General features: G+C 46.0%; 1 protein-coding gene across 1 annotated transcript; it reads left to right on the top strand.

Moving 5' to 3' along the window:
- Positions 1-24853: 24853 nt before the first annotated feature.
- On the top strand, positions 24854-44390 carry CCNA2 (cyclin A2). Its single transcript, XM_088452236.1, has 8 exons — positions 24854-25298; positions 27366-27618; positions 29936-30042; positions 30582-30805; positions 30877-31081; positions 40947-41060; positions 42101-42234; positions 43683-44390. The coding sequence occupies exons 1-8, from the start codon at positions 25131-25133 to the stop codon at positions 43735-43737; spliced, it is 1260 nt and encodes a 419-aa protein (XP_088308362.1). The 5' UTR covers positions 24854-25130; the 3' UTR covers positions 43738-44390.
- Positions 44391-72089: the final 27699 nt, after the last annotated feature.

The raw sequence follows: 72089 nt of genomic DNA, 5'->3' as shown, positions 1-72089 counted from the left end.
CCATTGCCTTTCTTCAAATGCACGGTTGACTGATCAACTACAAAAAATCTTCCCTAACACCCTCTCAAAGGATGGTACATTTGGGAGCCTTCCTGGACTCTCGAGTTCAGAGAATCTTTCTAATGGTGGACAAAATTTCAGCAATCCAACACAGACTACATAGGCTGCTCCACAATTGCAGAGTGTCAATTCACTCTGCAATGCAGGCCTTGGGATCAATGCTGTCCACCTTTGACATAGTGGAGTTCGCCTAGTTCACTCCAGACTCCTACAACACCTGATCCTCTCCAGGTGGAACGGGCTACCCCATTTGCTCAGATCCCAGATGATGAGCCTCCCTCAAGAGGTTTGCCTGTCCCTAGCCTGGTGGCTACAGACTTCCCATTTAAACAAGGGTTGCCCCTTTTGGATCCTGGACTGGACTCTCCTCACCATGGACGCAAGCCTCCGAGGGTGGGGTGCAGTAACTGGCCAGCACACCTTCAGGGCCAATGGTCCCCAGTCGAGGCAGTAATACCAATCAACATCCTGGAACTTCGAGCCATCTACAGAGCTCTCACTCTGGCTCAAAATATTCTGAAAAACAGGCAAGTACAAGTACAGTCTGCCAATGCCACAGCTGTGGCCTACCTCAATCACCAAGGGGGCACTCGAAGTCAGTCAGCAATGACAGAAGTGTCCTGCATTCTCACATGGGCCAAACGCAATCTCCCAGCAATCTCCGCAGTGTTCATCCCTGGGATTCTCAATTGGGAAGCAAATTTCCTCAGCCGTCACGACGTGCATGCAGAAGAATGGTCTCTACATCCAGAATTCTTTCAGCTTCTAGTGGACAAATGGGGTCTTCTGGAATTTTATCTCATGGCCTCAAGACAGAACAACAAGCTTCCAATTTATGGAGCCAGAACACAGGACCCCAATGCGGCCTTCATAGACGCATTGTCGGTGAAATGAAACTTCCATTTGGCATATCTCTTCCCTCCAATGTCCCTACTTCGGCAGTTCAGACAGGAGGGAGGCACAGTCCTGTTTATAGCTCCGGCTTGGCCCAGATGTCATTGGTACTCCAATCTTCAAAGACTCTCCATAGACGTTCCTCCTAAACTTCCTCTACGAGTATACTTGTTGTCTCAGGGTCCATGTCTACATCCGGATCTAGGCCATCTGTCTTTAACGGCTTGGCTCTTAAGACATCCCTCCTAATGGCTAAGGGTTTCTCCAGCTCTGTGGTCCAGACCATGCTCAGAGCACGTAAACCGGCCTCAGCCAGGATTTACCACAGAATATGGCACACATATTTCCAATGGTGTGCTCCAAGAAGCTATGACCCGCAAGTCTTTAAGGCTTCTCGAATTCTTGCCTTTCTTCAGGCTGGACTGGATCTAGGCCTCTTCCTAGCATCTCTGAAAGTGCAGGTCTGCTTTGTCTATCTGGTTTCAGTGCAGAATTGCTACTATACCAGATGTTCACACCTTCATGCAAGGTGTTCTACATATACAACCTCCATTTGTCCCTCCCGTGGCTCCATAGGATTTGTCAGTGGTGCTCCAAGCACTTCAGGAACTCCCATTCAAACCCCTGGAATCAGTGGATGTCAAGTGGCTCACTGCAAAAACTCTGTTTCTTCTGTCTATTGCATCTGCCCTTAGGGTATCGGATTTAGGGGCGCTGTCAAGTCGCTCCCCCTTTTTAATATTTAATCAGGACAGGGCTGTTCTTTGTACACACCCAGGTTTCCTTCCTGAGGTGGTTTCTCGCTTGTGGTTCCGTCATTTCATTCACCAGACCTCTCGGCAGGAGAGGTCCATGCTCTGAAGATCTACGTGGACCGCACTACTTCCATCAGGAAAGTGGACTCCCTCTTTGTCCACAAGAATGGATGGCCATCTAACAAACAGACTCTGGCCAGATGGATTTGCATGACTATCTCACAGGCTTACACGAAGACTGACCTTTCTGTGCCGGCTACAGTATCTGCTCATTCTACTCATTATCGCGGCCATCGGCATTGCAAGGAGACCCTTGTTGTAGGGTCTCAGCACTCGCAATGCCAAGTGGACTTCCAGCTCTAATAGAGCCGGAAGTCCACTACTGACATCACGAGTGATGTCAGTAGGGCCGACCACAAACGGCAGGTGTTCCTTCAGGAATGCCTCCGTTTGTTCAGCCACTCCCCCTACCCACCTACAAAATGGGGCGAACTGTCGATCAACATCGACAGGCGCCCCATTTCCTGCGAGCTCTGGAGCGAGTAAAGGTCTCGCTACAGGGCTTGCACACGCCGCGCGTGCACACTGGGCCACCATTGACCCACTTGCGAGTGCAATGCACTTACAAGCGGGTCTGAATCCAGGCCCTCCCTCAGTACGTCATCTGAGTACAATCTCCTAGTGTCATCTTCCTGTGCCAGTTCTGCATCTGGAACCACAGTGTATGTACTCAGTACGTCATCCAAGTACAATCTTCTAGTGTCATCTTCCTGTGCCAGTTCTGCATCTGGGACCACAGTGTATGTACTCATGATGTCATCCGAGTACAATCTGCTAGTGTCATCTACCTGTGCCAGTTCTGTGTCTGGAACCACAGTGTATGTACCCTGGGCCTGATTCAGACCTGCTCGCAAGCAGGTCGATGGCCGGGTAGTGCGCACGCGCAAGCCCCGGAGCGAGCGAGAAATCACTCACTCCGGGGCTCGCAGCAAAACAGGACGGCTATCGATGTTGATCGACAACTCCCCCCGTTTTGTAGGCAGGGAGGGGGGTGGCTGGCCAAACGGAGGCTTTCCCGAAGTGATGCTGCCATTTGAGGGTGGCCCTACTGACCACTCGTGATGTCAGTAGTGAGCTTCCTGCTCTATTAGAGCAGGAAGCTCACTGGGGCTTGCGGGTACGAGACCCTACCACAAGGGTCTCGACGCATGCCCGATGGTCTCGACCATTACCTGGCCGCTCGCAAAAGCTGCCGCCCTGATTCAGAGTGAGCGCTCACTTTTTGCGAGTGGCTCTGAATCAGGGCCCCTGTACGGTACCTGAGTACTATCTCCTAGTGTCATCCTCCTGTGCCAGTTCTGCATCTGGGATTACAGTGTGTGTAGTTTGTACATCATCCAAGTACAACCTCCTAGTGCCATTCTCCTGTGCCAAGCCTACGTCTGGATCAATAGGGTGTGCACCCAGTACATCACCTAAGTGCAAAACTTCTGGTATCATTCTTCTGTGCTTTCCCTGTGATAGTGTCCTTCCATTTCCCACTTTTGCCAGATACCTGAGCAAAGGGCCGCAACCTGCTAAACCCAAATCCTGCTTGGAGGGGTCACTGGTAAATGCCTCCCAGTAAGTTAGACTCCGCGCCTTTGGTCAGGTCTAGCCAACATCCGGTACTTGAGATGAGGAAGGCATATATTCAGGCCCCTCACTTCCCTTTCTCAACCTGGGTCCACTTCTTCCAATTTCTCTACAGAGAACCACCATAGCCTGAACGTGATACCACCTACATCCAATGTCTCCCTGTGGACCCTATGGACTTTGAAGAAAGAGAGTTAATCAAGGTAGGTTTTACCATAACTCTTTTTATTTATATGGCAGCACAGAGGGTTCATCATTACATATGTACATAATTACAATCAGGGGGCCTGATTCAGAGGTGGACACTAAAGGCACCATTTCTGTATCTTTGTACGCAATGTTTATGCTAAAATTAGAGATTAGTGGTTCAGTTTTATTCGGTTCTTATCACCAAATTAGTGCAAATTGGCATTAGTTTGGATTTATCTTATTAGCTGTCCAAAACATACGAGAGCTGGATAGCCAATATAATGCAGTTTTTGAGATCCGAACATATCAGAGTAAAACCAACCAGTCAATTATGTCTCTTTGTTTATCAGGAAACTGTTACTGACACCATTAGATTTTCTGACATACTGTCTAACAATGTACTTTTGTTTATTTCACTGTATACGTGTGTTTAACAGGACAACAATAGAGTATTCCATACTCTATTGATTACATGCATAGCTGCAGTGCAGAGAACCTCCCCCCATTGAGTGCTCCTCCAAACATTGGACATCTGTCATGCAGCTGCTGGTCACAGAGACCCATGTGTAGTTGCCGTTGTGTCATTATATGCTGTCATATAAAGACTTCACTTCAAGGGAACCTATTCCTCCAATATAAAGTAATTTTAGGGGGAGAATTAATGGGCTTGTCTATCCCTGATGTATAAAAGAGAAGGGGGGGGGGTCTCTGGTACCAGAAGCAGTGGCATTCAACTACTGGGGCTAACAGGACTAAATCCATGTATAGTCACAGCAGATCACTGAAGGGACTGCAATCCCTTGTATCTCAGGAAGAAATTAATGAAGGGGAAAGAAATAGAAGAACCTGCACCACAGGACTGTGGAAACTGTCACCTTGCACAGAGTTGGTCCAGTAAATAATGTCAATATGTTAGTAGAGGTGGATCCTAAATATGGTTAATAAGTTTGTTCAAGTGCTCCTCCATGCAGCACCCCTCCATTTTCCCCATCTCAAAGGGACAATTGTATCTGGATAAAAGTACAAATGGGGGTGCACAATAGTGAAGCACAATTATAACAAGTTTAAAAAACAAAATGAAAAACAACAGGTATATCAACACCAGTCCACTGTGGTCCCGGTATTCCGATTGGTCCATTTCTTTGCCCCCACACTATGATCACTGGCTCCTCAAAACGATTGTCTGCTTCTCCAAACACTTGTTGTCATCTCTTCAGATGTGATTACATTAGCCCTTAGAAACACACCAAGGGGTAAATTTACTAAGAATCGAGTCTGGGAGTGTTTGCTTTTTTTTTAACTCGATTAGCTTCACCGAAACCCGGGTGCTTTGTGGCCCCTGAGACTCTCAAATTTACGAAGAAGTGAGTTTAGCTGAGAGTGAGATGTCCGATGGTGAAGCAGAACAAGATTTCTCTCCTGAGCAGCAGGTTTTGCAGGAGATGACTCACCCGAGATTGCAGTGTCTTCTATCTGCAAAACTCTCCAGAGCAAGTAGCCTGCACATATCAGTGAGATATGTGTAAGCTGCTTGTGTTGTACCTGTAAAAAATGGGTTAAAGTGTAAACAAAAAAATTACATAGGCCCCTCCCCCTAAAGCTTAACCAGCACCGGACTTGCCAGCCTGTCCTGGTTTCTAAAATTATGGGGAACAAAATGTGTAGGGTTACACCGTAATTTAGAAACCAACACCAGGCTACAGGGCCAGTCTTGGTTTTAAATATAGGGGTGAAAAAATTGCGTAGGGTCCCCCCTATATTTGAAACCAGCACCAGACCCAAAACGGTCGGGCTGTAATGCCACAGCCTGGAGACCCTTTCACCGGGGCTCCGGGGCCAAAGCATTATCAGCCCAAGCCGGGGATCTCAGGGGAGGTGGGGACCCCCCCCCAAAAAAAACAGGCTTGGACTGAAGCCCGGGGCTCTTCCCCGCACCCCTGGAGCATTGGGTACAGGGATAATAATGTAAAGAATAGAAGTAAACTATTGTATTTTACAGTGGGAATACATGTGCCAGCATGCTTGCCCTTTGGCACTTGTGGAACTACAAGTGCCAGTAGACGGGTGGCACCTGTACCCCCACTGTAAAATAAATAGTTAAATAAAGATAAAACACACACACCGTGCCGAGTATAACTTTATTACATAGACCTACCCATTCACACATACTTACCTATACCAGATGCTTCTGTCCTCTTCTCCAGTAGAATCAGTAATGACTGGCCCTGCAAAAAAGATTGCATACTAACCTATATCCTGGCGCTGGTCTCCGCAGTAATCCGTGGACTTTGGAAAAAAAACGAGTTTCCTGATCCATGCACCCAGTATTAGTATGTGTGTTGTCACACATACTGATATCTCCCGAATGCCAGCTGACTGGACTGCATGGGCTTTGCAGTCCCGCCAGCCAATCAGCGGCCGTGCTAACTGTAGAGCGGCCGCTGATTGGCTCCGGGTACTGACAGTTCCCACGTGGGAACTGTCAGTAGCCGGAGATAATCAGTGGCCGCTCTACAGTTAGAGACCGCTGATTGGCTGGCAGGACGTGCAAACCCCGTGCCGTCCCATCAGCTGGCATTCGGGAGGTATCAGTATGTGTGGCAACACCAGTGGCGTAATTGTATAATGCAGGCAAGAAGAGGTATTTCAGCGGTGAACCTTCAGTCCACAAACAATGGCCCTCATTAAGAGCCGCACGTTACCAACAGTACGCTCGTTGCGTTCCGATGTTGACTAACCGCGCATGCGTCGGTGTTACACTGCGCATGTGCGTACGGCAGATTGCGAGCTTTTTTTCTGTCGTTCCTAAAATAGCGTACAGGAAGTGACATGTCAAATGTGATTGACAGAACAGGGCGTTTTTGGGTGTTGACGGGGGTGGAGATGGAAAAACGCAGGCGTGGCGAGGCGTTTTTGGGGCGTACATACATTAGCAGATGCGAACGTCAAATGTGTTCGGACCGTCACATACGTCACTGGAACATCCTCTTTCCCTTCAAAATGCTTGCACAGTTTAGGGTCTGGATTACTCGACCACATTGGCGATGGCCTTCTCCTCGTCTCGGGACTCCATGATGTTGCAGCGATTAATCGCGGGTGGTCACAAAAGCAATTAGTGTTGTATTGAAAACCGGCTTGGTTTGTGTTTGGAAAGCAGTTTATTGGGATAGCACAAAACCGTACGCAGGTGGAAATCATACCTGCTAATGTCAGGATTACACAATCAATTGGCGTACATTTTTGGGGGGTTTTTTTGGCCTCAATTTGTTGTTTATGGCCTATTGTGACAATAATGTCATCATGTTTTAATTAGCTCCCCTTTTTTTTATTAATGTGGAATTTGCATCGTTATGTGATTTTTTAAACGTTCCTTCAAGAGGCCTTTTTTTTATAAAATGAAATGGTTTTTGGTGTCCTTTTTTGCCTTTAGGGCCAGGATTAAATGTAACCCATTTGTACAATAATGTCACAATACAATGTCAGATTTTGAACATAAATTTATTGGTTAAACACAAACCAATTGGCATAATATTTTGTTTAGTTTTTTTCTGGCAAAGATACTTTTTATCAAAAATAAATAATCAATAACTGCTAACATAAACGTACAAAAATAAATTAAAAACATTTCACAAGAAAGGAGAGGGAAGTTTTGACCAGAAAGGAATATGAGCCAAGCACAGAAGGAGTGTGGGAAAAGTCGCCATTGCTGTCACCGTTTTTTCGCCCGTTTGGATGGGGGAGGGTGGGCGCCAGACCGGGTCCGGGATGCCATCGGGCTGGCCTGTCCAGAGGCAGATGTTGTGGCCTCTGGACTAGGCACAGGGCTAGGCACATTTGGAGGATTGGCTGATGTTGTGCCAGAGGTGGAGGATCCGGATGTTCCGGCAGGAAGGGAGGTCGGCTCCACCATGTGCTGGCGAACGAGCTGCTCCAGGGCATCGGCGATGCGGATGTTGGCCCTGGTATTTTCCGCCAGGGCCTGACCAATGGTCACGTTGGCCGCAGCATTTTGCTCCAGGGCCTCAGCCACCCGTATCAGACTGGCGTCCATCCTCTGCAGAATCTCCGTATGGAAATCCGATTTTAAATTGAGTTCTGTGAGGAGGCCCACTGTCTGCGAGGGGGCACGCCCTGGACTGGCTTCTGCAGGGTCCTCAGCCGGATGTACTGGTTCCTCCCCTGCAGAGCCAGCAGAAATTCTGCGGCCAAGGCTTCCCTCTGGAGCAGACTCATCCGCCTGTGTCTCTGTTGGAAAAATGAGAAAAGAGTCACATTAGAATCTACATATTGGCACAATAGCATTTCAGAGTTGGTGACATCACAATACTTACCTGGGCCAACATGAGGAGCCGCAAAGTCTGGCATGTCCGTATCCATGTTGGACACGCCAAACACCTCCACAGGCTGCACACACCCCTGTGCCAGCTCTTCTAAATCCGTCAACTCCAATGACACAGGGGTGGGACCCCCACCTGTCCCCCTTGCATGCCTAGCCCTGTCCGCGAGTTTTTGCTTTAGGCGATATTTGAAGTCGCCCCATCTGTGGGGAAAAATGGAAGCCATTATCCTTTGGTTTAAAATGGGGTTTGTTTTTAGGGGGGGCAAGGGTTTACTTACCGCCGTTTGACATCCCGGGCTAGACGGACATAATCACCCACTCTATTGACAGCAACGGCTACCTCTTCCCACATTCTCCACTTCTGGCTTAGACTCATATTTTTGTCTGCCTGTGGCAGGATGTCCACACACTTCTGGATCAAAACCTCCATCTCCTTTCTTGTGAAATGTGGCTGCCTTTTTTTTTTGCCCGCTTTGGCCGGAATACTGGGCCCAGCAGCCTCTTCCATGTCATCCTCCTCACCTATTTGTGTAAATTTACAGAATTCACAAAATCACAACTTGCCTAATCTTATGTTTCAAATTAATCGTTGATAGAAAATGCATGAAAGACTTACCGCCTGACTCTTGGCCATTTTTTCCCTGGTCTGTCGCCATGTCTGAGGTCCAAACAAGAAATACACCAGAATTTGAATGTGTTTTCGTGACGTATTTATACATGCGTCCTTATTTTGCGGCCGCATCATTGATTGTGCGGCCCTATGATCCCTCCTTAATTTGTGCGGGAAACGAAACACTATTTATGGCTTGGTGTGTCTCAAGTCGAGGTGGCGTTTTTGGATTGTTGGAGGTTATCTTGGCTGGAGTTTATTGATTGCGTAGAAAGGAGTTGGCGGTTGGAGATTCGTTTGTTGGTTCGATTTGCGTTTTTTTTTCCGTTATCTTTGTTGGTTTATATTTTTTGGACCTCGTTTCTTGATTTGGTAAGTTTTGTGAAGTCTAACTTTTGTTCAGTTGTTGTTTCATTGTGTTTCGTATATTTTGTAATTTTTGGATCCCTAATTTTTTCTATTTTAGATTTTGTTTATTTTCGACCCCAAAGACCTTTTGATTTTGCATCTTAGATATTTGCTCTTGGTAAGTCCATTTTTTATCTTGTATTAGCGAACTAATTAGCGCATTTTTAGTAGTTACTCTTGTGACTTGTATTAGCGAACTAATTAGCGCATTTTTAGTAGTTACTCTTGTGACTTGTATTAGCGAACTAATTAGCGCATTTTTAGTAGTTACTCTTGTGACTTGTATTAGCGAACTAATTAGCGCATTTTAAACAGCTTAATAATCATTCTAAATTTTTGGTGGTTTATCTTTCGCTTTTTGAGCCAACATTTCGACCCGTTTTGATGTACTGTGTTAAATGTCGCTTTGCGGTTTTGCTAAATGGGTGTTTGGCATATTTTACCTTTGGTCTAGCACAAAATTTTTAAACAAAAATGCCCAGAGTGAAATGTGTCAAGTAATTTTGGTGTTTATTTTCAGTTTGGACGTATCATGACAATAACCCGGCATGTAAGCAGCAATGGATGGTATCATCAAGCTAAGTTGTTTTAATATAGTTTTGGGGTGGGTCAAAAGCCTTACTTTGAATTTCAGGTTGATCTGGGGAGGATTGTTCTGGCCATGCTCCCGGAAGCCAACCAACCTCTATCTCATCCCAGGCGTAGGCATCGTAGGCATGCAAGGCCCCAGATATTTCGAACACGTGTCACCCTTTTTGGAATGCCCGATGATGAGGTTTTAAGACGCTACCGTCTACCTCCCAAAATCATCATAGACACTCTCTCATTAATAGAAAGTGATCTTGAGCGGCAAATTGACAGTCCAACAGCAATACCACCACTGACGCAATTTATGGCGGTGTTACATTTCTGTGCCTCAGGATCGTTTCAAACAACGGTGGGAATAGTGGCGGGCATCTCCCAATCCTCCTTTTCCCGGATCCTGAGGGCAGTGATGGAGGCACTTTTCAAGCACCTCCATCATTTTATTCAAATGCCTTTGGATATGGGTGCCCTTAGTGTGGCCAAGGCCAATTTTTACCAAATAGCTGGCTTCCCACACATCATAGGGGTTGTGGATGGTACTCACATACCACTTCAGCCTCCAGCACGGCTGGAGGCCATATTTCGAAACAGGAAACACTATCACTCCCTGAATGTAATGGTGGTATGTGATGCCTCCCTCCAGATCCTGTCCCTGAATGCAAAATTACCAGGAAGTGCACATGACTCCTTCGTCATCCGGCAATCATGGATATGGCACAAATTAAACAACCTACAAGCTGGTGATGCGTGGCTTCTGGGTAAGTGGAGACCTTTAGTACATAACAATGTTAAGCTTGATACACAGTGTTCCTGATGTTGTCTCTTATTTTTCACAGGAGACAGTGGATACCCTTGCATGCCCTGGCTGCTCACTCCTTATTTGGCTCCCACACCAGGCCCACAAAGTGAGTATAATTCCGCACTTACAGCCACCAGGCAAGTGGTGGAGCGCTGTATCGGCCTTTTAAAAGGCCAATTCAGATGCCTCCACCGCTCTGGTGGCGAGCTCATGTATTTGCCGGATATGGTGTCGAAAATTGTGGTCCTGTGTGGGATATTTCACAACATCGCCATAAGGAGTGGTGTCCCAGTGCAGCCAGAGGATGCCTTACCTGAGGATGGCCCCCCCGAGGTTGGTCGGAGGTCAGTATGTGGGGGGGCCATACGCGATGATGTGGTGGCCAGATTTTTTAGGTAAGTTTGACCAAAACTACAGTGTTTATACCTAATGTGTTTGTGTTTGTTTGCGAACATCTAATTTATTTTTATTTTTTGCACCATCTTCTGTTTGTTCACAAAATCTTTGCCACTCCAACGCTCACTACTTCCTGCTACCCTTACCAAACCTGGATCTGGTGATTTTGGGCATATATTCTGGAACCCATATCGCAACGCCATGTTTGTGGAATCATGTTGGCATGGTCCTTCGTCAACCAGTTCTTGATTGTTTTTTTTATTTAAATATTTTATTTGTATGTGTTGTATTTGAGATTATCACTGTTTTTTTTTTTTGGGAGTGACCACTTTGATTTCTCATTTATGTTGTGAATAAATGTTTGGAGAGTGAAATGGTCTTCCTTTTTTTGGACGTTAACAGCAAGTGTAACCAGGTTAACACACCTTACATTTGACTAAGGGGTAATCCAGTACTGACACCAGTTGATGTAAACTGAAATATGTTTTCAGGTTCCCAACCCACACCAAAAGGAAGCCTGTCCAAACCTTTGGATTTTGAAGATTGGCCTAAGCAGCTTGCACACCAACTAGGAACCTGTAAAATGTCGAAATATCTAATTGACACTACACCCAAAAAGGGAAATGACATTGTTACTGTTATGTGTTTCTTGTGGCTGTTTAACATACAAATACAAAACACAATCTAACTTTTAAAAAAGGGAAATCCTTGCAGGAACAGTCTACTTATGTCAGGGAAAACTATTTTTGTTTTGTAAAAAAAGAATGAGCCAGAACGTATATTAGAACAAAAAAATGTATTTAGAAAACGAAAATAAACAAAAAAAAATTCTGGCGAAGGATGCCAGACAGCCGGTCAAGGCCCACAAGAATGCCAATGACATGTTGGCGCATCTGGCCAACACATTCGTCCACCTCTTGTCGACGCCTCTGTTCCTCTGTGGGTGAGAAAAGTGTGTGGATTAATAAAACAATAGGGAATCCACATTAAAAAAACAAAAACACAACGAAATCACTCCTAAACCTAAAAAAAACAAAAAAAACAAAAAGGGGGTGCTGCCAAAAATACAAGGCCTATGTACAAATTCCCACAGGTGTGATATGTGTATGTTGAAATCAGCAGGAAGAGGTAAAGGCAAACTGCTAAATCACCAAAAGTAAACCAAACAAGCACGAATAAAGGCACGACACATGATTACATACAAACAGTTTGTGGTTAAAAAAAATGTGAAAGAAAAACATACCGGGAGCCAAAACGGGAGCTCCGGAAGTCCCTCCATGTTCTTCCTCGGAGGAGCCTTCATTCCCCAAAGAACGGGGAGGGGTAATGACGGACTCCGGGGAGGGGGTAATTGGAAGAGGGGTGGGTGGAGGAGAGGGGGAAGTGGGACGGAGGGGAAGGAGGCCCGACAGTTCCGGGAGAGGGTCTTGGAAGGCTGGGGAGGAGTGGGGTATAGGGGAAATATTTGGGGTGGAGTGTTGGCTGGGGGTTGGGGATAGTGGCCGGGAACGCCGTCTGGCCGGACGGTGACGGCGTAGTCTTGGCTGTCCTCCTAAAATATGTCAAACAAATTGAGGTTAGTTTCTGGGCAAATCCGGGGCCCAAATAAAAAAAAAACAACAAAAAACATGCAAATAGGAGTAGAATGAAAAAAACAGAAATAGAGGGAAAACATGCACACGCAGATATGAGGACAAATAATAAATAGGACAGACAGGAAAACATGCACACGCAGTTTGCCCCACAAACACAAACATGAAAACCACAATACATAACACTTACTTTCCAGGATCTGCATGCGAAGGCATGCCAGCAAGCGGGGCGTTCGCCGTTGCAGGTCTGACCACCTGCGCTCCAGCTGCCCGATGTTGCGGCGTGAACCTAAGGACCGCAGGCGGGACCGTGCCTCCACATACGCGGAGCGCTTCTGCCGGTTGGTGATGGGTGGAGGCTGGCTGGTGATACGGCGATCCATCACCTCCGTAAGCACCAGCAGCTCGCGCCTGGTGAATGCGGAGGCTCTCATGATGGCAATGGAGTTTTTCATATAAAACATTTTTGATAAAGTGTGCAATAAATTTCTGATTGGCTAATGTATTTTGGAAATTAACAGGAGCAATTTTATTGGTTAGTGTATGAGTCATGTGTTCAACAGGGCCAGAAATCTCTGGAGAGTTATGATAGGCTTGATGCAGTGACATGCGTTTGCAAATTTAAATAAAGAAATGAACCCCGGAAAATATGCGAGGATCCACAGCAATAGAACAAGTGTTTAATTGTGGTTCACATGTTTTTTGAACAATAAAAGCGAATGTTCCATCCGTACGTATTCTGCGGGTAAACACAAACACGGACAAGAGTAAAGTTTCTTGCATTGTGTTGAAAAAAAAAAAAACATTAAGCTAATTGATACATTGATTGGCATGATACGATTGAGGGAGGTAGGCAGAATAAAGGAGCAGGTAATCGACATCTGACAAGGCCACTTCCGGTTTCACTTGTGCGTGCGTTCCCTTCAAGCCATTTCGGGGATGTACGCTCGCTATTTCGCACGCTCGTTAGTTAGAGGAGGAGTCGCCTGAGTTTAGGGAGGAATTTTAGATGCAAAAGAAAATACGAGCGAGCCATTGAATTTAAATAATTTTGTACGTACGCCTAACGTACGTACGCCCGCTTGCGAGTGGGTCTGAATGAGGGCCAATATGCGATAACTTTACAAAGTCAGTCCAATCCTATGTTGTCCTATGCTTCCTAACAACTGGATCTAAACTTACATTCAAGTTCTCACCCGAGTGTATAAAGGTATCTTTATGGTATCTTTTATTCTGTTCTATAGTCACACGTGTCAGGACCTCATGGAAAGAGGAAACTTACATAATCATACTTGCTCACATTCACATCACGGTCTCTTTCAACTCCAAGGATGCGGGGAATATCCTCATAGAAAATTATTTATTCATACAAAAATAGTCCAATAAAAATTAAACAATAAAAGATGGATATAAAAAAAGCGGCCAAAGTTTAAGTATGTCCTCCTGGGGGACAAAGTACCGTGCACCCGTCGGCACGATCCTCCGTGCTGCAGACTGTGGCAATGGTGTGAGCGGCTTTGCAGATGAACCTCTTTGGGTCGGCACTGTCCTCCAGGTTCTCTGGTAGTGTCCGGTAATGTGGCTTCAACGCTTTTCGGAGAATCCTTTTCTCCTTTTTCAAGACGGGTACACGGTACTCAGTTCAAGCATGGGGTTTTGGGGGAGACCCCTTCTTGGGGGGGTCCCCACCTCCCCTGAGATCCCCGGCTTGGCCTGACCGACTTGGGCTGATAATGGCCCCGGAGCCCCGGTGAAAGGGTATCCGGGCTGTGGCATTACAGCCTGGCCGTTTTGGGACCCTACGCAATTTTTTCACCTTTATTAATAAAACCAGGACTGGCCCTGCAGCCTGGTGTTGGTTTCTAAATTACGGTGGAACATTTTGTTCCCCGTAATTTTAGAAACCAGGACTGGATGGCAAGCCTGGGGCTGGTTAGGCTTTTTTTGGGGGGGAACCCTATGTAATTTTTTTTTCTGATAATTACATTTTTTTTCATATATTTACAGGCAGAAACATACATGGATCACAGCAATCTGTGTATGTTTCTGCCAAACTGCAGATGTATTTTTTTCATGAGTTTTTACAGGAGAGTTTTTCCATCTCATGAGAGTTTAGAAAACTTTCTGCTTGGTAAATTCCCGAATCCTATCTTTACCAGTGAAAAGATTCTCGAGTTTTGGCGATGGTGAATTGAAAAGAGTTTGCTAACTCTCCCGAGTTTGACATTAGTAGTAGTGGAAAAAAATGCCCAAACTCTCCAGAGTTTGCAAACTCTCCCAAACTCTCAGCTTAGTAAATTTACCCCCAAGTGTTTGGTCATGTAAAATGACTTCATCAGGGGTTGTGACTTACATGTTCCAGTCGTCATTTTTTAGGAGTCCAGCATAATGTTTAGCATATTACAGTTATAACAATATATAGTTTTCCTTTTGGGTAGAAACATGGTGGTCTATTTCTATTACATAATTATTAATCAGGGTCCGTTAACTTGCAACAGCGCAAACATCGGTACCATCGACACAGATCGGGCAGCCACACAGCCACACAGCATGTAAGTCAAGTCTGACCAGCCACAAACACTGCAGCTTCCCTCACACGCAGAGAGCTTTCATGCTGTGTAGATGGTCACAATGGCTAATTTATGCACGCCCATGAAATGGGGTTTAAACGGTCAGACACGTCTGCGTTATTCTAACCCCGTCGTTACCACCCCCAAGCACTGACTACCTGTCACTCACTTTGCAAATGGTTCCTACGTACGAGAATAATCGCAATGGAATCGCTGTGCGTGTGATGTGCAGCTTTCGAGCATGCGAATTAGCAAACAATCACTCGATCTGTAAAAATATAGGCTTTGCGTAAATCTCTGAATCAGGCCCTCAGCACGTATAATGAGAGAAAGACTTCAAGCCCCCAATGTAGGTATGAGAAAGAGAGAGTATAGGTGCATACACACGTAAAGATTTTCTGTCCAACTAGTTGATTGGTTGTAATGAAAATCTGGTAATGTATGGGAGTAACTGATGATCAGCAATTTGCTCCCAAATGCTGGAAAATGGACAGAAACTGTTGTTTGAACAAATTGTTTAGATCAAATATTTAACAAACTTGTCTGAACGACCATTTTCATCTGTTTTCTGGCATTTAGGAGCAAATTGGTGATCATCAGTTACTCCCATACGTTACCAGATTTTAATTCCAACCAATCAACTAGTTGGATGGTTGGCCAGAAAATCTTTACGTGTGTACCCAACCTATGAGAGCTACCGGTGTGGGTAATGAGAGAAGGGAAAACATAAAACCTAGGCACAATAGTTAATATGAAAATTAGAAGAGACCTGGAATAAATCAAGTTTGAGCAGCTAAATGCATAAAGCCCCAGACTATCACAATATAAACAAGATTCTCTGCATAATGTCTCTACAATTATTAATATTGCATAATCCTGAGCATATCTGTTGCCCGAGTTGACTCTTTGCCCTTGCCATACCAGCTCCAAGCTCCTGCCATCCGGGTCTTCCCCTGAACTAATTGGGTAGCTTCTCCAGGGCTGTAACTATAGATGTGGAGCGGTGCAGTCGCCCAAGTCGCAGGGCCCTGGGGGCGGCACCATCTCTGCCCCATGACCCCTGCAACTGGCTACCAGAGAACGCCACCCTGCAGCCAATATTACTGGAGAGGAGGAAGAGACAGGACTTGTTTTATATAGAAATAGCATTAGAGTAGCAGTAAAAATGAGATAGAAACAGAGCCTAGGCAAGCAACTGTCCAATAGATAGAGCATCTTAGTCAGTAGAGAAGCAACATCTTGACATGAGAACATCCCTAAGCTATCTAAACAACTTGTCCAAAACAAATTTAACAAATTGGATAACTTTCCCTTTCACGACCTGACTGTAATCTACTTCACCAGTGACATCACACTCTCCCCACTTCCCCATGCCCTCTGCCTTGCATCATCCTTGTCCTACACTTCACTCCGTACATCCAATCTCTTGTGATATCATATCCCCTCTGCTTTCTAAACCCTGCTAGAATATACCACTTTCTCACTCTCCGTTACCAAAACCCTTATGCATACACACATTATTTCCCACCTTAACTACTGTAACCTTTTCCTACAGTCAGGTGCATAAAATTTGGGACATTGACAGAATTTTCAGATTTTGGCCTCTATTCACCACCACAATGGCTTTGAAATGAAACAAACAAGATGTGCCTTAACTGCAGACTTTCAGATTTAATTTGAGGGTAATTATATCCAAATCAGGTGAACATTGTAGGAATTACAACGGTTTCTATATGTGCCTCCCACTTTTTAAGGGGCCAAAAGTATTGGGACTATCAACTCAAAAGCTATTTCATGGACAGGTGTGGGCTATTCCCTCAATATTTCATTATCAATTAAGCAGGTAAAAGGTCTGGAGTTGATTCTAGGTGTGACATTTGCATTTGGAATCAGTTGCTGTCAACTCTCAATATGAGAGCCAAAGAGCTGTCACTATCAGTGAAGCAAGCCATCATTAAGCTGAAAGATCAAAACAAACCCATCAGAGAGATAGCAAAAACATTAGGTGTGGCCAAATCAACTGTTTGGAACATTCTTAAAAAGAAAGAACGCGCCGGAGAGCTCAGCAACACCAAAAGACCCGGACGACCACGGAAAACAACTGTGGTGGATGACAAAAGAATTATTTCCCTGGTGAAGAAAACCCCCTTCACAACATTTGGGCAAATCAAGAACACTCTCCAGGAGGTAGGTGTATATGTGTCAAAGTCAACAATCAACAGAAGACTTCACAAGAGTGAATATAGAGGGTTCACCACAAGATGTAAACCATTGGTGAGCCACAAAAACAGGAAGACCAGATTAGAGTTTGCCAAACAACATCTAAAAAAGCCATTACAGTTCTGAAGAAACATCCTATGGACAGATGAGACAAAGATCAACTTGTACCAGAGTGATGGGAAGAGAAGAGAAAGGAACTGCTCATGATCCAAAACATACCACCTCATCAGTGAAGCATGGTAGTGGTAGTGTCATAGCGTGGGCATGTATGGCTCCAATGGAACTGGTTCCCTTGTATTTATTGATGATGTGACTGCTGACAAAAGCAGCAGAATGAATTCTGAAGTGTTTCGGGCAATATTATATGCTCATATTCAGTCAAATGCTTCAGAACTCATTGGACAGCGCTTCACAGTGCAGATGGACAATGACCTGAAGCATACTGCAAAAGCAACCAAAGAGTTTTTTAAGGCTAAAAAGGGGAATGTTATGCAATGGCCAAGTCAATCCCCTGACCTGAATCCGATTGAGCATGCATTTCACTTGATGAAGACAAAACTGAAGGGAAAATGCCCCAAGAACAAGCAGGAACTGAAGACATTTGCAGTAGAGGCCTGGCAGAGCATCACCAGGGATGAAACCCAGCGTCTGGTGATGTCTATGCATTCCAGACTTCAGGCTGTAATTCCCTGCAAAGGATTTGCAACAAAGTATTAAAAAGTGAAAGTTAGATTTAGGATTGTTTAGTTTGTCCCATTACTTTTGGCCCCTTAAAAAGTGGGAGGCACATATAGAAACCGTTGTAATTCCTACACCGTTCACCTGATTTGGATGTAATTACCCTCAAATTAAATCTGAAAGTCTGCAGTTAAAGCACATCTTGTTTTTTTTTATTTCAAAGCCATTGTGGTGGTGAATAGAGGCCAAAATCTGAAAATTCTGTCAATGTCCCAATATTTATGGACCTGACTGTAAGTATGGGAGCGAACTAAACTTCCGGACGTTTATTTGAAAAATACACCCCTTGGCCGCTCGCATCATGTCAATCACTGCCAGTTTGCGAGCGGGATCGCATACCCGTTCTGCCCATATGCAGAACGGGTCATGTGCCTGCGCAGATTCTCGAACATCGGGAATTTGCGTTCAGCAGTGCACGCTGAATCAGGCCCTATGTTTATTATAATACCTGATAAAAGTCTAAAAAAATGGCTACTGTTATTACCTACATTTCAATACACAGTCACATACAGTATGTGACCAACTTTTATTGCTAACTTTTCTTGTCAACTCTTTTGTGGCTCGTTAGGTTCATCCATTTGCCTTCACTAACTAGGTGTCAAGGGCAGCTGCTGTTTTCTTATGCAGGATTTGTTGCAAATGAGACAACTGGCACAAGTAGGATGAAAGATAGATGGCAAATTGTAAATGGTGCACTCCTTATTCCTGTACGACACTTACATTACTTCTCATTTTTGCTCCTAGCAATGAAAATTTTAATTTTCTAGGCCGGAAAGTGGCTGATAGAGCGAATTACAGATTACTTAACTCTGGCCTATGTCATGGTATAGTATAGCCCACAATTATTTTTTGTACTCTTGAATCCAACAAATAAATTGACAAAAAATAAAGTTATACTTGTACACTATACTTGTACACCAGCTTGTATCTTTTGTTGCGGATGCTATCCATTTTTCCTAAGAACAACACAGTGCACCAGTTTAATGGCACGGAAATGAGAGCATTTAGCAACTAACTTTTTAGAGGACAAGTGGCCTGATTCAGTATGTATCGCTATTGCGATCACGGCTGCGTAATCGCACGCAGTTCTGCTGGGAAAATCAGGCCCAGGGTTTGGTATGTTCGGTATATCCTTTTTATATTCCATAGTCCTTTAAATGGGATATAGTAAAATTGCTGGCGGCTGGGAATCTGTCTGACTAAATTCTGGCATCTAAATACCGACACGGGACTAAAGACAGGCTTCGAAATCCCGACGCCCATCTATATCCCGACGCCGGAATCTATACAGACGGCTTCCCAAACGAAGGTAAGCCGTGCAGCGTTATCGCTTAGCCGGGGGGGGGGAGGGTTAGATTTAGAGACCCCCAGGGGGACTTAGGGTTAGGCACCACCCCGGGGGAGGGTTAGGTTTAGGGTGCGGGGAGGGGGGGGTTAGGATTAGGCACCCCTGGAGGGAGGTTAGGGTTAGGCACCACCCTGGGAGGGTTAGGTTTAGAGACTCCCGGAGGGAGGTTAGGGACCACTGGGGGGAGCAGAGTTAGATAATAGCTACTCTGCCAGCTTCAATATCTGCAAAAAAGAGACTTGGTGCTCTGGGCCTAATTCAGACCTGGACACTATGCTGCGCTCGCTCGCATTGAGCGATTTTCCGCAATCTGTGCATGTGTATGAGTCGCAATGCGCATGCGCGAACCAGTCATTGCGATGGGAAAGTGCTCGCCCGTAGCCTGGCCGCTATTTTGAGTGACAGATAGTGCCGTTTGTGGATGGTAACAGGGGAAGGTGCTTGAAAACGGGGGTGTGGATGTGCGAACGTAGACGTTCCCGACCGTCAGAACGGCGTTTAATGGGTGTGCATAATTAGCAAAGTAGCGTCATTACACACGTGACTGGGTTGTATTTTAGCCTGAACTGCTCGCAATGTTGTGGTGGGAAAAGGCTACCACAAGCGCTGCGAGCAGCTTCGATGGCTCTCGATGTTCCCGATTAACCCTACAACTGCCGGAGATGACGTGGGTTGCGAGTGGCAAAGGGGCCTCTTTATACAGGTGCGAGCGCATAGTGTGGCCGCTCGCTATTACTTAGTGGGTGGCTTTACGCAACGCAGTGCGAACACATGATTTAAATAGCCAGCCCCTTTTAGCCAGCGAGTGGCCGCAAATAGCGTCCGGGTCTGAATCAGGCCCTCTATTCCCAACACAAGGACAATATTGGAAGAATGGATGCTTTTATCTACAGCTACTATCAAGGATAGGTGTAAGCTCTAAAACCTATGAAAGACAGAAGTAAACATCACTGGCAAAAACTAATGAAGTATATGCAATACTACACAAAATGATTGCTGCTTTGCTTCTTAAATACTAACTGCCTGCATGTTTTACTACTACTAACCTAAGCAATACAAAGCCATATATTATTGCTGGAGCTATAATCTACCATATCTCCAAAGTGGAGGGGATATAAGCAGCACATGTGTGCAAAGGATATAAAACGCCCCCGTATCCATTGATGACTAGTAATATACAGATCTGTATTGATTTTTTTATTGTTTTTGTATATGGGGTTGTTATAATTAAGCGGATATACCAGCCAGTTTCCATATTTTGATTTTTAATCTATACAGGTTGAGTCTCCCATAACCGTATATTCTAGAAACCAAAATATTCCAAAAAACTGAATATTTTGGGGCAGCCGTGACATCATGACGTGACCCGACGTCATGACGTCACTAGTGTCAATGGCCAATGACTAGAAGGTGGGTGTTGCTTCAAAGGCATTCTCTCACCAGAAAATATGATTCTTCTTCTCCTCCACATGCCGGACCTCCCCCACGACACACTCCAGACACCACGTCACTCACCGGACCCCCGCGACATCGGACATCCTCGCAGCGACCTCCGGTGACACCCGAAGCACCTGCTGGACCCAATGCACCCGCCGGAAATTCCAGTGACAACTGCCGGACCCCCTGCAGCCTCCTGTTACACCCGCAGCAAACGGCACTCACCGGACCCCCGCGACATCCGACGGACATCCTCGCAGCAACCTCCGGTGACACCCGAAGCACCCGCCGGACCCAATGCACCCGCCGGAAATCCCTCTGACACCCGCCAGACCCCCTGCAGGATATCCTGCAGGGGGTCTGGAGAGTGTCAGAGGGATTTCCGGCGGGTCCTGTTACACCTGCAGCACAGGCTGTACGCACTGTGGCACCTGCCGGACCCCCCCGCGACTCCCGCTGGGCCTTCCATGACACTCCCAGACTCCCACAGCACCCCGGTATTCTGAAAACCGAAAAAATCCAATATCGGGACCAGGAGCATTTCGGTTATGGGAGACTTAACCTGTATATATATTTGTTCTATTTAATGTACTTTTTATAATTTTGTAATTCATGTTGATGTCTATATGTTTGTAAGCTTCACTATCTGCCATCTCCGATTACATTAAAGTATCGGCAGATTTCTTTTCGGTCCTTTCGTCCTCAGGGACGAGCAAAGGAACAGTCTTCTTCCAGGCCGTCTAATTTTCATAGGACAACCAGGCGACAAACTAAGAGGTCTGGGCTGGCCAGACGTCCAGCTTCTAAGCCGGACAACAAACCTCAGCCTGATGGGGCGGGCCTCCTCCTGAGGGATCCCAGGGTGTGGGGAAGACTTCTTCAGTTTGCGGAGTACTGGCATCAAACAACAACAACAGATGCTTGGGTCTGAGAATTGGTCTCTCAGGGGGGGATGCAATCGGGAAACCAGCTGACGTGATCCCGACAGCCGGCTTCCCGACTGCTTTATCCTGGCGTGGCTTAAATGACAGGCGTCTATATCTAGATGCCTGTCATTTTCCCGACACCGGGAGACAGGCACCCGGCATCCCAATCGAAGGGATGCCGGGCGTCGCGAGCGGACAGCCGCACGGGGGGAGGGTTAGGCACCCCCCCGGGAGGGTTAGGCTAGGGGGAGGGAGGGTTAGGCACCCACGGAGGGGATTTAGGATTAGGCACCCCCTCGGGGGACTTAGGGTTAGGCAGCGGGGAAGGGGGGCTTAGGCACTTAGAGGGAGGATTAGGGTTAGGCACTTGGGGGGGAGGTTAGGCACCCCTAAGGAGGGTTAGGTTAGTTTTTACTTACCTCAGGACGTTCGGGATCTCCAGCACTGTCGGGCTGCCGCTGCCGGGATCTGTTCAGCTGTCAGGCTGCCGGGAATCGAACCGCCGGCCGCACATACCGATTCCCTCAGGGGTATGCCCTAACTTTCTGGAGGCATCCTCCCCCAAAGTTTTTTTGCACAAATCCTCCATCAGATGCAGTCAAGGCCTTGGCCCTTCAGGGAGCCATTTACTCCCTGCTGCAGGCAGGGGTAATAATCCAGGTTTCTGTGTTGCAACAAGAAAGGGGTTATTATTCCAATCTATTTTTGGTTCAGAAACCGAATGGGTCTCATCGCCCTATTCTAATTCTAAAAACCCCCAACCAAGTTCTGCATGGAAACTCTTCGGCAAGTTTTTTTGTCAATGGAGCCTGGGGTTTTTATGGTTTCCCTGGACATTCAGGATGCATATCAATTGGAAGAAATCCTCTCTTTCTCCAACACAGCAGATGGTACATTTGGGGGCATTTCTGGATTCTCAGACACAAAGGGTATTTCTACCAGAGGACAAAATTGGGGTTCTATAATTGCAAATTGCTACGCAAGCTAAGAATATACATTCTATCAGCGATGCAAGTCCTAGGGTCAATGGTATCCACCTTCGACATGGTGGGATATGCTCAGTTCCATTCCAGGCCTCTGCAAAAATTGATTCTCTCCAGGTGGAATGGACAGTATCATCTAATAGGGTCCCAGAGGATTCTTCTCACTCCGTAGGTTGGTCTCACTCTCTCTTGTGGTGGCTGAAAAAGGATCATCTGGACAAAGTTCGCCCATTTTGGATTCCAAATTGGGTGCTTCTCACCACGGACGCCAGACTTCACAGATGGGGGGCAGTGACAGGTCATCACATTTTCAGGGAAGATGGACAGAGCAGGAAAGTCATCTGCCCATAAACATTCTGGAGCTTGGAGCAGTATACAACGCACTTATCATGGCACAGGACATGCTCCAGGGTATATATGGAAAGGTTGACGTGCACTCCTGGGTATTGTGTAGGGGGGGAGGAGGGAATGGGCAGAGGGAAATGGCGGTTGGAGGGTTGGGCAGTCAGTGTGTATTGTGGTGGGGTGCGAATGACAACAGAATGCTGGGTGAGTGGGTATACATAATAATTTATACAATTCGTATTTAATTGTGTGGACACAAGTTCCTTCCTTTGTCTGGAGGCACAGTGCTCCTCGGGAATTCGTTGTCTCTGGATAGTTCGTGGGGCGTGTGCTGCCCAATGGTGGTGATCTGGTGCAATCCACAGTATGGGGGATGGGTGGACCCTTTGAGGGGGCTCCTTACCATGCGGTCCGTACTACTTCATGTACCCCTGCTGGACCTATGGTCTACAGTCTTGGCAACTGGGATGCTCCATTGTTGGTGTTTGGGGGGTGTCCCCAGTGGCGGCGTCCCGCGCTGTTAAGGAGGGGTGGTTGGTACCTACCAGTAGGTGCTCGACTTCTGTGGCAGGGAACGGCTTCCTCAAAGTCCAGTTGGGGCCAGATGTTCTGTTGGGCTGACGTGGGCCATCCATGTGCCCGTGGGTGCAGGGCAGGGGTGACCACCTTTCTGTAGGTGAATGTGGTTCATGCTCTCCGTATATATATGTGGAGTGTACAAACTCTGGCCCTGATTCAGAGCCAGACGCTCTGACAGAGCACTCGCTCTGAATCAGGGCCGTCCCTCTGAATTTAAGAGCGGCCTCCTGGCCGCTCACGCGAGCGGCCAAAATGATGGTCGCGATGGTCAAGACCATCGGGCTTGCGACGAGACCCTTGCGGTACGGTCTCGTTGCCGCAAGCCCTGGAGTGCTTTTGGCTCTATCAGAGCCAAAAGCACTCCCACTGACATCACTAGTGGGAGTGCTTTTGTGATGTCAGTGGGGCCGGCTCCAGACGGTAGGCGTTCCCATGGGAACGCCTCCGTCTGGGCAGCCACACCCACCAAAGGGGGCATGCTGTCAATCACCATCGACAGCACGCCCCCTTTGGTGCAAGACCCATAACGACGGCTTGGCCGTCGTTATTCGGGTCTCGCACATGCGCACGAAAGAGCCGCCTCCGTCTTGCGCATGCGCACTTGGCCAACATCGACCCGCTTGCGAGCGGGTCTGAATTAGGCCCTCTGTTAGAAAATCAGATGCTCCTTTTGTGCTCTATGATTTTCACAAACGAGGATGGCCAGCTACCAGACTCTAGCTCGATGGTTGTGTATGACTATCTCTCAGGTGTACACACAGGCTGATCTCCCTGTCCCAAACACGGTGACAGCAAATTCTACCAGGTCTGTGGGACCATCGTGGGAATTTAGTCGTGGTGCCTCTGCTGAGCAATTGTGCAAGGCAGCCACGTGGTCTTCTGTTCACACTTTTCTCAGGTCCTACGCCTTTGATACTTTTGCCTCTCAGGATGCTTCCTTTGGGCGCTGAGTTCTCCTTTCTGCTCAGGAGCGTCCCCACCCTTAGGGGAACTGCGAGTGATTATACTGGTGTTTATTACATCGTTCTGACGTATACCCAGGATCCGATATGTCAGCCCATCAGATCTTGAAATTGTATTAAAGTAGAAAACATTATACAAAATTTTCATATAAAAAAACAGACAAAACTAACATTTATAATAGCAAACTACTGCCCACTAGCTGTGTGAAAAACAGGAAATCCCTATTATATCTATATCATGTGGTCTCCAGTACGTGCACCTGGCGGGCAGAAGTTGCCCCTTGTGTCAAGTACATGGCTGATGCAGTGCACAATTGCACATACGGAGTACAGACAACAGCAGCTCACTGTGGTCACTGGTCACACTTCTCATTCGCCGGTGTTGACGTCACGAACAGCTGTGACTCCGCCTCGTCTTCTCTTTTGTCCCTGCCAGCCGCCGTAGCCTTTGTGACGTCTGCCCGCGCTACGCTGCGATTGGCTGATTTCAATAGTCGCGGGCTACTTGAACTGAGTACGCTGCGGCAGTGGGTAGGGTATTGGTTAGTGATTATCATTGTACGGGAGACAGAGTATAGAGCGACGGCGGTAGTAGTAGCCCCGGCTGGAAGCGGTACGGTGAGAGCAGCTTCCCTTTTGCAGGACTGTGCGCTGTGCTTTTCTCCTACCGGGCCGGGGCCGTGCGTTTTAGCACACCCCTCTCACCCGGGTCCTTCCTCCGGTGTTTTTCCGCCTCGCTCGCCAGAAGCAAGTGTCCGTGATGTCGCAGGCCGTGCTGCGGGATGAGAACCAAGAGAATGTGCAGCCGCGAAAGCATGTGGCCGGGCAGCCTGCCCAACAGGGAGGCCGCACCGTGCTGGGGGTGCTGCATGAGAACCGGAGGTCCCGAGCACCGGCAAGAGGAGGCAAGCAGCAGCAGCCAGCGCCGGTATGTACTGGGCCTGGCGGTGACATCCCTGCATGTAACACTGCCATGATGCATGCTGCCTCACCGCTCTTATTGTCGCTTCTGTGGGACGGGGTAACGCTGGCCTGTACGGTGCGCCCTCATCTGTACATCTAGCCCGCCACTTCCATCCTCAAGAGGTGTCCGTGTAATGTGCCCTTCCCCCGGATCTCCATGTACCCTGTCACCCTGCCCTCCCCTGTTCTGTGCACTAGCATGCGTTCAATAGATAACCTTACCACCTGTCTCTAGACACAGACGTCTGCTACATGCCTGACTTCGTATGTTTTTTTTTTTGTTGGTTGCCATTTCATACAGATGTAAGATGTGACTAAATTTGCCCACACACAGATATATTACACGATCTTGCTGATTCTGACACATTGGAACAACAGATCGTGTAAAATTGTGAGAAAAATCGTGAGTCCCCACTCACTATCACGATGCGCATCCCCGCTGGTCGCACATTGCATCGTCAGATCTGCTGTGCAGTAGGGCAGATCTGACAATCTGGTACACAATGCACTGGGGGGGAAAAAAAAAAGTTAAGATGCAAGATAGATCTTAAGTCAGATTGGATGCTTTTTACTCCAAATCGTGTAGGAGCTGCCGGTTGAGAGTTCAGGGGAAATCGCACACATCGTGGGACCGTGTGCAGATCGGTATGTGTGTGGGCACCTTAAGGTTCTGATGGGCCCATTTATCAATGATTGCTTTTACAATGTGATCATTGGCATGCCAGTAATGCCCATGCTTGCATTACAAAAAGTGATCCTTTTGGCCCATCCCTGTGATGTATCTGGAGAGCTGCCAGCCAGTGTAGGGGGTGTTGTGCATGTGCAGTCCTGTGGTTTTGCTGTGGGGGCCAATATCTGGAATGCATTGCATTCTGGATATTGGTAAATTTGGCAGCATTGTGTCCCCCATAGAAACCTATGGGTGATGCGGCAATGGAGGGATGCGGTCCCTCAATACATATGGGGGATACTTGGTATTTGAGGTAAACTTTGGGGATTATACCTCAAATACACTTTGATAAATGGGCCCTTGAGTGTGGCTGAGCAGACAGCAGCCTCAGTGTACTGCACTGACCTCATTAGTGTCTGAGTGCAGTCTCCATCCCCTTATATATGCCAAGGCACTCCTGATGCATTGTTCTCATACAAAATATCTGGCTTGTTAAGTCCCCTACAGACTACATGAGATATTTAATGATTTGGCCGTTTCTGACACTGGTATGATGAATTGTTAAAATATGTATAGTGTCTGCACTACATCCTATAGTGTGTTCCTGTGGGGTTGTCGCCTCAACGCCTGATCTTGTGTGCAGCATGTAAGATCAGGCAATGCGGCTGACAATCCCATGCAGCATTATGCATGGGTTTGTGGCATGTCTGGCACCAGATCACCCAGTGTGAATGGACTTTTTGATTATGTTGGGCCGTCAGTGCTGTGATTGTCGGTGACATTGCTGGGTACACCTGTTTAGTGTACACACCTGGTCGACCAGCAAGTGTGCCGATGTCCATGGTGATTTGCCTTCACCCTTGGCATCTCATGATTGCTACTACACAATTTAATGAACGATGCACTGATTACTTGTTCTTCACTAATATGTATGGTGCTGCATGCGGTATCATGTGACTTGCCCTGTAGTATGGACAATCGTATGATAGTTTGTGACCGTGGGAGTGTGCAAATAGTGCATACACACTGCGTGAGATTTTGATTTGGCCAAATTGTGCAGATATCTTGGCAGTGTGTCTGGCTTAGGCTTGTTCTCTTGTAGTAGTGGCGTATGGATGCATGCCTTAAAGTTTTAATTACAGTGCTGTTCTGATGCTAGGATACTTGCTATGAAACAGTCTAAAATACATTTAAGTAGGCTGTGTGTGTATATATCTATCTATATAACTAACTCTCATGTTGGAGTATGTAAACAGTTTCCCCCAAAAAATTGCTAAATATGTTTTTTTTTGTTTTTACTTGGTGATGGTAAGTGGAGTATTTCATTGTAGAAAATGCTTAATGTTGCTTTTACCCTTTTAGGTTCTGACTGCACATAATCCGTTGGGCATCAATGATGAGAATTATGGCAACATCCAAACTGGAAAAGCTGTGGGGAAACAGTCTAGTTTTACTATCCATATTGATGAGCCAGACTGTGCAAGTCACAGGAGGCACCAGGCATCCAAAAAGCCTGCATTTGATGAGCACCTTAAGCAGCTTAATGCAGTTGTCATTTCTCTTGGACAAAGACAGCCACTGGCACCTATACAAATGCCAGTGAATGCAAGTTATGGTAAGCCAATAACTAAAGCATATTTAAATTGCCTATTCAGCATGCTACAAGTACACTAACTGTGCAATTTCACAATTTACTTCCCCCAATCTCCTAGGGTCATTCCATGCCAAATCACAGCTTCCAACCTGACCGTTTCAGATTTTAATGTAATTTGGTCGGATGATGGACAACAAAGTAATATTCATATGTAAAATTTTAACTCTCAGTGATACTGTGTTCAAACTACCAATGGCCATCCCTAGAACATACTAAGACAAGTATCAACTTGCCAGTTGCATGGTTAGTGCAAGAAGGGTTCAACTGCTGTACTTAGTAATATTTTTTTATTCCTGCTCCCAAAATGAAACTTATAACAAACAGATTGTATTTAAGTGTATAACATACTTTATGTACAAAAAAATTAAACATACACTTTTTTTTTTTAGATATTTAAGGTCAAAGGTCACATGATGTGGCATTTAAAATATAGTTCTATATTTAAATATGGTCCTAGTTTCTAAACCAACATGAAGGTTCTACCACAATTAGAAGCAAAGTTAGGATTTGTTTTAGCTTACCTTGCAAGCATAAATTTTACACTTTGATGTTTGCAACCCTGTAGCATGACCACTGTGTAGCACTAGGGCTAAAATTTTACATATGAAGGTTACTTTATACAGTCTACAATCCTACCAAATTTCATGGCAATCTGAGATGGTTGGGTTGAAAAGTTACTCTTTTTTTTGGTGTGGTGATTTGGCATGGGATACCAGTATTGAATTGTTCTTGGGTGCCCCTGCAGGTCGTGCCTAAATGGGCAGGGTTTAGCTGTGGAAAACTGCTAAACCCATCTAAAGTCCTGCTTTGGGAACTCAAAGTGCTGACTTATTGCACATTTCTGCTTGCCTGCCCAGGGGGCTGCCAGCAGAAATGTGCTTTTGTGGCTGTAGTAGACCTGACAGCAACAATTGAATTGCTGTCAGGCACCCAGCACAATCAGCTGCAGGTGAAAACAATTGAATCTCCCCAAATGTGCTTGATTTATACAATCTAGCTGTCCTATGCTGCTATGTGGACTTCCGTTCAGTTATGTGGCGGTTTGATAAGGCTACTGTGTCCACCTATTTTATAATAGGCAAGCCCTGAGGCACCCCAGGGTGCTACAGCACCATTTGGGAACCACAGTTAACCCATAAAATAAAAAACTACTTTAACATAAGTATTTGCAGGTAAATGTCCATACTATAAATGCATTACTTCTAGAATTGATTTAAAGGCTAAAGGGGCCTATCCATTAGATCTTTCTGAAAGAAAAGATTTATCTTTTGAAAATTCTTGGGGCTGCTGTGACAGATCTATCATGTACATGACAGATTTTTGCAAACTATGAACGATATTGCATGACATTCTGGGAGTGGATTTTTTTTTTTTTTTTCTATTCATTTTCACTTGAACGATTTTTTTGTATACCACGACAGATATTTCTAATATCTGTCAGCGATAAACGATAATTGACCAACATGTTGGAGAGACAAAAGACCAAATTTGTTGGCCGAGGGAGTGTGCATTTTTATCGTTCAGAGCCTATCCATTAGCAGATGACTTTGACCAAGGAACGATTTATCGTTCAATTATCTGCTAATGGATAGGCTCCTTAAGAATGACATATAAGCACAATTTACTTTACTTTTTCGCTGAATTTCTTAAACTTTTGACGCAGGGGTGCCGTGGAAAAAATGCTGATACTCTAGGTCGCCATGATTCGAAAGTTTGGGAGCCACTGGGTTAACTGTATGTGGCAGACTTACATTTTATGGGTATATTACCCTTTGAAGTATTCTGGGCTTGATCAGAATGGTAGTGTGCCAACTGTATGCTTGCTGTAAAATAATTCCTTTAAAAATTTGCTAAAACTATAACTTTTTTTTTTCTTACTCATCTGTACATTATAGGTACTCTTATGCAGGCCATACATCTGAATGGAAATCCCCCTGTTGTGCTGGTGCTGATTGGTGGGTTCCGATCGCCGATTTAATGGGGAATTGGCAAAATACTACATGTTAACAATCCTAGACTCTCCAATTCTGAGTTTTTTTTGGCTCAAATGGCAAATCGAGATTGTCCATGTTGGCTTTTGCCAATCCAATAACCCAGTCATCACCAGAACAGGGAATTACCCTGAGGTATTTCTAATGGGGTCCATCAATAGGCATCTGTCACCAGATTGATAAAATAAGATTGGTCGCATTAGTTTCTGAGAATGACATGGCACATCTTATACCACACTGACTCCTGAGCATATACTTACCTTGCTGACTTTTTTTTTATATTTAAGATTCCCCAATGGATATGTCAATTGTGGATGAGGAGGAAAAGCCAGTCCATAGTAAGGATGTTCTGGACTATGCAGAGGAGATTCACACTTACCTAAGAGAAATGGAGGTAATAATTCAAACAGCCTAAATGGCTTTGGGATCCCTATGGCGTTGTACAAGGATTGTTCTGGAGACTTGTACTGCATGCTGGCGCTCTGGAATCTGGCGGTCAGAATCCAGACGCTGGCATCCTGACAGGATACAGACACCTGTCGGTTGGTAGCCTAACCTAATCTCCCACCTTAGTGCCTAACCCTCCCACTAGTGCCTAACACCGCTACTTACCTTCAGGATACTGGCGTTGGGTTTCTGACAGATGTCTGTCGGCATATTGACTGTATCCCGTTCTGAAGGCAGCACATGAAATCTATTTACACATTGTAATTAATGTTTCTAGATAATACTGGTCAGTTTGCCTGGATGTAAAGGCACTTTGATAGTTTGTGCTGCCACCTAAGTAACTGCAGGCAACTCCAAAGAAGCAATGTCTCAAACTTTATTACCTAAGCTATTGCGTCTCCTGCAGCAAATACTGCATGCAGCATCACAATTATGTTAATTTTATGTATAGGTATCATGAGACTCATAAATATTTTTTTCCCACAGATAAAGTGCAAACCAAAGACTGGCTATATGCAGAAACAGCCTGACATAACCAGTAACATGCGTGCAATACTTGTTGACTGGCTGGTAGAAGTGGGTGAAGAGTACAAATTGCAAAACGAGACTCTGTACTTGGCTGTAAACTATATTGACAGATTTCTGTCTTCAATGTCTGTACTACGTGGAAAGCTTCAATTGGTTGGCACTGCTGCTATGCTCTTGGCTTCGTAAGTAATTTTAAGTCTGTTTTAAATATCTGCAGTAAGATTTGTGTTCTGACAGCTGATTTGTAATTTAGGAAGTTTGAAGAAATCTACCCACCAGAAGTAGCAGAATTTGTTTACATAACAGATGACACTTACAACAAGAAACAAGTTCTTAAAATGGAACACTTAGTGCTCAAAGTTTTATCTTTTGACCTTGCTGCACCGACAACCCTACAATACCTCAATCAATACTTCAGGCGTCATCCTGTGTCCCCTAAAATGGAAAGTTTGTGTATGGTAAGTCTTGGAGCTGCAACATATGCTGGTTGAAATGTGGGTTCTCCCTGTGCTCTGGTACTTACAGGTTTTATCCACTATCTGAGTTTACCTTTTTATAAAATAAAAATAGAACACTAGCTTGCTTAAAGAACTGCTCTCAACAATGTAGTCACTTATAGAAATACCTGGAGCCAGCATTAACTAAAGACAATTGATATTTGACCTGTATTTATGTTGACACTAGGGGGTATATTGACTAAAGTGAGTTTTTAGAAGTGGAAATGTTGTCCATAGCAACAATCCGATTCTAGGTTAACTCACTAGTAAATTTACCCCTTGTTCCCAAGTTGAAGACATTTGTATGTAATAGGACTCCTGCCACGTGACCGTGTTCATACATAAATCTGGTGGGTTTTTTTGTTTTTTTTTAATAAGCTCTTACAAATGGTTAACATCCTTGTATATCCCCCACATGGTTACCCCATTCAGGTCCAGGGGGTCTCTCCCTAACTTCACTGTACTTTCCAGCATTTAAGTTACCCAGATATTAGCGTTCACGCTAGGATTTCTACTTCAGGGTCCATAGGGTATCCACAGGATACCTTGGGGTATAGGGGTGACGTCAGTCATCGGGCACCATAGAGTTAAGCTTTCAGCCTCCCAGGATGCACTAGGGTCCCCCTCCTATACCCCGCCACCGAGCCAAGGCATCTCAGTTTAGTTTGATGCCCGGCCGGAGTCGGGTGTACCTGTTGGAGTGGGGGCTAAGAGCCCCTGAAGTTTTCTTCATGCAACTGTGGCTGCACATCTGGATGTACAGCATGGACAGTCAGTCCTGACGTCCATGCTGTCTTCCCTACACCCCCGCCGGTACCAGAACACCGGTACCGATCCGGGGATGCTGGTGAGCATCTGGGGTCACAGCTAGCGGTGACCCCAGATGTTCAGGACCATGGCCGGAATCAAGGGGGACAGCAAGGTAAGCAGCAGGGTCCCGCGGTGGGCCCCCGCTGTTACATGGTCCAGAGTCCCCAGGCAGGGGGCTCCCTCGGGACTGGCTGCAGCGTGGAGCCAGGTATATAACCTGCGCTTCCACTACCCCCTTGGGACAGCGGACCGCAGCAGAGCGGTAGCGCTGCGGCGTCCCAGGGGTTAAATGCATGCCAGGGGAGTGCGCCTTCCCTGTCTCACAGCCGGAGCCTCCCCCGCTGCACACAGCCCTCTCTGCAACATGCCAACTGGCCCTGTGGTGGCGCTCCTCCCCCAGGCCAGCCTCCTCTCTGCTCCTCGGCGGCCATCTTCAAGAACGCATGGTGAACGCTGCTGGAAGTCTGGACGGAGGCATCGTGTTCTGGGTCCCCCCGCATACCTCTCCTCCGCTGTGGTCAGGTCTGTGGATGCAGCGCTGTGTCCTACCAGACTGTCTGTGTAGTTGATTTATCAGCGCTGGTTAGTGCAGGAATTGAGTTTCTTTGCATTGTATGTGACTGTGCTAGCGCTGCTGCCTGTACTTTCCATTTCTGACTGTCAGCCTTATTACTGTCCCTGTTCTTTCTGCTAAAGCCCTTGCGGTGTGGTGCTGCAGGGTAGTCTCTCGCCTTTTTAAAACAATTGGTGAGAGGGGTCACATTCTACACTTTCTACCATCATGTCTGAAAGTGACTTTCCTCTCCGGCTACAGTGTACTGCGTGTAAAGTACCTTTAGCGGAGGGGGAGGGTAGTGCGGAGGGTCTCTGCCGCCAGTGTTTGTCAATGGCGCGGCCTATTACGGTTACAGCACCGGTACAGGAGCCGCCCAGGGCTTGTTTCGCTCAAGCGCTTACAACCTTAGTGGGCCAGTTAGCTCCGCAGCCCGCGTTTACGCAGATGGGTTTGTCCCAGCAATCAGTGGTGTCGTCACCCATGCAGGGTTTCCCAAGACAATTGGTGGTACCCTGCAGTCTCCCTATTTCCCCTCTCCCAGTTTCTCAGGAGCCGGCGTGGGTTAACTCCCTGACGAGTTCTGTACAGCACTTGTCGGATGTGTTGCAAGGGGAGTCTGTGATGCGGCCACAAACGGCCGGTGGCGTCTCTGTCGGCTCCTTATGAGGATGACGAAGGGATGTCTGATGATGGGGAGGTTCTGGATCCTTACGATCAGGAACCTCTCCATTCTAAGGACAGACGCTAGGTTCAAGGTGTATATTCCTGGACTTATTCGGGCAGTCCGCACAGCCTTGGTGATTGAGGACGAAGTTCCCCCAGCGGCTAAATCCAAGTATGCCTTTTTAATGATGTGAAGGGTGACTCCACAGTCTTTCCTCTTTCGGGTCAGTTGGTGGACCATTTAGAGGAGGCGTGGAAACAGCCTGGCAAGTGATACCAGCCGCAGAGGCGCCTGGTGGTGGCTTATCCGTTCGCGGATAATTATTTTGCGAAGTGGAAATCCCCCTCCACAGTGGATTCTCATGTGACACGTCTTGTCCGTTGTGCCACATTACCAATGCCATCCATGTCCTCCCTTAAGGATGCTACGGACCGCAAGGTAGAGATCTGCCTGAAGTCCGCTTATTCCCTTGCAGGGGGGGGGGGGGGCAGCGTGGCCGGCTATGGCCATTTGCTGGGTTGCCAGAGCTATGGAGCGCTGGGCGGATTCGTTGGAGGCGTCCTTCGATTCCGGCTGAACAGGCGGAGTTGATTGGTAATCTCCGTGATTCGGCCACTTATATCAACAAGGTGGCCTTAGACATTAGTACCCTGGCGTCTCGAATTTCTAAAGCAGCGGTGGCTGCGCGTCGCACCTTGTGGTTGCGATCCTGGAAGGCGGACGCTGAATCCAAAAAAGGGTTTGGAGGCGTTGCCCTTTAACGAAGAAGTTCTCTTCGGTCCAGATCTGGACAAGATTGTAGCCACACTGGCAGCAGGCAAATCGGCCTGTCTCCCATCGGCCGCTGTCCCTTCTGGTTCAGGACCATCGTCCTTTCGGTCTTATAGGGCCCAGGGCAGGCCCAAACCAGTCTTTTCCCCGACAGGCTGGTCCCAAGAAATCTGCCAAGCCCCGGAAGCAGACCTGGAGTACCAGACGTCCGGCCCCTAAGCCAGATGACAAGCCTGCGGCCTGACGGTCCGGGCCTCCCTTTGGTGGATCCCAAAGTGGGAGGCCGCCTACTGCAGTTCGCCCGGTGTTGGTCGGTCACCACGACAGACACTTGGGTTCTCGAGGTGGTCTCCCACGGGTATGCCCTCTTTCCGGCACAGACCCCCGGCTCGATTTTTCACCACTGGTCTACCATCAGACCGGAACAAGGCCACGGAGCTGCGGAAGGTCTTGCACACTATGCTCCAGGCTGGAGTTATAGTGCCTGTTCCATTCTCCCAGAGGGGCCAGGGTTTCTATTCCAATCTTTTTGGTGCAGAAACCCAATGGGTCGTATCGTCCGATTCTCAAGTCTTTGCGGGTGCTGAAGTTTTGGATGGAGACCCTACGGTCCATCATTCTGGCGCTGGAACCTGGGGACTACATGGTGTCATTGGACATACAGGACGCTTACCTGCATGTCCCTATTCTTTTGCGCCATCAGCGGTTCCTCAGGTTTGCAATCCACAGCGACCACTTTCAGTTCCGGGCGTTACCTTTTGGCCTGGCGACGGCACCACAGATTTTCACCAAGGTGATGGCAGTCATGGCGGCTTCCCTGCGGCTGCAGGGGGTCTGCATGTTGCCGTACTTGGACGACCTATTAGTGGCAGGATCTCCGGAGCTCCTTCTGCACCACTTGGACCTGACCATTGCGCTACTGCAAGGGCACGGCTGGTTAATAAACTGGCAGAAGTCCACTCTAATCCCGTCTCGGAGGATTCTGCACCTCGGCGCCTTATTGGACTCGGGACTGCAAAGGATCTTTGACGGGGGAAAAGATCTCTGCTTTACAGTCGAGGGTGCGCAGTTGTCTGCACAGGCGCCGGGTGTCTCTACACTCGGCGATGAGGTTACTGGGCTCCATGGTGTCTGTGTTTGACATGGTGGAATATGCCCAGTTTCACTCCAGACCTCTGCAGCACCTGATCCTGTCCAAGTGGAACGGGCTGCCTCAGTCTCTAAAATCCCAGACGATAGTGCTCACCTCGGAGGTTCGCCTGTCCTTTGCCTGGTGGTTGCAGACTACCCATCTCAACAAGGGACGTCCATTTTGGGTACCAAATTGGGTCCTGTTAACGGACGCCAGTCTTCGGGGCTGGGGAGCAGTTTCGGGTCCACACTTGTTCCAGGGCAGGTGGACTCCGACAGAAGCGGAGCTTCCAATAAATATCTTGGAACTCCGAGCGGTCTTCAGTGCCCTCCAGCAAGCACATCGGGTTCTCCAGGGTCGCCCAGTGCGGGTCCAGTCGGACAACGCTACCACCATGGCCTACATAAACCGGCAAGGCGGAACCCGAAGTCGGGCGGCTCTCGTAGAGGTGTCTCGGATCCTGGTATGGGCGGAGCGCAATCTTCCGGCCATATCAGCGGTCTTCATCCCGGGAGTGCTAAATTGGGAGGCGGACTTTCTCAGGCGCCAGGACGTTCATCCGGGGGAATGGTCCCTGCACCCGGACGTTTTTCAACTGCTGGTGGACAAGTGGGGTCTTCCAGAGATCGACCTCATGGTGTCCCGGCACAACAAGTTGCCGGTGTACGGGTCTCGCACAAGGGACGAAAAGGCGTCTCTGGTGGATGCTCTGTCCGTCCGGTGGACGTTCCGGTTCGCTTACCTGTTTCCTCCGGTTTCCCTTCCACGGGTAATCCGGAAATTCAAACGGGAAGGAGGGACGCTCCTGTTGATAGCTCCCGCGTGGCCCAGACGGCACTGGTTCTCAGACCTTCAGGGTCTGTCCGTGGACAATCCTCTACGGTTGCCGCTACGACCGGACCTTCTGTCGCAGGGTCCTTGTCTTCACCCGGACCTGACTCGGCTGTCTTTGACAGCGTGGCTGTTGAGACAGCCATGTTAAGGTCCAGGGGGTTTTCCAGCTCTGTAGTGCGTACCATGTTACGAGCTCGGAAACAGTCTTCCGCGAGGATATACCATCGCGTGAGGCATACGTTCTTCCAGTGGTGTCGACCGAGAGGTTATGCACCGCGGGAGCTTCGTCTGTCTTGGATACTCTCCTTCCTACAAGCGGGACTAGATCATGGGCTTCGCCTTGCTGCTTTGAAGGTACAGGTTTCGGCCCTGTCTGGTTTCACCGTAGGATTGCTACAATCCCGGATGTGCGCACCTTTTATGCGAGGTGTTCTCCGCATTCAGCCACCCTTTGTTCCACCTGTGGCGCCTTGGGATTTGGCTGTGGTCCTGAGGGCTCTCCAGGGTCCGCCGTTTGAACCACTGGGCTCAGTGGATCTTAAATGGCTAACAGCCAAGACTGTTTTCCTTCTGGCCATAGCTTCGGCCAGACGTGTTTCTGATTTAGGGGCTCTTTCTTGTAGACCCCCTTTCTTGATTTTTCATGGGAACAGGGCAGTGCTCCGCACTCGTCCTGAATTTCTTCCCAAAGTTGTTACCCAGTTTAATTTTAACGAGGAAATGGTTGTTCCGGCCTTTAACTCACCTGGCCTTTCAGTGGGTGAGGCCACTTTGGATGTTGTGAAGGCCTTAAGGACTTATGTTGACCGCACTTCTTCGTTTAGGAAGTCGGATGCCTTGTTTGTCCTCTATGGCTTCCGTAAAAAGGGTTGGCCTGCTTCAAGCAAACTTTGGCAGCCTGGATCCGTATGGCTATTTCTGAAGCTTATCTTCATGAAGGTCTGCCGGTTCCTCCTTCTCTGAAGGCTCATTCTACTAGGTCTGTGGGTCCTTTGTGGGCAGCTCGATGTGGTGCCTCTGCAGTCCAGATCTGCAAGGCTGCTACGTGGTCCTCTGTCCATACCTTCGTGAGGTATTGCAGGTTTGACACCTTCGCCTCTCAGGATGCTTCCTTCGGGCGGCGGATTTTCCTTTCAGCACAGGAGCGTCCCCACCCTTAAAGGATACTGCTTTGGGACATCCCCAAGGTATCCTGTGGATACCCTATGGACCCTGAAGTAGAAAATGAGATGGTAAGAACTTACCACCTTATCTCTATTTCTACGAAGTCCATAGGGTTCCACAGGACTCCCGCCCTGTCGCACCTGTGCTGCAGATGGGCTTTGCTCTGGTCACCAGTTTTTCCGTCTCCCTCTGAGAATGTGATTCTTGTGTATCAAGATCTTTTTTTTTTCTCTTCCTTCTCCTCCTCCGGCCTATGGCTTGGTACAAAACTGAGATGCCTTGGCTCGGGGGCGGGGTATTGGAGGGGGACCCTAGTGCATCCTGGGAGGCTGAAAGCTTAACTCTATGGTGCCCGATGACTGACGTCACACCTATACCCCAAGGTATCCTGTGGAACCCTATGGACTTCGTAGAGATAACAAAGGTAAGTTCTTACCATATCTCATATTATTTTTTTTTTTTAAGGTTGGGTGGTGATCAGAATGTAAGTGATATGGCATGTGCCCCTACCCCCACACCATTTGGGGTCACACTGTGGATGCTGATAATGACCAATGCCCAGAGACCCCTTTCCCTAGTAACCTGCTGCAGTGGCTTCCATACCTGCTGGTCAACCATTCCCCTCCCTGCAGCTCATAATTTCAAGGTTTCTCTGCAGAGCAAGTTGTCTACACATGACTGAATCTGGATATCATGGGATACTGTAGGCCCTACAGTATCCTATGATATCCAGATTGTCTTGTTGGGGCAGTAGTTGTGCTGAAGATAAACCATGTAGCACACACTGAATTATACAGTAACATGGCACTGCTTGCATTGAAGTAGGAGTTGCTGGTGCCGTGTGTGTGCAACTAGGGTTGGGTATGGGCTGCTGGTGGTCAGGGTGCTGCTGATTAGAATACAGACAGCGGCGTCTTAACAGTCAGAATCCTGACACCCATAGGTAGGTATGCTAGCACTAACCCACCCTCCCCGATGCCTAAACATAACCTCCCACTCCTGTAACTACCAATACTATACTTCGGGATTTTGGCACCGGTATTTAGATTGACGACATTCTGCACGCCAGGATGCCAACTATATCCCATGCAGCTATACCCATGTCTGCTGTACATCATTAAGTTAGTTTGCCTTTAACTGACTTGAGACAGTGACCTAATCTGTATCCTTATTGCTGTAAAGTTGATTTATGAATTAGAATGTTAAAGATTTTAATTTCAATTCTTCTAACAGAAGAATTTATTTGACAGCCCGCACTAAAGCAAGGACATTTATTTTAGACTGAGGCTCTTCCTCCCCAGAGGGAGACTGAGAGATCTGTCTCCTGCCTCCTCAGATGACACCTCAGAATGTGAGTTGCATAGACTGGATAGCACAGTACGCTTAGTAGTTTTAGTGGGTAGGGGCTTCTCGCCTTGTAACATATTTTGAAAGGCTGTGGAGGTAGCCGCTAGACTCTGAACTGAGTGAGTTTGTTTACTCTTGGAGGAGGTATAGGAGGTACTTGTATCACCTGTACCTGTTGTGACAATCCTATAGGAGGAATTGGTGCCAGGGCTGCTAGGTGGTCTGCTACAGTAGCCAACACGTGTGAAGGAAGCCCAGGGGGGTTCCTGAGCAGGGGCTGAATGGCCTGGTGTCTTATAACATGTTGCACATAGCTCATCCTAAATTAAATCCTCCTCTGTTAAGCCTGCTGCACAGGATTTGCAAGAGCAGTACAGCTGCAGTAGCTTGCTTGCTAGCCGTGCCTCTGCTAGACATAGTTGCAGGGTAGTAAAGCGCACGATGTGCAACTGCTATTCACAAATACAAGTGGCTATGTAATAGTGACCCTGCCTTAGTTTAGATACACCTGCTGTGGGGAACACAGCACAAAATATGGCACTGAGCAGAATGCATTAACACAGTATGACAGCCTTCACAAATAAAAGTAGATGTGAAGTACAGTGGACCCTGTATACACCAGTATGTTAGGGTTATAGTGAAAAAAGTGAAAGGCATAATCTGACAGAAGTGAAATTACACAGCGCTCGCATAAGTCACATACAATGCAGAAACAATATTGCTGCACAGGGCACTAGTCATTTACTCAGACGCAGTGTCTGGTAAGCTATAGTGCTATATAACCTGACTCCAAGGAGAGGTATGTGAGGGGCCCGGACCGAGCGTTTCCTGAGAGCTATGACTGTAGAATATGGTCGCCGGAGATCTGAGGGGGCGCGGGAGAGTATCAGCGCAGCTAGACCGTGGTGCACTGAGCTCGAGGAGGGGCAGCATAAAGGGAGTGCTGACCTCCCCTGGCTGATTTTTAACCACTGGGCTCCCACTCCAAATGTATCCTGGTGGTCTAGTGGAGCCCCCAGCCAGTCCAAGTGTCCCCACACTGCACCTCCGGTCTGTTCCCTGAGACCGGAGGTAAGACTGCCAAAGGGCAGGTTACCATGAGCAGTAACCAGCCTTGGCACAGAAAATGAAGTTTATGAACAAACACTGGCGCACATATAAATGATAAGCAAGCTGCCAAAGTGTACAACCCAATATTCCCACCAAGAACAGCCAATAAATGGTCAATATAGAAAAGTGGTTATGCATAAAGGCGCTACTCAAAATAGAATAAAGACTCTACCCATATCTCTATTACAATTAATCCTATCTTCAGTTTATCAGTTCTCCATATAAATTCAGTGTTTTCTTTTAGTGTGGTTCAAATCCCATAATCCTCCAGGATATATGTGAAACAGAGGACAGGAAAAAAACGCAATATAGTGTAGTATATTTTCCAGTTTAATAATACAAGCAAGATAAAAAATCCAATTTTTTTATTTATGGTTCTCAATAAAACAAACAATATTTGTGTAGCATAAAAACACTATGGGATGACCCAAAGTAACATATCATCCAAATAAGTATAACTTTGAACCGTACAGTATTTGGCACCAGATTTGGTACTTCAAGAGTTTAAACGGGAGAACTCTGGATAACCATCCTTTTTCCTTTAAGCCTCTGGTTTAGCCAGCCGCACACAGTTCCAGGTTTCCAATAGTTTAGAGCAGGTGAATCCCAGCTGCCAACGTGTTTTGTGTAACAAATATACTTCCTCAAGGCTGTATGGGATACAACCACACTAAAAGAAAACACTGAATTTATATGGCGGTTTGATAAACTGAAGATGGAGATATGGGTAGAGTCTTTATTCTATTATAAATAATTGATCCTATTTTGAGTAGCACTTTTATGTATAACTTTTCTATATTGACCAGTAACCAGCCTTGCCTGTCACGGCTGCCTGCTAGCAAAGTCCCTGGGAGCCCGCCGAGGGCAGGAGTCACAGCACCACTGAGGGGTGATGGAGTGGCAGCATAGACGTCCGGAGGACAGTAATGCTGCTCGCTCTATAGTAGTAAAAAAAAAAAAAAACATTAAAAGGGAGACATTGGGGATGTTTTAAGTCCTATGGACTTGACTAGTTAACAAAGGTAAGTCTACCATAACTCCTTTTTTGCCACTAATTTCTGTTTAAAACCTATATTCTAGCTTTAGGTAATGGTGTTTATAAGGCACATTTTGTAATTTTCAGTTTGTTAGTCCACATCCATTCTGTCTTCAGTTTACAAAGATTCCAACTGTATCATGGCTTGGACTGCTTGCATTGGCTTTAAGTATTCATTAAGATTACTAGTCTTTTTGTAAGCAGTTTACAAAAAAAAACTTGCTAAAATCAAAATGTTTGAATTTTGACCTATATGAAAGTTCCATACCCATGGCACTTTGGTGCATATGTCTTATGTTTAAAGTTAAGCCATCTAACTTAAAAGGTCAGCTAAATATAAACCGTGCACATACTAGTTCTGCGGTTTCTGATTCTTGCTGAAGTTGTCTTCTATATTTGCAGTATCTTGGAGAACTCTTCTTAATTGATGCACATCCATTCCTCCAATATCTGCCATCTGTCATTGCTGCATCAGCTTTTGTCATCGCAAACTACACCGTTAATGAGGAAACATGGGTATGTCTTAATTGTCTAATTTAGGTCTTCCTCTTTTGTAAATGACTTATGGGCACTACTATTAAAGTGTGAATATTTGTTATAACAGGTAACGTTTCCCTCCAGTGTGGCTAAAATCTGTGTAAAGGCCCCCATACTTCAGAGATGGCGGATCGCTGAAATCCAACATGTGTTTTTTTTTTTCAGATATGCTGATCACTACCAAAAAATGATCGTGTTTGGCAGACCGGTGAAATTTAACATGTAGAGTTTAACCGAACTTGCGACTGATCACAGATAATCGATGTCTGCCCGTCGGCATTTCTGACCGGCGGATTCGATCGCTGTGATTCGTCCCTGATGTGTGGGGACCTTAAGTCTGAGGGACTTGCTGAATGACTCAGCATTTCCCCACTCACAACAGAAGTATTGTGCTACCTTGCATTGCTGTCCAAGCTAAACTTGAGCAATCGAGTTAATGTTTGTCCAAATTTTACATTTGGTATTGGTAATACTTAAACTGAAGCTGCCCCCTACTAGGGATGGTCATTGCAAAAATATCTAATGAAAAATAATTTCTAACTAATGAGGAACATCGATTACCTTCACTTTGCAATGTCCATCCCTACCTCTTGCTCACTACTTGTTTTGTGAAGACATGCTATTGTTTGCAAAAATGAGGCTGGTAATGAGGTGGGAGGAGGTTATAGCTGCACTTGGCTAAAAGTGGTGTGCTTGGTGCCAAATTGGTTGTGTAACAGCTTTCTGTTTACTTTAACTCCATAAATACACTCCTCAGCCCATTTTAGTAATCTGCTTTTCATTGGCAGTTTTGGTCATGTGATAAAATGGCAATATTAAATGCAAGAGCAAGCATATCCTGCATTTAATACAAATGCAATTTTTTTAATCCCACAGCTAGAACTGCTGACAACTAAGGGTAAAATGTCCAAAGCCACAAAGTTGCTATTTGCTTTAAGTCTTAAACTGTTTTTGTAAATGGCTTTAGCTTATATGTACATGCCAAATGCATTTAATTGAATTTACTTCTACATTTGCAGCCAGAATCTTTGGCCCAGTTCACTGGATACTCTTTGGAAAGTCTTAAATCTTGCATTTTGGATCTTTATCAGACCTACATATTTGCAGGAAATCACCAGCAGCAGGCTGTGCGTGAGAAATATAAGACTGTAAAGTAAGTCCTTTAAACATCACATACATTGGTTTATCACACTAGCTAGTCACTAAGCCATTACATTTTAAACTTTACCCAGTACAGTAATGGGCATTTAAAGATGCCAACTTCAGTTTCTGATTACCTCACAACTGCTTTATAACCTTTTATGACCTATTATCTACATCTAAATACAAGCAGCTGAGTTTCTATTATGCAGAACTATATACAATACATCAGGGATGGGGAACCTCCTACCTGGGGGCTGTATAAGGCCCCTGGAATCATTTTGGTCTGGGCCAGAGCTTTTTTTTTTCTGCTAACCTCTTCTTGCTAGCAGGGTGCCTAGAATTGCACCCTGCAGCCAGAATATATGCAGCAGTGCCGCCTGGAGCATCCTTAAGCTGGCCATACACCTACACAACCGGCATAAGATCAGATTCATCATAAGATTTCCCTACGACGACTCGGAGCTCCCTGGCAGTCCCGGCAGCATGTTTACAACAAAGAACAACTCTTGGCACACGATCTGTCGTAAGATCAATCCTGTGTCTCAGTCTCATAAGGGAGACTGTCATTGAAATTGCTTTAATTGCTGCACGATAGATCGCATGAAGAAAATAAACATCACGATCTGCACACAATACAATGGACAAGATGTGCTGCACATCTGATCATAAGATTCAATTATAGGAGCTGCGGGAGCGTGCATCGGATCTTATCTTACTAAAATAATGCAAGATTTTCACAAGATCCATCTTATGACTCATTGAAAATCGGGCAATCGGCCTGAAATCGTGCAGGTGTATGGCCAGCATTAGGACGCTTCAGATGGTTACACCACTGCCCTTACAGCATTGCTGTAATCACTGGTGATTGTAGCCACCCCATGTGATGTCATGTGCAGGAAGCTGGGCCTGCACATGTTATATATTATATTTAAAATGGATTATATAGGTTTTATTATATATTGGTCTCTCCCTTGGCAGAAAAGGTTCCCCACCCCTGCAATACATGTTGGAACTGCAATTTGTAAATGCTGTCTTTAGATGTAGACCTGGCAGCAAAATATATGCAAATATATGGCTTAATTCATACTTTGCCTTGGTGGAAATGGTACTTGGTCATTGCTTTAGGTGTAGACCCCATAAATGGGATTACTTGCATGGTTTTTAAACATTGGACTTTGTTGGTGTCATGAGGTCTGAAAGATCCCTTCATCAGATTATTTTGCCTTCATAGCATGTTGTGCAGATGTCTTATTAACTGTGCATAATTTAAGTACCCAGTACAATCAGGAAGGGTTTAATCTGGGATTTTAAGAACATACAATTTGAGGGCCGTTTGGTAAAAATTTAAATTATAACAATCGCATAGTACCTGTACTGATGTACGGTGAATGTTTAAGTGCTTTGCCATGCTTCTGAGATAAAGTGAGATTCCAGATAAACTCTTTCCACTCTCTACAGGTATCATGGTGCATCAACAATTGATCCTCCAGAGTCACTGTCTATATTTTCATAACAAAGAGATGGACTTTTCTAATGTATATTGAAGAAAGCACATGATGTACAGTTATATTTTACTACGATGGAAGACTTTGTTTTTGTAACTCAATCGGGTATCCTTAAACTGATTTAAACGACAGAATTATGAAGCAAAGTTGGTTTTTATGGTTTTTACATTTTGTAAATTTTATGTATTTGTAATCTTGTTTTTAGATTCCTTTTATCAAAGCTCTTTTATAAAGCTGTTTGCAGACTGCATTAACAAAGCAGTTAGCATTATTTGTTTAACTAAATTCATCACTGTTATTGACAATAAATGTTAACTAGACAGCAAAAGTTTTTTTTTTTTTTTTTTGTTTTAATAAAAAAATTATAGGAAGACTAGAACTTGTTTTGGAAAACAGAACTGTTTTGGAGACCTGCACTTTCCCTCTTGGACCATACATACTATACAGAAACCTACAATCAGGACACCTATGTCACCTGACCAACACATCTTCTTTGGTGCCAAATATCTTAAGCAAAGGGGCTCAATCAAATTACTTGCAGATGTGAGTAAGTGCAGCTATAAGCCCCACTTAAGGTACCATCAATTTGTGGCTTTTTGTTTGCCCCCCCCCCCTTTGGGTAGAACAAAAATCCACAAATTGGGAGGGGGAGAGATGGAGTTCTGTTGCCAGCAGTTGCAATGGACTTGTATGTGGGAATAAGTTGTATTGAGCCCTTGGAGTCTGCATTAAAGCCTAAGACTTCTAGCGTAACAATATTTTACTCATTGAGGAAAAGCGACTTTATACCCCTCCAGAACATAAAATGCCTTAGAACATTTAATTCACTTTACTACTGCAGGGTCCATAGGCTCCACAGGGAGGCCTTGGGGTGTAGGTGATGGGAACCAATCCCAGGCACCACCATTAAAGCTTCAGCTTCCAGGATGCACTGGGTCCACTCTCTACATCCCGCCCCTGAGCCAGGCACCTCAGTTTCATTGGTGCCCGGTCAGAGTCGGGTCACCATTTTGCAGAGGGGGTGGGTGGGTGGGTGGTGTGTTCATTAGCCCCTAAAGCTTTTTTCTTAATTTTTATTTAGTTCCTTCTACAAGCGACTAGAGCGCACAGCAGTAGACTGTCTGTGGGCTGTCTGTGCTGCCGTTCCGCCAGTATTTGGTGGGCGTTCTGGGGGTCAGCACTAGCCACGACCCCCGGAGTGGACCTGGACTTCAGGGGACAGGTAAGGTGGGGCGCTGGAGGTGCTGGGTGTGGATGCAGGTTCTGGCGATAGCATTCCAACTTGACCACCAGGGACATATTGGATGTGGAGAAACCAGTGCATAATAACTGGCCAGGGGAGACTGCTTCCCTGTTTAAGCGGCTCCTCCCCCTCAGCATGCCTTTCCACTGCAGTCTGGCTTCCCTGAGATGCTCTCCTCCTTGGGACATGCCCCCTCTGTTCTTTGGCAGACATTTTCTAAGTGTGCAGTTGCAGTTCTTCCAGGACAGTGCCTGGTCTTGTACCCTTCCAGGCTCAGTGTGTATATAGTGCTAATTCCTATGAGACACTGATACTGTGTAGTGAGTATAGTGCTGCTTTGCAGCATCTGTCCTGCATTGTATGTGATTTTGTGCTAGCACAAATTTGTTTTTGTTTCTGTCATCCTATGACTATACCATCTCTCTTTTTGCCCTAAATACAGGTGTTAAGGGTAGCTCATACCTGACCTCAGATATATATTCAATATTTCTGTGGTCTCAAATTGTTGTGCTGGACTACCATATTTTGGCAACTAGTTCCTGCAGCTTGCATAAGACAGGACCAGTATATTGCTCCCTGTTGGTATCTATACTTTGCTTTGTGCTCTATTCTGCATCATTTACTCTGCAGACATGTCTGACAAGGCTAATGGATGCATTTCTGTACTTGGGTCACAGTCTTGCAGATTATGTACTGCAGTTATCAATGAGGAGGATGTGGTTCAGGATGGGCTATGTATGAGTTGTTATAACCCACCATGTTCCTGACATCAGTACAGAAGCCCCCTTTTGGGTGGTTTTCTCTGATACTGGCCTCCCTCCATTGTAGACAGCCTGGCGGTCCCACCTGTTTCTCCTATGGAGGTGGTACAGCAGCCCTCCCTCCTTGCAGGGACTACTGCTAAATATGCAGACCCCTTCTGTACCTCAGCGGGTGGTAATGCCCACAGTGGGATTGCTAAAGTGACCTCCACCATGGGTGAATGTTGTCTTCCCTAACTCAGTACAGAGTCTGGCAGCAACCTCTACTGCGCATCAGACCATGTTACAGAGTGAGAAGCCCATTAGACCAGCTAAGCGTCCTATGTTCTCACCTCAATCCACACATCAGTCTGAGATGTCTTTTGATGCCTGGTAATCGCCATAAACATCAGAAACGTTTGACCTGTTACCCATTTCCGGAGGCTCATTGTAAAAAAAAAACAAGATATGGTAAGAACTTTTGTTAACTGTTTCTACAAAGTCCTTCGGGTCCACAGGGATACCTTGGGGGTATAGGCTTGGCTTCACCATGGGCACCACACAGTTAAGTCTTTCATCCCAGGATGCATTGGGCCCCCTCCAAAACCCCGGCCAGGGCACCTCAGTTTTAATATGAAGCCATAGGCTGGAGGAGAGGAAAAGGAAGAAGAAAGTATGGAACACACAAGAGTCCCAGTCTCACATAAAAAGGAGACAGAAACTGGTGACCAGAACACCCTACAGAAGCTCAGGGCAGTTGCCCTGTGGACCTTAAGGACTTTGTAGAAACGCCTAACAAAGGTTAGTTCTTACCATATCTCTTGTTTTCTATTCCAGGGTCCTTAGGGATCCACAGGGATACCTTGGGGATGTCCCAAAGCAGTATCCTTCAAGGGAGGGGATGCTCCTGTGCCGAGAAGAGAACCCGCCGCCCGAAGGAAGCATCCTGAGAAGCAAGTGTCAAATGTGTAATGCCTGACAAAAGTATGGACACGTAGTCGTCTTACGAAGCTGAACAGCCGAGGCGCCACATCGTGCTGCCCATGAAGGACCCACAGACCTCGTAGAATGAGCCTTCACAGAGGGTGGTACTGCAAGACCCTCATGAGCGTAAGCATCAGATCACCATGCCAAAGTCTGCTTATTGGCAGGCCAACCCCTCTTATGAAATGCATATGAAACGACTATTTTCTTAAAGAACTGGTACAGTCCACCTAAAGCTGCAGAGCGTGTACCACATCCAAAGAAGCCTCACCAGCAGAGAGATCCGATGAATTAAAGGCTGGAACCACAATTTCCTTGTTAATGTGGAAACAAGATACCACTTTAGGAAGGAAGTTGGGATGTGTACGAAGTACTGCCATGTCTGAATGAAAAATCAGAAAGGGGGGATGACAGGAGAGAGCCCCCAAATCAGACACCCTTCTGGCTGAAGCAATAGCCAGAAGGAACACTGTCTATGTCGTAAGCTTATATTAACTCTACAGAACCCAAAGGTTCAAATGGAGGACCTCGGAGCGCCCTCAGGACCACAGCCAGATCCCAAGGAGCAACCGGAGGGACAAAGGGAGGCTGGATGTGAAGAACACCCTGCATAAAGGTGCGGATATCAGGCAGCGTAGCGATCCTCTGTTGAAACCGACAGGGCAGAAACATGCACCTTCAGTGAAGCGAGGTGTAGACCTAGATCCAAGCCCGTCTGTAGGAAAGCCAGCACTCTGGATATCCGAAACTCCTGAGGATCATACCCTCTAGGGCGACACCACTCAAAATAAGTAAGCCGCACCCTGTGGTAAATTCTAGCTGAAGCAGGTTTCCGAGCTCGTAGCATGGTATTCACCACCGCTCGGGAGAAACCCTTAGACCTCAAGAGGGAAGTCTCAAGAGCCACGCCGTCAAAGTCAGATGACCCAGGTCTGAGTAGAGGCAAGGACCCTGAGACAACAGGTCCAGACGTTGAGGTAACAGCAATAGAGTGTCGATGGACAGACATGGAAGATCCGAGTACCAATTCCATCTGGGCCACGCAGGAGCCACCAGCAGGATCTTGCCTCCTTGCCTGAACTTTTGAAGTACTCGAGGGAGAACTGAGGAAACGGGTGCGCAAACTGTAAGTTCCACCGTACCGACAGTGTCCACCAGGAGAGTCTCTTGTTTGGGATCCGTACGCCTACAGCTCGCGGTTGTACCTGGAGGCCATGAGGTCTGTTTTGGGAAGGCCCCACTTGTCCACCAGGAGTTGGGACACCACCTGGTGAAGAGACCATTCCCCCGGGTGTACATCGTGGCGGCTGAGGAAGTCCTCTTCCCAGTTGAGCACACCAGGATTGAATACTGCCGAAATGGCTGGGAGATTTCCTTCTGCCCAAGTCAGAATGCGGGACACCTCCTTTAGAGCCGCCTGACTTAGAATTCCTCCTTGACGGTTTAGGTAAGCCACCGTGGTGGCATTGTCTGACTGAAACTGCACAGGTTTCCCCTGCAGGAAAGGTCTTGCTTGCTGCAGCGCCCTGAACACTGCCCAAAGCTCCAATATATTGATCGGCAGGACAGATTCCTCTGACTTCCACCGGCCCAGGAAGATGTGTGGGCCCGTCACAGCACCCCAACCCCGAAGGCAGGCATCCGTTGTTAGAAGGACCCAATCCAAAATGGACATCCCCTGCTGAGATGGGACTTCTGTAACCACCAAGTCAGGGATAGGTGCTCCTCTGAAGTGAGCCTGACCATCTGCGTCTTTATTCGACGGGGAATTCCGTCCCATCTGGAGAGGATCAACATCTGCAGAGGCCTGGAATGGAACTGGGCATACTCCACCATATTGAACGTTGACACCATGGAACCCAGTAACTTCATTGCCGAGAGAAGAGACACTCGGCGACTTTTTAGAACATTGCGTATCTTGGACTGCGACAGGGCTATCTTTTCTTCCGTCAAGAAGATACTCTACTGCTGAGAGTCCAACAATGCTCCGCGATGGACCATTCTCTGAGAAGGAATTAGAGGACTTCTTCCAGTTCACTAGCCAGCCGTGGGACTCCAATACAGATATTGTCAGTTGCAGATGGTTTCAAAGGACCAGTGGCGACCCTGCCAACAACAGGACGTCCAAGTAAGGAAACAGGTGAAACCCCTGCAACCGCAGGTGTGCCGCCATAACCTTTGTGAACCCCCGAGGAGCCATCGAAAGGCCAAACGGTAAAGCGTGAAACTGGCAATGGTGCTTCGACACCGCAAATCTGAGGTAACGCTGATGAACCTTGGCAATGGGGATAGGCAGGGACACCATAAAATCCCCAGGCTGCATAGCTAAAACAATAGAACGCAGAGTCTCCAGTTGAAACCAAGGGACCCTTAAAAACTTGTTCAGGGACTTGAGGTTGAGGATAGGTAGGAATGATCCATTTGGTTTTGGACCAGAAAGAGGTTGGAGTAATATCCTGTCCCCCTTAGGGATAACGGAACAGACTCCCACCTGTAGCATAGAGGGCACCACCTCCTGGATCGCTAGAGCCTTTGCTAGATCTGAAGGAAGGCCTGCTGCGAAGAACTGATGAGGAGGCCTTCTGCGGAAGGATAGGGCATATCCCTGAGATAAAACTTCCCTTACCCAAGTGTCTGTGATGGTCTGGAACCAAAACTGGGCGTATCGCAGAAGTCGGCCTCCACCTTGGGGTTCCCCAAGGGGAGGCCCAGCCCTTCAGCCCAAGGGTTTGTTGTCCGGCTTGGCGGTTGGATGTCTGGTACTTACAAGCTTGTTTCTTGGGCTTAGCAGTCTTTTTGGGGCCTGAATGTCTCGGAAAGGACTGCAACTTAGGTTTGCCCGGAGGACGATAGTGCCGAAAGTCGGGGCTGAAGGTAGACATGCACATTTGGCAGCCGCCAGCGTGTCCACTATCTTGTCCAAAGCTGGCCCGAAGATGACCTGCCCATTATAAGGTAAGCATTCCAAACCCTTTTTGGACTCAGCGTAACCACAAGGAACGGCCACCCTAGAAGAAGGCTCAAATCCAAGGCCGCTTCGTTAATGTACGTAGCGGTATTCTGGAGGTTACCTACTAACACAACCTGTTCACTGGTACCCTCTGAAGCAAATGATGCTTCCAAAGCATCCGCCCATCTTTCCATAGTCTGGGCCACCCCGCAGACTGCCATAGCTGGTCTGGATGCTCCTCCAGCGAGGGAATAGATAGACTTAAGGCACACCTCCACTTTACGGTCCGTATCGTCCGTCAGAGAAGACATTGACGGCATAGGTAGAGTTGCGCTCTTTACTAAGCGCATCACATGAGAATCCACCTGAGGAGGAGACTCCCATTAAGTGAAATAATCTTCCGCAAAGGGGTATGCACAGCTAAAAGGTTTATGAGGTTGAAACCTTTTACCTGGAGATTTCCACGCCTCCTCCAGGTGATCTACTAGAGGAAAACTGCTGCAGTACCTCTAACCTTAAAATAAGCATGGGTAGGTGCTGCAGGTAGGTTGTCGTCAGTACTCACCATGGCCGCACGAACCGCCCGTATGAGACCTGGAATATAAATTCTAGATTTAACCTCCGCCCCTGATTGAGGAGTGTCAGTGTCAGACAAATCTAGAATCTCGCCCTCATCAGACGACCCGTCATCCTCATCATATTGTGTGGATGGATATGACAATAATGGTCTCTTAGCAGGTCTAGACTGATCCTGCTGGGTATTCTGCACTCAAGAATTAGTACAACCAGGGTCATTCGAAGTAAGAACCTGTTGAGGTGTGCACTGCTCCATTACCATCTGTCCCGAAACCCCTAGTACGGGAGATGGGACTACCGCCTGTTGTGCGAACCCCAATTGGGGAAACACAGGAGGGACTGTCAACCTATTTACGAGGACAGTCCAGGCCTGTGCAAAAGAAGCCCAAGGTGGTTCCTGGGAGGTGCTGGGTACAGCAGAGGTACCAAGAATGACCAAACAACATACATAAACCTTCATGAAGTATCGCCCCCTCCCCCACATCTGCTTTACAGCTGGAGCAGGAAAATAGGAGAGGTGCTCCCATAGAAGGATACTCACTGGACATATTGGTATGTGACTCTCCCACAGTAATAAACCTTTAACCTGTGAGGCAGATTCCCCCCCTGAGAGTACTGGCACTGAGAGGGCTGATCAGGAAGAAGGAGGATAGGGATAGTTAAAATGGCTGACATGAGCTATATCAGACACACAGCGCTAGCATAAAGGCACATACAATGCAGAAATTCCTGAACTAATTGCACTTACACAGACCTACAGCCTGGCAGTGATAGCGCTACATACTCTGACCTTATTTATGGAGGAGAGGTATGTAAGGGGCATTCAGGCTCTGCACCCTACACCAGCGTCTGCTCATCTAAAATGGCCGCCGGAGGATCGCTGCCTCAGCCCGCCAAAACCACAAAGTAAGGCGCCTGTGAGCAGTGAGGGGAGGAGCCGCCTGTGCGCTACACGAAAGGCGACCTCGCCTGGCAGGCCATTAACCCCTGGGATACTGGAGCGTGTTCTGCAACGCTCCCGTCCGCTGGACTGTCCATGCTACTGCTCTTGAAGATTTTCAGGGGCTGTGAAACACAGCCCCCCTGTACAGTAACCCAGCTCCGGCCGGGCACCTACTGAAACAGGTGCCTTGGCCTGTGGGCGGGGTATAGGAGGGGGCCCGGTGTATCCTGTAAAGAAAGACTTAACTGTGTTGTGCCCATGGCGGAGCCAAGCCTATACCCCAAGGTATCCCTGTGGAGCCCTAAGGACCCTAGAGTAGAAAGTGGGAATCCCCCACCCTGCGGTGGATGCACACGTTACATGGCAAATAAAGAGTGCAACGTTACATATGCCTTCCACTTCCTTAAAGGAACCTACGGATAGGAAGGTGGAGACTTACCTGCAGTCTATTTACACATTCAGGAGCTGTTGTCTGCCCGTCCTTGGCTGTATCCTGGGTAGCTAAGGCTATTTAGAGTTGGGCCGATACACTTGAGGACTCCTCGAAAAGTTCCAGAGGATCAGGTGTCACTGATTGGCCATATTAGGAACACGGCTGCATATATTGGTGAGGCTCCTCTGGATGCTAAAAGAATCCAGTCGGGATCCCGTATGAAGTTGTCAAATTGCAGCGGCAGGATTTTCATAAATATGAAAAACATAAAAATCGTCCAAACATAGTGTAATACAATCACGATACAATTTATTCACATACTTTCTATTATAAAAATAAGAATAAGCTGGGAATATTTTCCACAATATCCTTCACAGATAGTTCCATTTATTCCAAACATACAGTTCTCTTGACATGCAAATAATGCACACATAAAATAATTAAATTTGTTCTAACACGAGGGCTGCTGCTCCTTACTATAGTGATCAAAAATTGGGAATTACCAGAAGTCCCTTATACAAGGGCCCGTAGTTTTAAAGATGGAGGTCTCATGATAACCTCTAACTCAGGGTCCTTATTAGGGGGTCTCTCCTCTGCAATTCCTCCCAAGTAGATGATCCTGTCACTGTGTACCAATGCGTTTCAGGAGACATCTGCTCCCTTCCTCAAGGTAAAGTGACACGTATTAAAATGATCATCTTTTATACCGCTCCTTGGATAAACTTCCGGGTCATAGGTCAAAATTGTCTTTTTTCTTCAAACCTTCAATCAATTAATAGACACTCTGTATTCCAGAGTGCAGTATCCTTCATTTATTTATTAAAAAACTAGCCTTCAAATCTATCTGGAATGTTTTAAAACTATATTTTCAAATGTTATCGCCGGACCGGAAATGCGTCATCTCCACTTCCGGTATCGGCAATCCTTTACTCGCCTATGACGCGGTCCTCTCTCTGAGGTCTCCCCCACAGCGGCAATATCAAACCTCCTCTCTTAGTATCTATCCACTGCCGGTTCTTCGATAGTGTCCCCACTTCCTGTATCTGGAACGCACGATTGGTCCACAGAACTTCCTGTTTCGTCGGCCATCTTTAGTGTGGCACAGACGCTATATATTAACTCTTGTCATCAGGACACCATCTTTGGTAGGGCAGCTTATCATGTTCAATGCTAGTGGCTTTCATTGATATCAATTGTAAACAGCCATCTTATGTTTGGCACTTTTGATTATTGTTCTTCCTATTTCCTCCAGTCAGGTGCCATTATGACTGTTAACTTATCACAGACTGTTCTTCTTCACTAATATAAGGGCAAACAAGATGGCGGTCATAGTTATAATCCATATATATATATATATATATGTATATATATATAAATTCATGATAAAGTGACTAGTGCAGGCCTATAATGAGGAATAAAAGGTTGAGGCGAAACTGCAGCAAGAAAGAAGTATTTACAGAACAAATGATTACAATGGAAGAGAGATTCAAAGAAAAAGGCTATGAAGAAGTTATATTAAATAGATTCAAGAAGGAAGTTTCAGAGAATGACAGAACGCTTCTACAAGGAAAACGAAAAGAAAATAAAGAGAGTGATGTCTTCAAACATGCCTTCATAACGGAGTACACAGTACAACACAAAAAAGTGGAAGGGATTGTGAAGAGACACTGGCATCTGTTTTTGAAAGATCCAGTATTAAAAAAGACATTACCTGCAAAACCTATATTTATCTACAGGCGAGCACCAAATTTGAAAAACAAGCTGCCAAAAAGTGCGTTTAATACAGAAAATCCACACCCAATAAGAAACATAGGATTCTTTTGCTGTGGAAATTTTGTCGTGTGCACAGAAATAAAAGTGGAGAAATCCAAATATGTGGATTTTAACATTAAAAGAAACACATATAAGTTAAACCATTTCATGACATGCAATACAACAAATGTAGTATATTTTATAGAGTGCAGTTGCAACTTGGTATATGTAGGGAGGACCAGTAGAGCCCTAAAAATGAGATTAGGAGAACACCTCTGCAATATTAAGAAGGGGGTGACAACCATCATTTTAAACGTGCACAACTGTTCCACAAGAGAGAGAGTACGGTTTATGGCCATAGAAAATATTAAGAACACATGGAGAGAGAGAAATGAAGAGAAAAGACTGGCAAAAAGCAAAATGCACTGGATTTTTAAATTAAATACACTGATACCAAGAGGACTCAATTCAGACTTTGAATTGAAATGGTTCCTGTAAAAACTTTTTTTTTTATGATTATCTCTTTTTTATGGTAAAGCATTACCACTTTTATCATATTTACCATTGAAAATGTAGTATTTATCTACAAGTATTGATTTTAATAGGTTTTATGTGTATTATTTTATAGGATGGTTTTATTCCTCATTATAGACCTGCACTAGTCACTTTATCATGAATTTTTATAAATATATATATATATATATATATATATATATATACGGATTATAACTATGACCCCCATCTTGTTTGCCCTTTATATTAGTGAAGAAGAACAGTCTGTGATAAGTTAACACAGTCATAATGGCACCTGACTGGAGAAATAGGAAGAACGATGATCAAAAGTGCCAAACATAAGATGGCTGTTTAAAATTGATATCACTGAAAGCCACTAGCATTGAACAACATAAGCTGCCCTATCAAAGATGGCATCCTGATGACAAGATTTAATATATAACGTCTGTGCCACACTAAAGATGGCAGACGAAACAGGAAGTTCTGTGGACCAATCGTGCGTTCCAGATACAGGAAGTGGGGACACTATTTATCGAAGAACCGGCAGTGGATAGAGATGAAGAGAGAAGGAGGCTTGATATTGCCGCTGTGGGGGAGACCTCAGAGAGCGGACCGCGTCACAGGCAAGTAAAGGATTGCCGATACCGGAAGTGGAGATGACGCACTTCCGGTCCGGCGATAACATTTGAAAATATAGTTTTAAAACAGAACAGATAGATTTGAAAGCTAGTTTTTTAATAAATAAATGAAGGATATTGCACTCTGTATTCCAGAGTGTCTATTAATTGACTGGTGAAGGTTTTAAGGAAAAAGACAATTTTGACCTATGACCCGGAAGTTTATCCAAGGAGCGGTATAAAAGATGATCATTTTAATACATGTCACTTTACCTTGAGGAAGGGAGCAGTTGTCTCCTGAAACGCGTTAGATAACAGCGACAGGATCATCTACTTGGGAGGAATTGCAGAGGAGAGACACCCTAATAAGGACCCTGAGTTAGAGGTTATCAGGAGACCTCCATCTTTAATACTACGGGCCCTTGTATAAGGGACTTCTGGTAATTCCCCATTTTTGATCACTATAGTGAGGAGCAGCAGCCCTCGTGTTAGAACAAATTAAATTATTTGATGTGTGCATTATTTGCATTTCAAGAGAACTGTATGTTTGGAATATATGGAACTGTGCGAAGGACATTGTGGAAAATATTCCCATCTTATTTTTATAATAGAAAGTATATGAATAAATTGTATCGTGATTGTATTACACTATATTTGGACGATTTTTATGTTTTTCATATTTATGAAAATCCTGCCACTGCAATTTGACAACTTCATACGGGATCCCGACTAAAATCTTTTGGGAAGTACCGTACTGATTATTTATTGTTTATTTGTAGTAACTGTGCGCACTTAACTAGACAACATTTTTATTGAATACATATGTCTCAGTACTGAAGGGTGGTACTATTTATGACTAGTTATCTGCAGCAAAGATAAGTGCTAGGTGCCCGTGAAACACCACTCACCCTACGCATTGTGTTCTGGATGCTAGCCTACTGACATCCAGGGTCTCGGCCATGTCTGCTTGCCATTACGCTATTGGAGCACAGATGCCGATTCTAAGAAAGGCCTGGAGGCCTTCACCTATAATGGGGAGATTTTGTTTGGTCCAGACCTGGACAAGATTGTTGACAAGTTAGCCATATCAAAATCTGCATTTCTGTACTCAGCATCTGCTCCTGCAAAGGCATGTAGCTCCTCCTTTAGATCCTTGTGTCCTCAAGGAAAAGCCAAAGGGCAATCCTTTCCTAGGCAGTCTGCTGCCAAGCAACAGGCCTGGAGCACAAGATGCTTGGCCTTCAAACAGGAGGATAAACCCGCAGCCTGACGGGGCGGGCATCCCTCTGGGGGACCCCAGAGTAGGAGGCAGACTTCTTCAGTACTGGTGTCAAACCACCAAGGATGCTTGGGTAAGAGAAGTGGTCTCTCAGGAGTACGTCCTCTCATTCCTCCCCACCAATTTTTCCGCACAGGCCCTCCTTCCGACAATACCAAGGCCTTGCAGATCCAGAAAGCCATACAGTCCTTGCTGCAAGCAGGGGTAATTGTACCAGTTCCACTATCTCAATGAGGGACTGGTTACTATTCTACTCTCTTTCTGATGCAGAAACCGAATGGATCTCATCGGCCTATCCTCAACCTCAAACCTCTGAACAAGTTACTCAGGGTGCCCAGGTTCATTTGCTATACTGCAACAACACTTCCAGTTTCAGGCGCTGCCCTTTGGCCTATCCACGGCTCCAAGGGTATCTACCAAAATTATGGCTGTCATGGCAGACCACCTGCGGAGTCAGGGTATCCGACTCCTGCCATATCTGGACAAACTCCTCTTGTTGACGAGTGCTTCACTACCACCTGCAACTGACAGTTACTTCTCTACAAGCACACGGGTGGGTAATCAATTGGAAAAAAGTCCTCCCTTATTCCCTCACAGAGGATGGACTCTCACCAGCAGAGAATCTTTCTAACGCCAGAAAAGATCTCAACGCTGCAGCTGCGAGTACGCAGATGTCGCCGGGTGTCAGTCCACTCAGTGATGCAGATTCTAGGATCAATGGTGTCCACATTTGACATGGTGGAATATGCTCAGTTCCATTCCAGGCCCCTGCAGGGGCTGATCCTCTCCAGGTGGAACGGGTTACCCCACCGGATCAGAGCTCAGATGATGGTACTCTCTCCGGCAGTGCGTCTGTCCCTCGCTTGGTAGCTACAGACATCTCATCTAACCAAGGGTTGCCCTTTTTGGATCCCGGACTGGATACTCCTAACAATGGATGCCAGTCTCTGGGGATGGGGCGCAGTGACCGGTCCACACTCCTTTCAGGGTCGATGGACAACGGTAGAGGCTTCCCTGCACCATCAACATATTGGAACTTCGGGCTGTATACAGGGCCCTCATGATGGCAAAACAAATGCTTCATGGAAAGCCTGTGCAGGTTCAGTCCGACAACGCCACCACAGTGGCATATATCAACCATCAAGGATGCATTCTAAGTCGGGCAGCAATGGCAGAAGTGTCACGCATTCTGACATGGGCAGAATCTCATCTCCCGGCCATTTTGGCAGTGTTCATTCCGGGAGTACTCAATTGGGAAGCGGACTTCCTCCGCTGTCACGACATGCATACAGGAAAATGTTCTCTTCACCAAGAGGTGTTTTAACTCCCAGTGGACAAATGGGGTCTTCCAGAGGTGGACCTCATGGCCTCCCGACACAATCACAAGTTACCAGTGTACAGGTCCAGAACAAGAGATGCCGAAGCAAGCCTGGTGGATGCTCTGTCAGTGAAATGGAATTCTGGTTTGCGTACCTCTTTCCTCCTGTCTCCCTGCTTCCTCGAGTTCTTCGAAAGTTCAAGCAAGAAGGAGGGACTGTCCTGCTGGTGGCTCCAGCTTGGCCCAGACGTCATTGGTACTCAGATCTTCGGAGTCTCTCCTTCGACACTCCGTTCCTGCTGCATCAATGTCCAGACTTGTTGTCTCAAGGTCCTTAATCCGGACCTGGGTCGTCTGTCTTTGATGGTGTGGCTTTTGAGACATCCCCCCTGAGGTCCAAAGGTTTCTCTAGCTCAGTCATCAACACAATGCTAAGAGCGCGTAAACCTGCCTCCGACAGGATCTACCACAGAGTTCCTTCCTAATGTTGTGTCTAGTTTCCATATTAATCAGGAAATTATAGTACCGGCCTTTCTGTTTCCCAGACCTCGCGGCAGGGAAGGCCCTGCCGGGATGTGGTCCGCGCCATCAAGATTTATGTGGACCATACCAGTTCTCTTCGGAAATCGGACTCCTTGTTTGTGCTCTATGGATTTCACAAGAAGGGATGGCCAGCCAATAAGCAAACATTGGCTAGATGGCTTCGTATGACTATCTCAGAAGCTGACACACAGGCAGGCCTGTCCCATCTTCTGTTAAGGCTCATTCTACTGTCTATGGGTCCCTCGTGGGCTGCTTGCCATGGTGCCTCAGGTATTCAGCTTTGTAAGGTGGCCACGTGATTCTCCTCTCAGCGCAGGAGCTGCTTTGGGACATCCCCAAGGTCTCCCTGTGGAGCCTATGGACCCTGAAGAAGAAAATGAGTTATGGTAAGAACTTACCTTGGTTAACTCTTTCTTCGAAGTCCACAGGGCACCCGCCCTGACGCACCTGGCTTCATATGGGCGATATTGATGGTCACCGGTTTCCCGTCTCCTTTTCTGTGACAGTATTTCGAGTGTAACAGTCTTCCTTCTCTCTTATCCTCCTCCAGCCTTTGGCTTATTACCAACTGAGGTGCCTCTGGCTTGGGAGCAGGGTATAGGGAGAGTGGACTCAGTGCATTCTGGGAGCTAAAGCTTTAACTGCGTGGTGCCCGGATTGGTTCCCATCACCTACACACCAAGGTCTCCCCGTGGACTTCGAAGAAAGAGAGTTAACTCTCATTTTACTGTTACACTGTATAATTGTCAGTATAAGCAAGACGGTGGGAACTTTGGAATATTTGGCTATATTGTTGGTGTAATATCAGTCTGCTGTAACCCCTCTGCTTTACTAAATTTCAGTGACCGTCAACTTAAACATAAGTGATATATATTAATATATTCACTGTAGCTCTGGCCATAGAGAAATGGCACTGCACCAAAAAAGGGTGAGGCCATGAGAAAAGGGGCGTGTCGAGACAAAACCCACTTTTCATCACTCTTTGGGGCGTGCGGGCACTTACGGACATGCCAAGCAGCTCCAAGCTCTCCCTTAACCTGTGAACAGATGCCGGCATCTATTTACCGGCGGTGATCGGTATGCCGGGCAGCTCCAAGCTCTCCCTTAACCTGTGAATAGATGCTGGCATCTGTTTACCGGCGGTGATCGGTACACCAGTTTTCTCCACTGATAGGGATGGCACCCGGCTGGCTGTTTTAGTGTGGTGCCACCAAAAGGGATAGGGCGCATTCTGCCCTTTGTAAATCGGACAGGGCCTGGTGCCACACTAAAACAGGCTAACGGGACGAGTTATATAGATAGATAGATAGATGGATATAGCTCAGAGGATGCGCATAAAAAATGTACTGTATTGTGAACAATAAATCTCACTTGAGTCCAGCAATGAAACTGAAAATGTCAGTATCCAATTTTCTTTAAAAGACACACCAGGCCCTAATTCATTTGTGTAAGGACCGCAGCTCTCCTTTAACATAAGACCGGATTCCAGGTCCAAACAATCTGTCAGAATACAATAGAAACAGAGCGCTCCATTGTGCAGATACAAAACACTTTTTAATATCACACAGAAAGAGTTACAAGCACTCATCAACTATGGTGCCACTCGTACCATATAAAAAACAGTGTGGACTGGTTACCACGTGGTGTAAACAAGAATACTCCACCGGACAATCTCCAACTCGCGTACCAGGATCCGTCGGGTGCACACACCCCGCCGCTGGACACTGACAACAGGACGCGGCTGGTCGGACCACGTCAGTCCTGGACACGCTGCCGGGGATCAGTTCCGTGCACGTCACAAAGCCCCGCTCTAACGCGTTTCGTCATAGACTTCGTCAGAGGGCTGGGCTTCGTGACGCAGTAAGCTCATTCATAAACAACAGGCTAGCCGATCAGTGTGGAGATTTACATCCACACCCTTCTCAACACTGGGACAATCGTGTCTGGTGTATATTGCAAGGAGGATTTTTTTAGACTGTCACTCAGTACCAGTCCACACTTGTCTTACATAAAAAACATCTTTTGTTTCTAAAAGCATTATTGATATACAGCGATCAATATAAAAATACATGATTTTTCTCCACAAAATCAATACTTCAAGAGACATTAAGTTACAGGAGTTAGAAATCTAGAGACATCAAAAGAATGAAGGCTAGAATACCAGTTAATACATTACACATTCATTTAGACATCTCTTATAAAGGGAGTTATTTCTATCCCCTCATTAAGACCCTTTGGTATCATAGTATCTAGAACTAAAAGCCAATATGTCTCTCTTTTTATTAGATCTCTATCCCGATCACCACCACGATTATTAGTATTCATTTTCTCAATGCCCTTAAATTTCAAGACATCAGGATTGCTGCTATGATGATCCTGAAAATGTCTTGGAAGACTATGATTCGTTAATTTATTTCTAATATTTCGCATGTGTTCCAGGATCCGGATTTTAAGGACCCTTTTCGTTTTCCCTATATACCTATACCCGCAAGGGCAGGTGATCATGTGTATTACAAACATGGAATTGCAATTAATGAAGCTTTTAATTAAATATTCTTTCTTTGATTCTTTACCACAAAAGGTTTTGGCACCTCGTTCAGCTAGCTTACATACCTTGCAACTACCACATGTAAAAAATCCTTTTAGATCTCCAAAGGGATTTTTTATGATACCAACAGGTTCATGAAGTGGATCTAATTTAATTTTAGACACATATGATTTGATATTTTTAGCCCTTTTGAACACCATACTTGGACCACTGGGAAGATAATTTGACAATACTGAACCTATAAATGGGTGCATGGGAAAAACTCTGGCTGATAAGGAGGTTTTTAAGTCAGTTATTTTATTCAAAAGACTTATAGATGACATCCTGATTGTCTGGAGTGGAGATAGAACTGAATTTGAGGAGTTCATGAAAGAAATCAACGTGAACGCGTTCAATTTACAGTTAACCTCCACATATAATGATAGTAAGATTGAATTTTTGGATTTACTATTAGATACCACTAATTTTGAGAAAACAAAAGAAATTGAAACATACACATTTTTTAAGAAGGTTGACTGTAACAGCTATATAGAATTTTCCAGCTGTCATTTTCATAAATAAACTGCAAAAGGAGAAAAAAGTGGGCGCTACCAATATAAATCACCAATTAGGTCAAAATCTATACCACTCCTGCTGCCCCCACACAGTGGATCTGGAAGTCCACCTATTCACAATGGGAACACAATAAGAAAGAAAAATGGGAGCGCTGGCAGTGGCTGCTGATTTAAAAAATCATTATTTATTTTAATTGCACAAAATACAATCTCAAACACTTTTATTTAAAATATCAATATAAATGAAGAATACAGATGGATTCAATCAATTAGGCTAATAGTGCCTTACTGTTAATATGTGAAACCGGTTCCACCCTACAATATTAGTACATATCAATATATAAATCACTCCAGAGACTAGTATAGAGATCACTTATATAGACATATATATATTGGAGCATCAATCGAAAAATCATTGGTCACAATTTTCCAGCATGGATTTAATAGTTGTCAATATTTATGTCCACTTATACCCAATTGATAGAGGGTTAAATGTATAAAAAAGAAGCAGCACAGCTCATTCAGCACAGATTAGAGTGTTAGTATTGCAGTGTTAGTAAATAGGTAGTTCCTAATATAGGTACATTATCATCCAACCATATAGGTAGAGAAGCAAAGTGTATTGTGGCAGTTAACTTCTACCCCACTCCCAGGGGGAGGATGCTTATATACTAATCGCCTGCTCACAAGTAAAGAACAATATCAGCCAAAGATTTTTACCACTTTGTGCACCATGTGGTCCAGAGGCGCTTCTTATCCTCAGGCAGAGGGACCTCTTATTCCTGGATCCTGGCACTTGTAACCGTTCACGGTGAACCAATTGGCTGAGTTGTATTCTGTTGTCCGCCGCTGCTGCACGCTGGCTGCTACACGCTGGCTGCTACCGGTAGGTAAAAATCTTTGGCTGATATTGTTCTTTACTTGTGAGCAGGCGATTAGTATATAAGCATCCTCCCCCTGGGAGTGGGGTAGAGGTTAACTGCCACAATACACTTTGCTTCTCTACCTATATGGTTGATGATAATGTACCTATATTAGGAACTACCTATTTACTAACACTGCAATACTAACACTCTAATCTGTGCTGAATGAGCTGTGCTGCTTCTTTTTTATACATTTAACCCTCTATCAATTGGGTATAAGTGGACATAAATATTGACAACTATTAAATCCATGCTGGAAAATTGTGACCAATGATTTTTCGATTGATGCTCCAATATAAGTGATCTCTATACTAGTCTCTGGAGTGATTTATATATTGATATGTACTAATATTGTAGGGTGGAACCGGTTTCACATTTTAACAGTAAGGCACTATTAGCCTAATTGATTGAATCCATCTGTATTCTTCATTTATATTGATATTTTAAACAAAAGTGTTTGAGATTGTATTTTGTGCAATTAAAATAAAATAATGATTTTTTAAATCAGCAGCCACTGCCAGCGCTCCCATTTTTCTTTCTTATCATTTTCATAAATGGAAGAGAAATATACCAGCATCTCAATTTGTTCGGCTTCGTAGAACTGTAACACTATTGAAAGATTTGACCAACAATCTGAAATTTATAATCAAGAGATTTTTAGAACGTGGTTATCCCAGAGGTATTATTCAACATGCAAGGGAGACAGCTAGAGACAAATATCGAAAATAATTATTGGTCTGTAATACTAATAAAAAGAGAAAAGTAATGAAAGATAGTGTTACTGGACAGAAATCTAAAGAGAATTTCTTTTGTCCATTTGTCACGAATTATAATAATGGAGCCAATATAATTCAGAGAGTTCTTAAGAAAAATTGGCACATTCTCAAATTAGATCCAGTATTGTCAAATTATCTTCCCAGTGGTCTAAGTATGGTGTTCAAAAGGGCTAAAAATATCAAATCATATCTATCTAAAAGTAAATTAGATCCACTTCATGAACCTGTTGGTATCATAAAAAAGCCCTTTGGAGATCTAAAAGGGTTTTTTACATGTGGTAGTTGCAAAGTATGTAAGCTAGCTGAACGAGGTGCCAAAACCTTTTGTGGGAAAGAATCAAAGAAAGAATATTCAATTAAAAGCTTCATTAATTGCAATTCCATGTTTGTAATATACATGATCACCTGCCCTTGCGGGTATAGGTATATAGGGAAAATGAAAAGGGTCCTTAAAATCCGGATCCTGGAACACATTAGAAATTAACGAATCATAGTCTTCCAAGACATTTTCAGGATCATCATAGCAGCAATCCTGATGTCTTGAAATTTAAGGGCATTGAGAAAATGAATACTAATAATCGTGGTGGTGATCGGGATAGAGATCTAATAAAAAGATAGACATATTGGATTTTAGCTCTAGATACTATGATACCAAAGGGTCTTAATGAGGGGATAGAAATAACTCCCTTTATAAGAGATGTCTAAATGAATGTGTAATGTATTAACTTGTATTCTAGCCTTCATTCTTTTGATGTCTCTAGATTTCTAATTCCTGTAACTTAATGTCTCTTGAAGTATTGATTTTGTGGAGAAAAATCATGTATTTTTATATTGATCGCTGTATATCAATAATGCTTTTAGAAACAATATGTTTTTTATGTAAGACAAGTGTGGACTGGTACTGAGTGACAGTCTCTAAAACAATCCTCCTTGCAATATACACCAGACACGATCGTCCCGGTGTTGAGAAGGGTGTGGATGTAAATCTCCACACTGATCGGCTAGCCTGTCGTTTATGAATGAGCTTACTGCGTCACGAAGCCCAGCCCTCTGACAAAGTCTTTGACGAAACGCGTTAGGGCGGGTCTTTGTGACGCGCACGGAACTGATCCCCGGCTTCCCTGGCAGCGTGTCCAGGACTGACGTGGTCCGACCAGCTGCATCCTGTTGTCAGTGTCCAGCGGCGGGGTGTGTGCACCCGACGGATCCTGGTACGCGAGTTGGAGATTGTCCGGTGGAGTATTCTTGTTTACACCACGTGGTAACCAGTCCACACTGTTTTTTATATGGTACGAGTGGCACCATAGTTGATGAGTGCTTGTAACTCTTTCTGTGTGATATTAAAAAGTTTATTTTATTTGCACCATGGAGCGCTCTCTTTCTATTGTATTCTTATATATATATATATATATTAATTTTTTTTCCCCTAGAAGTGTTTACATCACTAGTAGAACGGTATGCCAATCATTATACAAGCCTCAGTACATGCATGCAAACTTGGCACTTACTGTACAGAGGAGTAACCTATGCGAGTAAAAACACTGGTTTATTATGAATTATTTAGTATCATTGGCACTTCTGAAATCTGGCTCCACAAACCTAATTAAAATTGTTTTAGCAAATGTGTGTGCCGGTAGAAGGGCTTATTGATTAAATATGGCAAAAGAAAAATCAGACTATTGGGCATATTCAATTGCTTTTAGCAGTAATTTGAACAGTATTTAACGCAGCTTTTTATTTTTTTTCTTGCAACCCTAGAGCAGGTGCAAAGTTTTGGAAAATTGTTATTTAAGGTGATGTCTGAACTTGGTTCAGAATCCCTGGGACACCCCCGTAGTGATCAATAAGCCAATTGGAAGTTTCCAACTGGCTTAATTGGACCAATAATTACATGTCATTCCTGTGGTGATATTTTTCAAAGTGCAGAATAATGGGTTAAAAGATATGGGGCAGGTATATGGGGGTGCTGTATGGATAAATGGATTTTCAAGACTGCTGGTAGGAGTTACAGGTGAATTATTTTGAATTTTGAAAGTGACTTAAAATTACTGAAATCGGCATACATGCATTATGCTCCCCAAATTAACTACGGCATTTTAAAAGCAAAAACTTGCTTTCTCTCAACTTTTTTTTTTTTTTAATTCATTTTTTTTGAAAGCATAAAATATTGCTTTTGAACAGTAAGATATCTATCTGCCTTTTTGTTTTTTTTAAGGTGCATACTGATTTTCATTTTTTGTTATCCTGCAGATTTTTTGCAGAAAAATGCATTTTAACTTGTTTTTTTTCATCAGGGTCCATAGGCTCCACAGGATGACCTTTTTGGGTGTAGGTGATGGATAGGAAATCCGTGCACTACGCAGTTAAATTTTAACTCCCAGGATGCACCGGGTCCACTCTCCCTATACCCCGAGCCAGAAGCACCTCAGTTTCGTTGGTGCCCGGCCGGAGTCTGGTCACTGTAAACACAGGGGTTAAAATTTAAAATTTCCATTTTTTAACTAATTTTTCATTAAATTTTTTTCTAAAAGAGCCCACAGCAGCAGACAGTCCATAGGACGTCTGCGCTGTCGCTCCACCACCCCTCTGGGCCATGACCCCAGTACTGATCTGGGGCTCTTGGCGGGCGGCTGGGGGTCATGCTAGCACTGCTCCCACGCAGACTCAGACTGCGTGGGTCACCGCTCGCGGTGACCTATGCATTGCGGCAGTCAATACCTCTGGTCTCGGGACAGATCGGAGGTCCTGGGGGTGGACGCAGGCTCCAGCCATCGCGCTCCACTGGACCACCAGGGACATAAACGGTGCGGGAACCGGCGTCCCGGGGGCTAATAACCAGGCAGGGGAGGCAGCCTTCCCTGTTTAAGTGGCTCCTCAGCTCAGCGTGCCTTTCCTGTGAGGTCTGGCTTCCCTGAACTGCTTTACTCCTCTGGACACGCCCCCTCTGAGGTCTGCGGCGGCCATTTTCTTGCAAGTGGCAGCTCTCTCAGGACATCGTGAAGTCCTGTCCTGCGTGAAGTGTTCTAATCCTCCAGGCCCTTCTAATGTCTTGGTCACCATACAAGAACCCCCTTGGGCTTTCTTTTCTCAGGTACTGACATCTATTGCGGGACGATTGGCGGTACCAGCTGTTTTCCCTCCTATGGGGTTACCACAGCAGTCTGTTATTCCCTCACATGGATTGCCTCAACAGGTTACAGCCATGCATGTACCTCCCTGTGCCTCCACCATGGGTAGATGTTCTCTCTACCAAAGCGCAAAGCTTGGCAGCCACCTCTTTTGCCCTCCAGGCAATGTTACAGGGTGAAAAACCCCTTAAGCCTGCTAAGCGCCATATGCTGTTATCTCAGTCCTCACTACGTACCGAGTCTGAGATGTCATCTGATGACGGAGAAATTGTGGATGCCTCTGACTCTCCTCCGCAGGAGGTAACTTGGTCTAAGATTAATATTCCTGCTCTGATACAAGCTGTCCATTCTGCCTTAGTCACAGAGGAGGAAGAACAGCCAGCTCCTCGCCCTAAATATGCTATGTTCAAGCAGATAAAGGTTACATCTGCAGAATTTCCTTTATCAGATCATCTAGTTGATCATATGGCGGCAGCATGGCAATTGCCTGGGAAACGATACCAGCCTCAAAGATGCCTGGCTTACTGTTACCCTTTTACTAAATGGGAATCCCCTCCTGTGGTGGATTCTCATGTTACGTGCTTAAGAGTGCTACATTACCTATGCCCTCCATTTCTTCTCTTAAATCCTACGGATAGGAAACTGGAAGTTTACCTGAAATCAATATACTCTCTTTCAGGAGCTGCTGCCCGACCGTCCATGGCTATTTCATGGGTGGCCAAGGCTATGGAGCAGTGGGCTGATTCCGTTGAGGACTCCTTCCCTACCGATGTTTCCAGAGATCAGATGACACTGGTTGGTAACATCAGAGATGCGACTGCATATATTGGGGGAAGCTGCTCTGGATGTCAGTCTCGTGACTTCCAGAGTCTTGGCTGCTGCTGTGTCGGCTCGCCGTTCCCTGTGGCTGCACTCTTGGAGGGCGGACGCTGATTCTAAGAAGGGTTTAGAAAGCTTGCCTTATAATGGTTTAATCTTGTTCGGTCCTCACTTGGACACATTGGCAGCAGCTAAGTGCATTTCTGCCTTCAGCATCTACTTCTACAAAGCCACGGGCTTCTTCCTTTCGGTCCTTTCAGCCCCAAGGAAAGCCTAAAGGACAATCCTTTCCTAGGCAGTCAACCCCCAAGACGACTGCCAAGCCCAAGAAGCAGGCCTGGAGTACAAGACGTCTGGCTTCCAAGTCCGAAGATAAGCCCTCAGCCTGACGGGACTGGCCTCCCCCTGGGTGATCCTAGGGTGGGAGGCCGACTTCTTCAGTTTGCCCAGTGCTGGTGTCAGACCACCACTGACACTTGGGTAAGAGAAGTGGTCTCCCACGGGTACACCCTCTCATTTTTCAGAAGGCCTCCCCACCAGTTTTTCTGCACGGACCTTCCTTCAGATAGGGATAAAGCCTTGCAGATCCAGAAAGCCATACCATCCTTGCTCCAAGCAGGGGTCATAGTACTGGTCCCATTACCTCAGAGGGGGGACAGGTTATTACTCTACTCTCTTTCTGGTCCAGAAGCCAAACAGATCCCATTGGCCTATCCTCAATCTCAAGTCCCTGAACAAATTCCTCAGGGTACCTTGGTTCAGAATGGAAACCCTACGCTCCATCATACTGGCTATGGAACCTGGGGATTTTATGGTATCGCTGGATATTTGGGACGCGTACCTACATGTACTGATTGTTCCCTCTCACCAGTGTTGTCTCTGGTTTGCTGAACAGCACCAGCACTTCCAGTTTCAGACTCTGCCTTTTGGTCTGTCTACTGCACCACGGGTGTTTACCAAAGTTATGGCTATCATGGCAGCCCATCTGCGGGGGCGGGGTGTCCGGCTGCTTCCATAACTGGACAAGCTCCTGTTGTTGGCAGGGTCTCCAGAGGTACTCCACCACGGGTGTGGTATAAGGGATAGACAGTAATAAGTTAGACAATGTCTAGATAGATACCAGATGTTAGACAGTTAATAGTTAGACAAGGATAAAAGTTCGACAGACAAAAGTCAGACACACTAAAGTTAGACATGTAAAAAGTTCGACAGGTACAAAAGGTAGACAGGATCAAAAGTTCGACACAAAAATGGTCAACACATTTTATTTTTTTTGTTGCCCTAAACTTCACCCTAGCCCTCCCCCACCCTCCTGGTGCCTAACCCTAACCATCCAGTAAGTGCCTAAACCTAACCCTAATTTAAAAAATAAAAAAAAATGGCGAAATTTTTTTTATTTTTTTTTTAAGCCCTAATCTTCACCCTAACCCTCCCCATGGTGCCTTACCATAACCGTCTGGGTAAGTGCCTAACCCTAACTCTCCAGTAAGTGCCTAACACTAAACCTAATCCTAAATTTTTTTTTAAAACTGTGTCGACCATTTTTATGTCGCTCAATTTCATGTCGAACTTTTGACCCTGTCGACCTTATGTACCTGTCAAACTTTTTACATGTCTAACTTTAGTGTGTCTGACTTGTCTGTGTCGAACTTTTATCCTTGTCTAACTATTAACTGTCTAACATCTGGGGTCTATCTAGACATTGTCTAACTAATACTGTCTATCTATAGTCCGGAACCTCTCCACCACCATCTGCAGCTAACGATCTCTGTTCTTCAGACACATGAATTGTTAATCAATTGGAAGAAGTCATCCCTAACTCCATCCCAGGGGATGCTCCATCTGGGAGCCCTGTTGGATTCCCAACAGCAGAGGATCTTTCTGACAGCAGACAATATCTCTAGTTTACAGATGCGAGTATGCAGATGTCTCCACAGTCTGCGGGTGTCAATCCACTCAGCACTGCAGGTTCTGGGGTCTATGGCACGGGTTCTCCAACTCAGTCCTCAGGACCCCAAACAGTGCATGTTTTCCAGGTCTCACAGAATCACGAGTTAAATAAATTAGCTCCACCTGTGGATCTCTTAAAATGTGTCGGTGAGTAATGAATACACCTGTGCACCTGCTGGGTGACCTGGAAAACGTGAACTGTGTGGGGTCCTGAGGACTGAGTTTGAGAACCACTGGTCTATGGTGTCAACATTTGACATGGTGAAATATGCTCAGTTTCATTCTAGGCCTCTGCAGAAACTGATTCTCTCCAGGTGGAACGGATGGATTACTCCATCAGATAAAGGCACAGATGATGGAGCTCTCTCTGGAGGTTTGTCTGTACCTGTCTCAGTGGCTACTGACATCTCATCTAACCAAGGGGCGCCCCTTTTGGATACCAGACTGGGTGATCCTGACAACGGATGCCAGTCTCCGGGGTTGGGGCGAAGTAACTGGTCTGCACTCTTTTCAGGGTCATTGGACGTCATGCGAATCAGGCCTGCCAATCAACAAATTGGAACTTCGGACAGTCTACAGGGCCCTCAAACTGGCTGGACATATATTTCACGGAAAACCTGTGCATGTTCAGTCAGATAAGGCGTACATCAACCGTCAAGGAGGTACTCGAAGTCAGGCGGCGATGACAGAAGTGTCATGCATTCTGACATAGGCGGAAGGTCATCTCCCAGCCATATCGGTTCATTCCGGGAGTTCTCAATTGGGAAGCGGACTTCCTCAGCCATCACGACGTGCATCCTGGGGAATGGTCTCTTCACCAAGAGGTGTTCTATCTCCTAGTGGACAAGTGGGGCCTTCCAGAAGTAGACCTCATGGCCTCCCGACACAATCCCAAACTGCCTGTGTATGGGTCCAAGACAAGAGTTGGCGAGGCAATCTTGGTAGATGCTCTGTCAGTCAAGTGGACTTTCAAGTTTGTGTAACTGTTTCCTCCAGTCTCACTGCTTCGAGTTCTTCGGAAGTTCAAACTAGATGGAGGCACGGTCCTGCTGGTAGCACCAGCTTGGCCCAGATGCCATTGGTACTCAGATCTGCAGAGTCCATCAATGCTCAGTTCCTGCTGCCTCAACGTCCGGACTTATTGTCTCAAGGTCCTTGCCTTTACCTGGAACCGGGTCATCTGTCTTTGTCAGCGTGGCTCTTGAGACATCCCTCCTAAGGTCCAAAGGTTTCCCCAGCTCTGTAGTTTACACTATGCTCAGAACAAGTAAGCCAGCCTCTGCATGGATCTACCACAGAGTGTGGCATACATATTTTCAGTGGTGTCGTCCCAGAGGTTACGATCCCCAGGTGTTTCGGATTTTAAGAGTTTTGGATCTCGGTCTCCGCCTAGCCTCACTGAAGGTGAATTTTCTCTGCATTATCAGTGTGGTTCCAACGAAGGATTGCTCCTCTTCCAGATATCCGTGCCTTCCTACAGGGTGTCCTTCAGAAACAGCCTCCCTTTGTCTCCCCCCACCCCCCCGTGGCTCTTTGGGATTTGGCTGTAGTTCTTCGGGCCCTCCCTTTGAACCCCTGGATTCAGTGGATCTCAAGTGGTTGACGGCAAAGACACTGGGCCTGATTCAGACCCGCCCGCAAGCAGGTCGATGGCCGGGCAGTGCGCATAAGCCGCGTGTGCACGACCCCTGGAGCGAGCGAGAAATCACTCGCTCCGGGGCTCGCAACAAAATGGGGTGGCTGTCGATGTTGATCGACAGCTTGCCCCGTTTTGTAGGCGGGGAGGGGGGGGGTGGCTGACCAAACTGAGGCATTCCTGAAAGAACGCCTGCCATTTGAGGGCGGCCCTACTGACATCACTCGTGATGTCAGTAGTTGAGCTTCCTGCTCTATTAGAGCAGGAAGCTCAATGGGGCTTGTGGGAACGAGATCCTACCACAAGGGTCTCGACTCAAGCCCGGTGGTCGCGACCATCACCTGGCCGCTCGCAAAAGCTGTGGGTGGTCACTCACAGCTTAGCGAGCGGCCAGGAGGCCGGCTCCAAAACAAAAAAAAATGCCCTGATTCAGAGCGAGCGCTCTGAAAGAGCATCCGGCTCTGAATCAGGGCCACTGTTTCTTCTGGTTATTGCTTCCGCTAGAAGATTTAGGGGCGCTCTCCTGTCGTTGTTTCTAGTTTCCACATTGAGGAAATTTATAGTTCCGGCCTTTCAATCTCCAGACCTCTTGGCAGGTGAGGCCTCTTTGAATGTGGTCCGTGCCCTCAGGATTTATGTGGACCATACCAGTTCCCTTCGGAAATCGGACTCCTTATTTGTCCTATGTGGATTTCACAAGAAGGGTTGGCCAGCCAATACACAAACATTGGCTAGATGGCTTCATATGGCTATCTCAGAGGCTTACACTCAGGAGGGCCTTCCTGTTCCGTCTTCTGTTAAGGTTCATTCTACTCGGTCTGTGGGTCCCTCCATGGGCAGCTCGCCATGACGCCTCGGCTGTTCAGCTGTGTAAAGCGGCCATGTGGTCTTCTGTCCAGACCTTTCTAAGCTATGCATTTGATATCTTTTGCTTCTCAGGATGCTTCCTTTGGTCGCCGGATTCTCCTCTCAGCGTAGGAGTGTCCCCACCCTTAAAATTACTGGTCCCTAAGGTCTCCCTGTGGAGCCTATGGACCAAGAAGAAAAAATGAGAGTTATGGTAAGAACTTACCTTTTGTTAACTCTCTTTCTTCGAAGTCCATAGGGTCCACAGGGCACTCACCCTGACGCACCTGGCTTCAGATGGGCTTTGTTCTGGTCGCCGGTTTTGTGTGAGAATGTGATTCTTGACTGTACCAGTCTTCCTTCTCTCTTATCCTCCTCCAGCCTTTGGCTTGTTATGAACTGAAGTGCCTCTGACCCGGGGGCGGGGTATAGGGAGAGTGGACCCGGTGCATCCTGGGAGTTAAAATTTAACTGCGTAGTTCTGGAATTTCCTATCCATCACCTACACCCCCAAGGTCTCCCTGTGGACCCTATGGACTTAGAAGAAAGAGAGTTAACAAAGATTTTTTAACCATAACTTTTTTTTTTTTTTAAACTGGATAGCATGAGAATTGGGAGTGTGCATAGCCATGGTAGTTGGAAATCTCTCAGCCAATTGGATATGCCCCTATGAAGGGCACTTAATTACCTTCATTGTTTAAACAGATTGCAATGTGGGACAATGGAGGTGCTCTAAATAGTGAACCAGTGCTGTAGGGTTGTAATTTAAAAAAATTTACTAGATATTTGGGCTTTTTTTTGTCACATGTAACGTGGCTTAATTTAAGGGCCACATACAACCTACATTGAAGTGCTCCTGCTATTCAGTAAAATGAAGGGTGCATGTGTGATACTGGAGGTATTCCTGCACCAGACATCAAATGTATTGATCAATATTTCTGGATAACGTAAGTAGAAGTCCTTCCTTTGCAAGAAAACTACAGTACATAGGAGTAACATGCTATTCCATAATTCAGGCAACTTCTGACATGCTTGTATAGTTTGTTATGCAAAAGATGTACAGATAGCAGTCTCATGTTCATGTAGTGACAAGGCAGAATATGGCTTTCGGAGCTCCTACAGTTTGTTGCATGAGGAGCACTGCATATCGGCTAGCAGCTAAAGAATTTCAAGTCGTTTGGAAATCTCGCAGCTGACTGGAAGCTAGATGCCCGAATAAGATTTGCTAGCTGCAAAACACTGCATGTCAATAATATAACACCAGCTCTAGTGAAAGCTAAGTTGTTTGT

Source organism: Taudactylus pleione, unplaced genomic scaffold (genome assembly GCF_031769625.1).
Source record: "Taudactylus pleione unplaced genomic scaffold, aTauple2 ptg000036l, whole genome shotgun sequence".
NCBI lineage: Eukaryota > Metazoa > Chordata > Amphibia > Anura > Myobatrachidae > Taudactylus > Taudactylus pleione.
Note: the sequence above shows the minus strand (reverse complement) of the source record. Positions and strands in the feature narration are given on the sequence as shown.

Excerpts from the sequence above, each read along its gene's own strand:
- CCNA2 (XM_088452236.1), top strand. The coding sequence starts at position 25,131 with ATGTCGCAGGCCGTGCTGCGGGATGAGAACCAAGAGAATGTGCAGCCG. Across the intron at positions 30,043-30,581 it reads CTTACCTAAGAGAAATGGAG|ATAAAGTGCAAACCAAAGAC; the intron begins GTAATAATTCAA and ends TTTTTCCCACAG. Across the intron at positions 31,082-40,946 it reads AAATGGAAAGTTTGTGTATG|TATCTTGGAGAACTCTTCTT; the intron begins GTAAGTCTTGGA and ends CTATATTTGCAG.